The following is a 72089-nucleotide window of genomic DNA, read 5'->3' on the forward strand; positions in this document are numbered from 1 at the left end:
AGATTCAATAGCATGGATTTCAAGACAACAAAACCCGAATTTCTTCGATGGAATTAGCAAGATTCAGCATAGTTCTCATTTTTTTTCAAGGGTTATCTTCTCAGATTAGCTTAAGAACAGTGAGGCCACAAGCTTTCTTTATAGAGATATTTAACAATGAAGATTCAAGGGTTACACTATCAAAAAAAAAACTTCAGCTATCTCAAGTTCAAAATTGGTATACAACAATGCCTACAAATCTCAAAAGCCCAAATCAAACTTCTAGCAAGGCCCACAAATTTGGATTTTGTCAAAACAAGAGGTTCGAGAATGGCGATGGCAAAAGCCAGTGACGACTCAGGTCACAGTGTTGGCGTGTCCGGAGCTGATGTAACCAACAAACAAAGGCGCAACGAAGGTTAGTAGAGCAGGTTGCGACGACTGCTGCAGTACCTGGGGTTGCTGTGGTACCTGGACTGAAATGAAACACCGATGGCAAGTAAGGCTAGCGTCGGTATGGAGCTTCTCAGTAATTATATAAACTAGAGATGACAATCTAAAACCGACCCGACAGGGACCCGAACCCCTGACCCTGAATTAAGCGGTTATTCCCCGAAAACTACTCCCAACAGGCCAGGGATGGTATTAAAAAATGAACCCCCGATGATATTCGGGTCGGGGACAGAGATACATGTCGCAGCCCCGGACCCGACCCGGCCTGGCCCCGTCATCCACTCCTATTTAGCCCCGATGTAAGATTACTTTTTGTAATAACCCCGACCTTCGATTAATGCTAAACCATGATTATTTATGCCTAACAGTAATTTAGAAAGAATCCAGAATTAAATTGCATATGTATTGCGTTATCTTTGTGTTTTTATCTGTTTGCCATAAAATGATCTGTTCATGTTTCGACTTTGATCTGCGAATCGAAAGCCTTATCGGGGCCCGAGTTCGAAATTGATTAGTGTTTTAGACTAGTTAGAATATACATGATTTTATGGTATGCTTAATTGAAATGTGATTTAGAATGTTTAAATTAGATTAAATAGTGGTAAATTACATTAGTTGGCTTATTTACCAAAATGCCACTTGGTGGACCACTTTATTCAACTTTGTCTAGAGCTTGATTTTATGTCCTTTGCTCATCTTTGAGAGACCAAAACCGTTGGAGAGAGTGTGAGAGGAGAAGTTTGGTTTCATCTAGAGAATTACTTAGAGAACTTGAAGAATTAAAGAGTAGATTGCACAATTGAGCTTCCATTCTTGAAATTGAGGACTTGAGGTAGGAGACTCACCCTTTTAATTGCGAGTTTGAGTTGTTCTTGCATGATTCATGGTAAGGATAATGAGTTAAGGCATAAATTAGTTGAACATGTTGAATTGAGGCTTAAATCATACATGCATGTTCATATCTTAGCATTTGGAAGTGTTTTCATGGAAGTTCTTGCATGCAAGCCCATATTCTAGCCTTAGTCTATGAATTTATCCTATTCTTGAGCTTAATTTTGCTTTGGATCATGTTTTGAAGCATTAGAAGTCATGAGAATTCATGCATGTTACATTTAAGTTTTGTTCTTGAAATTTTATTTGAAATTGTGTTCAATTGACTCACTCTTGGGCTTTGATTTTACAAATTGATCTTTGAAACATCTTATACTATGTGTTTACAAGTGTTTTCCAGAAAATGGGCCCAAGAGGTTGAGTTTTGAGGTGTTGAATGCTTGGTTTGAGCTTGGGAGGAAAATATGGAAATTTTAGAATTTGGCTTCCTCGCTTGAGCGAAGGATTCCACGCTCAAGTGACCATCGTTTGTTCAGAGCTCCGCTCGAGCGAAGGAATGGTGGCTCGAGCGCAAATTGCAAGCTCTCAGGTTTTTGGTGCACGCAGACGCACGCTCGAGCGACGAGACCTACGCTCGAGCGAAGAGCTGTGTCTCACGCTCGAGCGAGCATCGAGCAGGCATCGAGCGTAAAATTTCAACATCCAGTACTTTTGCATTTTTACAGACCGCTCGAGCGACCCCTCTGTTTTGACAAGCTCGCTCGAGCGTGACCCATGTTTTCAGCAAGTTTTGAAAAATGTTTTCCAAGGCATCTTTGCATCCTCATTCCATCCTAGGCATTCATAGGCCATGTTTAAGACTCTATAGTGAGGATTTAAGGTTATAAGCACACTAAGAACCAACAACGTAAGTTTTGTGCAATTAGAATGTGTGTTTCAAGTGTGTGTCCGTTATGTGTTATGTAGGTCACGTGCCGCGTGTCGTGTGATCAACCTGCTCCGTCTGTCTATTTCAAGGCCAACTATGAGTAATAATTTAGTAAAGTTATGTTCAAACTATATCTATTTTCTGTGTGATAAAACAAGATCTGTTTTCCAAAATGATATGTTCTGTACAATGAATGATTGTTTAATTTCTGATATGTATTCGTGACATCCTTAGCATCATGTGATATGTGTTGGCTGTTACCCGGTATCGGAGGTTCCTTTATGGAACTTATTTCTGTCTGCACTCTGTTACCCGTATCGGAGGCCCTGTCACGGGGGCTCAGCTTCTGTTCTGTTACCCTGATTTGGAGGTTCCTTTATGGAACTGGTTATTCATAACCTCACGTGTATACGTTCTATTCTGTTCTGTTCTGTTGATGCTAATGGATGTATCACGTAAACTTAATCATGACTTATGATTTCTATCTGTATATGAGCTGGACAAATGTTGAATTTGATACAAATCTGAATTATGTTTTCTAAATCTGTACGAACTCATTCATTGAAACCCTTTACTCTATTATTATTCACTGGGCTTTCGCTCACAGTTTATATTATGTATGTAGGTGAGCCGGCACACGACCAGGGCCAGAGTTGACGGCTTTCTGTTCTGTTTTTGTCAGCCAACTGTTGTGCCTCCCTAGGAGGTTCCGAACGAAGCCTAATGCCATGGCTGTTTTTGTATTCATACTAGTCTTTGTGTATGCTCTGTAACGTCAGGTCTTGGGAAGCCCATTTTGTAAATATTGTGTATCTGGACTGGCATGTTTATGTATGTATATAAATAAGTTTTGAAACGTTCCGTCCCATGTACGTTATCACAGCTCATTGGACCTTGTCTATTTTGTATTATTGCTTCCGCAGCCCCTTATTATTTGCTAATCTGTTCAAAAGCCTTTGGTAATCTACGAATTACTGGCCGGTTACGGTGCTAAACCTATAGGGGCGGGTTTGGGTCGTGACACTTTTATGCCCTGTTATATATATATATATATATATATGTGTGTGTGTGTGTGTGTGTGTATAGGGTTTGGTTGATTGATACACTACTCTTTCTCTCTCACTCTCACATAATACAACGTTGCTCTCTCTCTCTCTCTCTCTCACTCTCACACAATGACTGTCGCCGCTTGTCCCTCACTGTCGCTCGTCCCTCACTACCACTCGTCCCTCACCGCCGATCCTCCCTCACCGTCGATCCTCCCTCACTGCCGCTGCTAATCGATCTAGGGATTTCAAAGGGTATCTCTCTCTCTCTTGCGTTAAACAAATCGATCTAAGGTTTACATACATACATATATGTATATATATATATATATATATCTGAGTGTATATATATCTGTTTCAACCTTCTTCTTTTTTTTCCTCTAAATTTACATATCTAGTTTATAGATATGATGAAGTGATTTTGTTTTATTATCATTTTTTTTTTTGCAAATCTGTTTGGGCTGAATCTGCTCTTCAATTTCAGATCTGCGTTTCAGCCTTCTTCTCTTTAATTTTTGATATATATTTTTTTTTAAGTTGTTGATGATGATTGTTGTTGAAAATTAATTAAATGGTTGATGATTGTTGCAAAACAGATTAAATTGTTGTTCTTGTGTTGTGTGTTAAACAAAGAAAAAAAAAATGCTCAGGGATATTTCGGGGTCGAGGAAACTTGATCCCTATTAGGGGGTGGGGGTGGGGGGAGTGATGGGTTCCCTGCTGGGGATTGGGGTGGGGACGGGGAGTACAATCCCCGGCCCCGCCCCACGCCATCCCGTTGCCATTCCTAATAGAAACAAAGCAGAGCACTGGTATATTGTTCCTGAAATATAAAAAAATAGTCATTTAGAGCCTATTTGGTAACTATTTCATTTTTAGTTTATATTTACAAAAATTTTAAAAACTGTCATAAAAATTTGTTTGATAATTTTTTTGGTTTATAAATGGTTAAATTCAAAAAAATGAGTTTACGTTGCTTTTTAAACAAAAATTTAAAATTTTGACTAACAATTTTTTGTTTTCAATTAATTTTTTTTATAATTATAATGTATATGATCCCATTGTCATAAATAACAAAAAATAAATATAAATATTTTAGGCCTGAACAAACGTATTTTTTAGTTTATGTTTTTAAATTTTTTCAAACATTTTGTTCAAACCAAACGCGTTTATAATTTATGTTTTTCTAAAAATAAACAAGAACTAATTTATAAAAAAAAAAATTTAAACATAAGCCAAAAATATAAACTTTACCAAATGCTACCTTATTGTTGAAGGTGATGGGTCTTCAATACTTTAGAGAGAGAAACAAAAATGGGTTTAGATTTTTGACTTCTCGGAACAAACAAAAATAAATAAATAAATAAATAAATAAATAATAAAAAGAGGAGGGATAAAGACGAGTGTTTTGTGCTTTGTTTGGAGAAAAAAGTTTGGTTAGTATGGTCTCTCAGATATTCTACAATATATATATATATATATATAAAGTGGGTCAAAATTATTGAGATTTTTTTATCTGTCTCCAAAAGGAAACTAGAATCAAAATAATAAAGAAAAGTTGTGTGGCCCAAGCAAGATATATTTTAGACCCTAAAAAAAATCAAGTTTTGATTTTCTTTGAAAAAAATCAAAGGGCACAAAAGTGTGTTTACCAAATATGGCATAAGGATAAAAAATAAAGATTCTTTCTTATCAATTTTAGTTGATAATCTTATCCATAAAAATTATGATGAGTCATCAATTTTATCTAAAAGCCATATGAGGACAAAATATTCTTGAGGGTGTGATGCGAAGCATGGTCGAAGAAGTGGAAATATGCATGTCCAAGAAATTCAAAATTTTCCATACATACAAGGGGCAAAATTTGAAAAAGGTTAACTTGAGCCCACTGATTAATTGGGCCCCATCGAAGCCCAATCGAAAAGCCTAAAAATTGGTGAGCTTGGAGAAATTATTGCCAAATAGGACAAATGAATTCTATTGAACGGACCCATAAGAAAGCCAACAAATTGAGCCGAGGAAGACCCATCAAGCATATATCTCTAAAGAGAGTCCAAGCCCATCTGAGGAGGCTCAAATCATACAGGCATCCGAGAAGGTTAATCGTTGTTTTCAGAAGAGATGAAACCCTCGGAGGAGATCCATTCTCCGAGGTATTGGCTTAGTCTTGAAAGGGTTCGGAACCACGAACCTAGAGACCTATTTGAGCTCGGACTCGAAAGGGTTCAGATCTCAGAACATAGAGATCCTAAGCACTTGGCTTCGAACGGATTCAGACGCAATCTAGAAGCCGCTCCATTAATGAGTCCTAAAACACTTGTGGACTCGAAGCTTTCCAGAATCTACGCATCAGAACCATGGACATGTTGGAGTCCAAACAAAGGATCCGATCCCGAGAACGGTGAGTGGAGATAAATTCTATAGTGATTCCGGTTTTGACCCGACACTTGTTGTATCCCGGACTCGAGTTTAATGGTTTTATATTGTTGGTCATATCTTGCTTCCCTTGTGTTTCTTTGAATTTAGCTATTGGATTGCTGTGGTTGTATTTGGAACAGGTTGGTTGGTTGGTTTTCAAACCTTTTGTTGCCCAGGATTTTGCTCATACGCTCACTTCTTGCGCTCGAGTGGGCTTTGTGAACTCTCAGTAGTTTTGCAGATCTACAAAACTACTAGGAGGATGTATTCTACGCTCGAGCGGTTATTCTTGGGCTCGAGCATTGTTCTGTTATCTGTAAAACTACTGGGAGTGTGCATTCTGCACTCGAGAATTACTTCTTACGCTCAAGCGGAACAACTTATTGTGTCTGACGCTCAAGCGTTAACTGTTGCATTCGAGCAAACTGTGCGTATATCAGTTCGCAACAATACCTTTTTACATCACTTTTTCATATCTTTTTCACTCTAAACCATAGATTAGGACCCTCTCTCTCTAAAACTCAATCTCTCTCTACATTTTCACCTAGATCCATTGGTTTCCCTACCCTAGTGTCTTGCGAAAAAGGTAGAGCATCTCAAGAGCTCCGTTTTGATCCAAATAGGTCTTGATTTAAGCATCTTTAAAGTTCCTCCACTTCTTCCTTGGTCTTCTAAGCTTGAGGTAGAGACTTTCTAAAATCTCCTATGATTTTTAACTTAATTATTTGCTGATTGTGTAAAGAATGTTAGGATTTTGAGGATTTTAGACAAACCTAGGGTTTTGATTTAAAATAAAATAAAAATAAAAAAATGTTTTCAAATGAAGGTATTGAAAATGGTTATAGGCATAGATATGAGGATATGTTGTGTTAAATTTGTTGATTTTGACACATGGGTTGGATTTAAGAGAAAATGGAGTTTTGCCCTAAAATGTTTCAAATAATTATTTTGTATAAATAATAAAATTGGTATTGGGAATATGAAATTAGATTAATGTGTATATGCATGGTGGAGTTAGATGTGCACTATCTCTCACCTATGGAAATTTGGATAATTTATCTGTTTTGAAGATTGTATATCTATTTAGAAATATCTGTTTTGGGCTATCGGTGGAGGATAGCTATGATTATTGTAAAAACTGCATAAGGATTATATGAATTGAAACTAATCTCTTAACTATTGTCATTGAATATGACTGTGTTTTAAATACATTGTATATGTATGATATTTAGGAGGAGAAATGGCATGTACTCCATGTTTGGGAGAAGAAATGGGATGGACTCCATTGAATTAAGATGGCCCGTGTATCCAGGGTGAAAGTCCCAAAAATTACGTGTATACATGGGTGTCGATTCTCGCGGACGAAATTTTCGTAAAATGGCAAATTGAAGTGTTTGTGTAATGGTTGTATTAATTAGAGAACCACTGAGTTATAGCCTCAGTTGGGTTGTCTGGATAATAATGAATTTGACTCATGAATTGAGGTGAAATGAATTGACTTGAAAAGAATTGAGATAAAATAAATTGAGATGTAGAATTCTGCATATTATGATTTTGTGGAATATGAATTATTTTATTTCAGGCATTGCATATGCACATTATACTTATATATTTGTTAAGATTCATATATTGTGTTAGATTGTTTCTACTGGGCTATGGCTCACTCTATTTGGGAAAAACCATTTTCAGGTACTGAACATATGTCTCTGCCAAGACAGTAGTTTGGGAAGATTTGGAGCAAGAGTTTTTTTTTTTTAATTGTATTTGCTTCGTATAGCCAATGGCTTAATTGTATTGAGTTAGACTCATTTTGTTGTAACCAAGCAGTGACTTGAAAAGATGTAAACCTTTAGAGCAGATGAATATTTGTTTAGCTTTCATTACTTTTCACTATTCATGACACATGCTGTAGATTCAGGATGAACGATTTATGAATGTATATCGCATGTGTCACCTATTTGTATATTACTCTGATTAATGGAAGCTTCTTATTGTATCTATATCACTTTGTACTAGTGTTGGAGTTGGCTTATTGTAATTATTTTTGAGGCGCTACAAATTCACTCTTCGGTTAAACTAGCCTATACCCGGGTCGAGGTGGCACGATTTAAGGGGTTCCTGAAGCTCAATAATATTTGCGACAAGACGTTCTCTTGAACTACCTCTAACCCTTCTGCATCAGGGTGTCCTCTGGGACTACCCCTGATCCTTTAAGATGATTGGGGATCATTGGTCAGGTGTGGTTAAAAAGAAGGGTTCACCGAGAGGTTGATTTCTTCTTTGGGGTTTTTCTCATCCTTAAAAATGTCACCTTCTTGGACAAGGTTGTTAGAAGGAATATTCCACATATGCCTTGTACATGGGCTCCATCCTACATCATGAGGTGCCTATAAATAGCACTTACCCATAACTTTACACGGGATGGATTTTGGAGAAACAACTCTTGTAAGATAACTAATTTTCCTTCTCCATTATCTACCTTGAGAGCAAACGTGAGAGATTCATTGGAGAGTCTTGCCATTATTCTCTCTAACTACTTTGCCTTCTTCTTTACCCAATCTCATGTCTCCATCATCTCTTTGCTATTGTATTCCTAGTTGTGACTGTTGAACAAGCCTCTCACCATTTCCAGAGAATTTGGGTTTTTTGGCGATCTTTGAATTTTTCGACAGGCCTTTGAATTTTCCGACAATATTCTTGAACCCTCTTATACATTGATAAAAAAACAGAGCATGAGCTTCAACGTTTTTGCATTTCTACTTATTAGTTTGATTCAACTATCAAATAAAATCAAGAATATTATCAATTTTTTCCAGTTTTAAAACTGGAAGCATTATCAGTTTTTTCATTTTTAAATTTTTTTTTTTCAGTTTTGCACATCAATGTTTAGAGCATCTCCAACGCTTAACTTCTTTTTTCATCAAATCTGATGAAAAAAATGACGATTTTTTCAATTTGATACAAGGCGCTCCAACGGTGAGCATCAAAGCAAAATTAGGGAGGTGGTCGACCGGGTGGTCGACCGGCCGGTTGACCAACCGGTTGACCGGTTTGGGCAATTTTTTTTTTTTTTTTTTTTTTACCTGTTTGAACCTTTTTTGACCGGTTTGAACCTAGTTATTTCAAAGGGAACCGGTTGACGGTCAACCGGCCGGGCAACCGATGTATCTCTTTCAACGGTCAGTAACAGTGATTTGGTAAAATTCGGAACTTGTTCTCAGTTTGATACTTTTTTTGCTGATTTCTCATTTTGATATTCATTTGATGCAACGGTTGGAGCATGGAAAAGTATATTTTTCATCAAAATTTAAATCTGATATCAATTTTGATTCACCGTTGGAGATGGTCTTAATCATTATACTCTTTTATAGACACAAAATTTTTAGTTTTGCACAAAAAAAAAATAATTCAGTTTTTTTCAATTTTTTTTTTAAAAAAATTAGTTTTTTTTTTTTTTTGCATATAATATATTTATTTTTTTTAGTCTTTCCAATTTGAAAGTTCATGTTTTAAAATTTTGAAAATCAAAATTAATATCAAATCATTATGTTTTTTTTTTATAGATAATCATAAATGATGAACAATCATTATTGAAAGGGTAATTCCGGCTATTAAAAATTTAATGAGACTTGAAGATCTAAAAAATCTTAGTTAAGACTTAATGGAAAATGTTTGGGACCCCATTTTGAGAAGACCCCTACCACCCCCACAATGATGTAAACCAATGATGTGTTTATATTTATATTTTTGTTTTTCTCTTTCTTACTTGGACTAATCACAAGTGAGTGGGGGTTGTGGGGGTAATGTTTTGTGGGGATTTGAATCATTACTGTAACTTAATATAGTATAAGTTCATAAATTAGAATTTGTGTAAATGTTCTATTTTTATATTGTATTTTTTTTTCATTTGAGAGTTTTTAAGGCCCCGTTTGTTTGGTTTTATAGGGAGTGGATTGGGATTACTAATCCCTTGGTATTACTAATGGGTTGTTTGTTTTGAGAGATGGGAAGGGGACTATTAATCCCTTGGTATTAGTAGTCCCCTTGGAAGGGGGATTGGTAAGGAGAAAATAGAGATGGTATTAGAAAAATAGTGAGGGGATTAGAAATTTTTATATATTTTTTATTTTTTATATATTGAGAATTTTTTTTAAAATATTAATGTTTAATTTTTTATATTTTTTTATTTATTTTATTATTTTATATAAAAATAATTTAACAATTCCTCAGTATTAATCTCCTCACTATCAATTCCTTCAGTAACAATCCCCTCACTATTAACCTCCTCACTATGAATCCCCTCCATTCTATCTCTGTAAACAAATGGGGCATACTTGTATGTTTTTGCTTTGAATCTGTGACGAATAATTTAGGTATTGTAAAAGTTTATTCAAAATTTTACAAATAAAATAAAATAAAATGTAGAGTATAAATCTAAAATTTATAAAATATGAGTCATATTTAAAATAAATCTTATCAGCGTATTTTAATTATAAATAAATTTTTTGATTTTTTTTTTTGGTTAGCACAATGACCTTTGCGTTGTGAATGACTACATTGTTTTCAATTGATTCTAACAACTGTTTAGTCAACGCAATTAATTTTAACCATTCCCTATGACTCAATTGCAACAGTGGTTATCTTGACTTGTGGAGAGTAATTTCTACCATTCCCTAGGACTAAAATGATACCCCACTTTGATCCTGACTTTTTGGTACATTACTAAAAATATAATATAATATTTCTATTAAGGTTTCGATTGTAATAATATTTTTTTGATTAATTTTTTATATTTTGTCAATTTAATTAGACAAAGATTAAAGGTAAAATGATTCATTTAAGAGAGATGAATCATTTTAAACAGAAAATAAATTATTTTTTTATTTAATTTCAGTCAAATTTTTAAATAATTCTTATTAATTATACTAAATTGACCTGAAGTAAAAAATTTAATAATAAAATTGATACAATTAAAATTAGAAATACTAAATTAATATACGAGAAACTAAGCATTCTGAAAAAAAATAAAAATTACTCAATAAAAAGTAGCTAGGGCCCACTAGGAAAAAAAAGAATAAATCTAAACCCCTTTCAGATGGTTCTGGAAGTTGAGTTTCTAAAAGATACATGTTCTAAAAGTGAAGGTCTCCGTGACAAAGTTAAGAATTTGGGGGATTCACCATCTGTTTCCCTTCTTCCCACTTCATCCCGGCTAGGGGTGTTTTGGTAATATGATTTTTAGTCACTTTTTTAGGTTAGTAACAAAAGTTAAAAATTGATTTTTTTGTCTTTTTTTTTCATGGGGGATTCACCATGAAGGTCTCCGTGACAAAGTTAAGAATTTGGGGGATTCACCATCTGTTTACCTTCTTCCCACTTCATCCCGGCTAGGGGTGTTTTGGTAATATGATTTTTAGTCACTTTTTTAGGTTAGTAACAAAAGTTAAAAATGGGCTTTTTTGTCTTTTTTTTTTCATGGGGGAAGTTGGTTTCTAGCTAATGGTGAAATTACAATTTTCCCCCTCATGGATCAAAATGTGTTACTTAGGTGAAATTGTAAATATTTTAAATAAATGGAGATAGTTTGGTTATTTTATTGTGATTTAACATCATAAATAAATATTAATCAAAAAAGTCAAAAGCAACTTTTTACCAACTTCCTAAATAATTTGTTTAAAAAAACAAAAGCTTAGTTAAAAGTTAAAAAGTCATTTTTTACCATCTTACCAAAATAAGCCTAAATAAATTAATTTTTTTATTTATTATGAAAAGACGTACAAAAAATAAAAAAATAACATGATTTAAATAAATCAAAAAATTAATAAATTGACTTATAAATCACTTCTCAAACAAGACACAAAAACATATGTGTTTCAATGGCACTATAATATTAATTCCTTGCTTCAAGGTCATCCTACTATATCTCTCTCCTCTTACAATATGGTTGGTTGAGAATAATAGAGAAAGCGTTCAAACACATGGGTGTTTAGTCTTTCCATTTGGCTTCAAATCACATGCACCTGCTGTGGAAGATTCAATTACAGTCCACTGGTTTTTGAATTGTGTCCCACAATACATGGACCCCTGTGGTCGTGTTTTCCTTTTTGGGTTAATTATATTAATGAAAAAAAATTATTTGTTACACTTTAATTTCAATTGTTTATTTTTTTTACTTTAGTTATCTTTTGTCTCTAAAATTTAGAAAATAACATTTCTTCTATTATTAATTTTGAACGACGTTGATGCCAAAAATTAAAATGTAATAAATTAGAGATATTTACCAATAAATCATATCTCATAAGCAGTTTTACCGATTGGTCCTAAGGCTATTTCTATTGTTTTGATTAGTCCTATTAGTGGAGAAATATCTTACCAGTTGATCCTATTTCTTTTGTTTAGTAACATTGAGTGGTCAATTATACCCTTCCGTGTGTGTGTCGCGTGACATACATCATTCCAAGGCAAAAAGCATAAAGAGTCTTAGTGTACTTTGTTGATGTGTGACACCTATTGTGTGTGTCGCGTGACACTCCAAGGCAAAAGGCATAAAGAGTCTTAGTGTACTTTGTTGATGTGTAACACCCATTGTGTGTGTTGCGTGACACTCCAAGGCAAAAAGCATAAAGAATCTTAGTGTACTTTGTTGATGTGTGACACCCATTGTGATGTGTGTCGCGTGACATATTGTGTGTATCGCGTGACACTCCAAGGCAAAAAGCATAAAGAGCCTTAATGTACTTTATTGATGTGTGACACCCATTGTGGTGTGTGTCACGTGACATATTGTGTGTGTTGCGTGACACTCCAAGGCAAAAAAACATAAAGAGCCTTAGTGTACTTTGTTAATGTGTGACACCCATTGTGTGTGTCGCGTGACACTCCAAGGCAAAAAGCATAAAAAGCCTCAATGTACTTTGTTGATGTGTGGCACCCATTGTGTGTGTCACGTGACATATTGTGTGTGGCACATGACACACCCTCATAAAGAGCATGCATCTAATAACATCTAAATGAGGGCATTAAGGTCCCTCAAAATATCCAAGGACTAAATAATTTATTTAAAAAAAAATGAGACCAATTGGTTCATAAGTTTAACATTTGGAATTTACTGGTAAATCTCCCAATAAATTATATATTTTAGAGATTAAAATGAAAAAATTAAAAATTTGATATTAAAATATAACAAATCATATAGTTTGGGAACATTAATACAACTGAAAAATCTAGAAATTCCCTAGATGTTGATTTGTGATTATGTATCAATTTTAAGTAGTATATAACAATCCCAATCAAACAATCAAGACAAATCGACACAATGATTTTAACGTGAAAAAACCACAATTAGACACCTCCAACTGTGATTAAAAAACCACGGACAACCGCCACAAAACAATCCACTAAGAAGATTTAAAGGAATTATACAGGTATACTCTCAATTACCTAGCGAATCCATGCCTAATTGAACCAACCTCTATGTGCCTCTTCCAACCCCGTCTTCACCTTGGAATTGTCTTTACGATGAGCCACTCCAGAATCCACCGAAGCTTCAGGCTCGAATTCTTCAGAATCCACCAAAGAACAACTCTCTCTCTCTTGTATATAACAAACAAAACCTTTGATATACTTTCTTTAAACCATGAGTTGAATACTCAATAAAACATCAAAGAAAACTAACAAAATATCCCCAGATATAAACCTTAAGAACCAAAAAGAAGATCTGAAGGAATTAAATAGTTTTGGGAGAAAACCAACTATTTATAGAAAATCCAAAAGTAATCTTAGTTTTGGAAGAAATCCAATTACTTATAGAAATCCAAAAGTGATCCTAGTTTTGGAAGAAAATCAACTTCTTAAAGAAATCCTTGTCAAACGGGATTGCCAATAATAAAACCTAACAATCTCCCCATTTGGCAATGCCGTGACAAAACACACCTAACAAATAAAATCCTAATCACCCCAACCCATTACAGCCAACAAAACCCAACTTTTTTCTCAAGGTCATGATCTGCAAAACAGTTATTAGTGCCACAATTTTCAAAACAACTATTAGTCCCACAAAAGTATATGAAAAAGCAATAGACATATGGCTACATTATCTTGAAGCATTTGAAGCATGAGATAGAAAACATAAATAGATGAAAACTAAGACTCATGGAAAACAACTCTCAAACAACAAAAGTAAGATCATAAACCACACAAACAATGATATGACAATATAAATATCAGGACATGCAAAACAACTATAGCCAATCTCCCTCACAAAACAAATCAAAGTGTTCATGCTAAACAACTCTTGCAATGAAAAACCAAACTCCCTTACCAACCCAAATCAAGATGAACCGAACTCCCTCTCACTAAAAGCAACCACAAACAGTGAACAAGAAGAAAAAGACAAAAAATACTATGGTGGAGCAAGCAAGGAATTTCTGATTTGTACCTTGAAACACATAAGATTATCCAAGAAGCACCATTACAAGAAAACACAATGTGCACAGTCTGTAGAAGATTCCTCATGCAAGAAAGTGATGCATTATGTGAAAAGTATAGATCTCATGATAAAAGTGTGTGTGTGACTCTTGGAGTTCGACAAACACTAGATTCAATCCTAGTAGTGATCTGAAAGTTGAACCTCCGACAAGAGAATCTAAGCACAACAAAGGAAAGTCAAACCACTAGGAATCAAGGGGTATTTGGTGAGTAAAGGCAGATGCTCCCCCTCAATCAATGAATCCTTTATTTTTTCCTTTTTTTTTCACATCTTTTTCTTTTCTTTCTTTTGCACATCTTTTTTTTTTTTTTTTTTTGTTTCTTTCTTTTGCACATTTTTTTCTTTCTTTTTTACACTCATTGGCGGCTGACACGCTCAAGAGTATGGAAGCCGAACCAGAGAAGCATGGATATAATAAGGATGGCCTAGTTGGTGACTCTGAGGTAGCCTTTTCCTCATGGCTAGACTACAAAGAATTAAGGGGAAAGCCGTGGAGGTGCAAAAAGATGGAAGGTGGTTAAGAGACTCAACATCACCCATGATATGCTAGTATAGGTCAATTCCTCTAGAAACGCAAAAGATCAATGACAGAAGTCCATAGAGAAAAAATAATCACTAAGGCGGAAGACTCCAAAATTTGCTAATCCAAGAGTGTGTACAGAATGAGATATACTAATCAAAAAATACACACTCCAAAACAAGTAATGACCACAGAAAGCACACATATATCAACATGTAATGGATATTCTCATCAATTCCAATATGCATCAAGGACCACTCAAAAATTTCAAGCTTGCAAAACCATATTAAGAAAATCTTTTTGGGTTTTTTTTTTTAAATTTTTTTCTTAACCAAAGAAAGACAAAAAAAAACGAACAAGCACACGTTTTTTTTTTTATTTATTTATTAAAAACAGCACACAAAAACCCAAAAGCTAAAACAAATAAATAAATTAACACAAGTCACGTTTTCTCACCCTAACCGCTTTAGTATAAACAAAGTTGTGAGCATTGCGGTTCTTGGATGGTGTCTTGACGTTGTGGTTCCTTTCCCCTGCAATAGGAACCCATCTTGACATGGTTTCCAACTTCCTATTCCTAGGCCTAGGCAAATACACTCTCCCATGCAACTTATAACAACAAGGGCGAATATGACCATGCATACCACAATAATGACAAATAAAAACAGGGTGTACCTTCTTTTCTTTTACCTTACCAACTCTAGGAAGTTTGAGAAGTCCATCCTTATGTTGAAATTTTTGTTCTCCCTTTCCTTGAGTTCTTGTATCATGAGATGTAGATGCACTCTGTTTTTGCTCTTTGTTATCACCAAAGCCATTGCCACTCTTGTCAGAACAAATTTGTTGAGACCCAATGATATTGTCCAAAGTCTTTAATCCTCTATTCCAAAGACTAATGGTAGCAATAGCACACTTGAGTTCTTCCTCTTTCTTGATCATTAGTTCTTCTAAAACAACTTGAGACATCTCGAGAGTTTCAATTTTTTCTTCATATGTTGCATAGATTTGCTGTAGCTCATTCCTCTCTGTCTCACAAGTCAAGAGTTTTGCACAAAGAGCTTGTCGATCATTAGCTATCTAGATGGCATCAATCCTAGCCTCGAAAATCTCCTCCTTAAGTTTGACATTCTCACTTTCACATGCTTTGAGTTTCTTTGTGAGTTTGTCATTTAATTTGAATAAGTTAAGAGATTCCTTATACAACTTTTCATAAACTTGCTCAAGCTCTTTATCATCACTCTCTGAGGATTCGTCAAGTGGGGGTGGTCGAACCATAGAATTTCCCTCACAAATTGAATCTATTATCACAAATCAAACAAGATCTCGTTCTAAAAGAATTTTTTTTTTAAAAAAAAAAAATAGAACGACCTGCTCTGATACCAATTGAAAAATCTAAAAATCCTCTAGATGTTGATTTATGATTATGTATCAATTTTAAGCAGTATATAATAATCCCAATCAAACAATCATGACAAATCGACACAATGATTTTAACGTGGAAAAACCACAATTGGACACCTCCAACTGTGATTAAAAAACCACGGACAACCGCTACAAAACAATCCACTAAGAAGATTTAAAGGAATTACACAGGTATACTCTCAATTACCTAGCGAATCCACGCCTAATTGAACCAACCTCCATGTGCCTCTTCCAATCCCGTCTTCACCTTGGAATTGTCTTTACGATGAGCCACTCTAGAATCCACCGAAGCTTCAGGCTCGAATTCTTCAGAATCCACCAAAGAACAACTCTCTCTCTCTTGTGTATAACAAACAAAACCTTTGATGTACTTTCTTTAAACCATGAGTTGAATACTCAATAAAATATCAAAGAAAACTAACAAAATATCCCCAGATATAAACCTTAAGAACCAAAAAGAAGATCTGGAGGAATTAAATAGTTTTGGGAGAAAACCAACTATTTATAGAAAATCAAAAAGTAATTTTAGTTTTGGAAGAAATCCAATTACTTATAGAAATCCAAAAGTAATCCTAGTTTTTGAAGAAAATCAACTTCTTAAAGAAATCCTTGTCAAACAGGATTGCCAATAATAAAACCTAACAACAACTACCCGTTTTATTTTTTTTCTCAATTGTTTCTGGTATATTCAAAAGCAAAGAAAAGTTTTGAATCACCCATTGTTTTATTTTTGGGTGAATTACACTAATGGTCCCAATAATTTAGGATTTGTGTCACTTTGGTCCCATACTTTTCAATTGTAACACATTTGATCCTGAATTTTGAATCTTGTTCTAAATGAGAATAATTGAAAATACCATTACTTAATTTCAAGCGCAAAATCGTTAATTTAATAAAATATAAACTAATTTGACAAAAATACATGTCAAAAAGAATATTTTTGAATTTTTAAAAATTATTTATATCCACTAAAGATAAAACTATGTAAAATTGATAAATATCTTAGACATTTATTTATTTATTTGTTTTCCCAAAGTATTTTTTATTATATGTTTGGATGATAATCATGTAATGGGTTGTTGTTTTTATTTTTATTAAATTAGTTTCAATTTTTTCAAAAGTCAAATATAACGACAAGTTTAATATCATTATTAAACCAATCAATTAAATCCAAAAATCCAAAACTAAAAGTATTTCATATATTAAATATATCGATTACATATTAAAATCTTAACAATCACCCATTACATGATAATCATCTAAACACATAATACAAAATTAACTTGGTAAAAAAATAAATAAATGTCTAAAAGATTTATTAATTTTACTTAATTTTATCTTTGGTTGGTAGAAATAATTTTTAAAAATTTAAAAATATTTTTTGACATTTATTTTTGTTAAATTAGTTTATATTTTATCAAATTGGCAATTTTACTCTTGAAATTAAGCAAATGTATCTTCAATTGTTCTTATTTAGAATAAGATTCAAAATTCAGAATCAAATGTGTCACAATTAAAAAATCAGGGACCAAAATAACACGACTCCCAAACTATAGAAATTGTTAGTGTAATTCACCCTTTGTTTGTTGAGTGTAAATAAATTTAAAAAATTCGAAGGCATATTTTGAGTATTTCGTAAAAAACGGATTATTTTTATTTTTATATTTGACCCAAAACGGTTTTGTGAAACAGTAATTCAAACAAGTTTTATAACAACTTGAATTTGAGAGCAAGACTTGATTTTTAAAGAACTTTCGCATGATAATGATACACATACACACACTACTATTTTTCTATCCTTGTCGAGAATAGCAGTGATATGCGGCAAAGAATAACTTGCATTGAAGTAATGCATCAAATCACATACCCCATTCGCCAACACAACTCTATTTACATATCATCACCTTATCTAAAGGGTTATTGATTGTTACTTGGGTATAGTCTTGGAAGAGAAAAGATTAGTTTCAAGATGTGGCTTCCAAAGAAGCCCCTTTGGGCTCCATCTTTGTCCTACTCAATCACTGTTTCAGTACTCTTACTCGTCACCCCTTTGCTTGTCTTCTCACTAGTTGGTTGTACACTTGGTCCTCAGAGATCTTGGTTTTCATTCCACTCTCCTTGGCCTTGGAGAGTTGGTTTTTCTAGTTCTTATTCTCTGCGTGTGAATGAAGAACTAGACAGGCCTCCTAATTTGGAAGGTTCTTTCATATTGAATAGTTCATTAGCGCACACACTGCTGGCTGAAGAAACAGCTCTTCAATCTCTAGTAAGTAATTCAATATGTATGTTATCATCATGGTTTAAAATATCAACAAACCATATGCATTGGGTTTTTTGATTTTTCAATATATTGAGGGAAATGAAAATTGCATACGTAATAGTTGTTTCTGATACATATATGTTCAAACTATTCGTAACTGATACTGTTGATTAATTGTTATGAAGTTAAAATATATATATATATATATATATATATTTGTCACGACTCAAACCCGCCCCTATAGGTTTAGCATCATAACCGGCCAGTAATCCTTAGATTACCGAAGGCCTCTGAACGGAATAGTATGTATAACAGGGGTTGCGGAAGCAAATATACATAGTTACATAGTCCATAGAGCTGTGCAGATATATATGGGACATGAAATTAAAACTTTTCATATACATATATGCATACATACAGATATGGCGTTAAAAAGTACAGTAGCCTTACATCACCCATGCCATTTACACAAGACTTCAAACGTGTTCAGACCAGACATAAACATTCTGGAAGTACAAAAGTCCCAAGGACACAAAACTCAAACAGATCACAAAAGGGAACCTCCACAGGAGGCATGATGGCTGGCTGACACCAAAACTCGCCAGGCGACATCTCTGGCCTGGTCACGTGCTTGCTCACCTACATACATATAAATAAATAGTGAGCGGAAGCTTAGTGAATAATAACAGAGTAAAGGGTTTTAATGAATGATGTCTACCACAGAGTTCAGAATCAGAGCGTTTATCAGAAACATGTTCTTATACATATTCAAATTTCAGATATATGTTTATATTCGTATACAGGTTTTGCATAAGATCATACGTGGTACATCCATTAGCTATTATATCAACTTAGTCTAGAGACCCACATGTATAGTCGGTACCGACGACCGTAAAGGTCCATATCTTGCGCGCAAGTAGCCATGGTATTGTTACCCCCAGGCAAGGGCCACGTGAATATAGGTCTCGGTATTGTTACCCCCGGGCAAGGGCCACGTAAATATAAGCCACAGTATTGTTACCCCTGGGCGAGGACCACGTGCCTATCAAACACGGTATTGTTACCCCCGGACGAGGGCCACGTGAGTTAAGGATGCCACAAATACATTTTAGAAAATTGGATATTCATTCATAATTCATAAAATAGCATTTCAGAAAACAGATCGTATCATATCAGTCAGAAAATACTTGTAACTAAACATAGCTTTATAGAGTTATTACTCACAGTTGCCTTCGGGTGCAGATAAACAGAGCAGATTAATCAAGTGGTTCGAGGCACGCGACCTATACGAACATACATACAAATGCACACTTGTAACATACTATCAAATTATACATAACTTTCTCTATTTATTCTTGGCGTGCCTTTACTCTTTGTCCCCATCATAGAGTCTTAAACATGGCCTAGGAATACCTAGGATGGAAAGAGGATGCAAAAATTGCACTAGGAAACATTTCTCTGATTTGCTAAAAATAAGGTCTACGCTCGAGCGTGGATTTTCCCGCTCGAGCGGACATGCAGGAAGTGAGGGTTCGCTCGAGCGTGGCTTTCCCCTCTCGAGCAGACTGCAAAACTTGACAAAAGTACTGGATGCATGAATTTCACGCTCGACGGACGCTCGACCTCCGCTCGAACGTGAGACTCAGACCTTCGCTTGAGCGTGAATTCCCCCGCTCGAGCGGACTGCAAAACACATGAACTTCTAGATATATGCATTTCACACTCAAGCGAGCATCATGACGCTCGAGCAAAAGTGCACGCATTCAGAGTGCTCGCTCGAGCGTGCATCCAAAATCTGGAATTTCCAGATTTGGTTTCCAAGTTCTAAACTCAAACTCAATGCATCAAACTTAACTTTTCTGGGCCAAAACTTGAGAAAACACTTAGGGACTCATAATATAACATGTTTAAAGGGTCAATTTAAGAAATCAATGCCCAAAGACATGCCAATTGTGCAAAATTCAACTCAAGATTTGTGTATGATCCAAAAACAAGGCATGCATGCAATCCTTTGAACTTACCCTCTACAAAACATGATCAATTTAGACAAATTAGTAGAAAACATAGTGAGTGACCAAAATGTGAGTGAGATTAACACATGCATGAAAAAATTCTTTGAAATCATGCTCAATTTGTGAAGAAATGCACATGCATGCATGGTATGGCCCAATTCTTTCCAATTCTAGTGCAATTTCTATATGAATTCACTTAATTCACTAATGATCTAGAAGTATCTAATTTAATTACTCAATTAAGAGTTTAGTCTCTTACCTAGAGGCTTCAATCTACAAAAATGGATGTTGAGGCTCTACAAATCTTATTCAATTAACAACATTTCCTAGCTCCTCCCTTAGTTTGAGCTCAAATCCTCAAGTCTTGAACCAAGTCTCCCCTCTCTCACTCTCTCTCATGTTTGGTGTTGAGGATGGAACATGATAGAGTCAAACATGTATAAGGTGTGCAACAATCTTGTAAAAGCCCACTCAATGGCACACTTGTAAATAACTTAAGCTAAACTAATTAACATTAGTTACTCTAATTTAATCGTTCCAAATCAACGTTTAATTAAAATTACCATAAAATCTCATAAATCCTACTTAATACATAAATCAAGTCAACTTCTGAACCGGATGCCGATAAGGCCTTCAATTCGTAAATCGAAAGAAAAACATAAACAGATTTTTCCTACGTTGAACACATATAAACATAATTCATGCAACACCCACATGCAATTTAATCTAGAATTTCACCCTAATTACCAATTAAGCATAATTAACTGCGGATTAACGTTAATCAGGGATCGGGGTTGTTACAATATTAGTAGTTAATGATTTGAAAATTTACTCAATATTTTTTACATAGCTACTTTTTTTATGGATTCAAATGAATTTACCACTGCATTATCTATTTTCCAATATGTCCTAATATATCAGTGATGATGAAAATCACATGCATATCACCTGATTCTCGATATGTATCCGTTCATAACTATTTTTTGGCCCAATTGACAATCACTAAGGCCAAATTCTACTATAATTTTTTTTTTCTTTTGATAATTTAAAAAATTCACATCCGCATCACATGAATCACAATACGTATTTCATCACAATGTTGCATGCCAATTGCCTACTACTGCTAATGTTTACATCATTCTTTCTTTCTGATAATGGAAAGAAGAACAATCATCTACAACAAGCCCTGCCAGTGCCAAAAGCTTTCCTGGACAAATCAAGAAATATACAACGCTACGGACGCAAGAAGCAGCTCTAGCCAAAGCCCGATCCTCTGTTAGAGAGGCCGCATCCCAAAACAACAACATGAAATCGAACCACACCGATCCATACTACGTTCTTCAAGGCCCCATCTACCGTAATGCCAATGCATTTCACCGGTACAAAATTCAATCCAAAACTTAATTCCACAATCTTCTTGTATAAGTTTTTTATTTTTTTATTTTATTTTATAACTTGCACCAACTAATTTTTGTACACGTTGTTATCCGCGTTACGAAAATCGTGTAGGAGCTATCTGGAGATGGAGAAATTGTTCAAGATATATATGTATGAAGAAGGGGAGCCACCAATGTTCCACAATGGTCCGTGTCGGAGTATATATTCAACCGAGGGACGGTTCATCATGGAAATGGAGAAGGGGAATTTTTACAGGACCAAGGACCTTGACCAGGCTCTTCTGTTCTTCCTTCCGTTTAGTGTGGTGATGATGGTTCAGTACCTCTATGTGCCTGGTGCGCTTGAGTACCATGCCATAGGCCAAGCAGTCGTAGACTACATAGACATTGTAGCTCAGAGACATCCCTTCTGGAATCGCAGCCTCGGCACAGATCACTTCATGCTCTCTTGCCATGACTGGGTAAGTCGTTAATTTTTCTTTTACTCTCTTTTTGTTTGTTTCCCTAGAAAATATTTTGAGCAAATATATACTAATAGCTCCTATGCTTTTGGCCTTGATTTCTGTAATTTTATTTACCTTGATTTTGATATTAAATTTATAATTTTGTTTTAATTTGGCTTAATTCATGGCACTCGTTAGCATTTTTCATAAAAAATGTACACATGATTCGCATGTATCATACTTTTAAGAGTAAAATTATAAATTTTATTAACAGAATAAGTGTACATCAATGACTTTTTTTCATCAAAAATGGTAACCAAAGTTATTAATCGGACCAAATAACACAATATCCAAAATTAAGGATCAAATTCAAATTAATTAAAAATATAGAAACCAAAATCATAATGAAAAAAATATAAAAAATTATCAGTGTAATTTGTCCATTTTTTTTAATAAAAAATAATTTTCCATGTTTATTAGTGGTTGTGGCGGTTGTAGGCGGAAGGGGATGGTGGAGGTGGTGGTAATTATAGTATGATGACTGTGTGAGTGAATTTTTGACCACACTGCTAACTCAGTATTCAGCTAGAGAACACTGGCAAAATAGGATAAGCTCGAACGACTTGCAACAGAAAGAAGAGATTCCGGCGGTGGTTCGTCCACCCAGGGGCACTTCGATGATTAAGTCAGTAATCAAATATCTCTCAAAGATAATCAATAGTGCTTAACTCACTGTTCTGAATATAAATTGCATACGTTAGACCCATGGGGGTGCCTTTCTTTCATAGTCAACACAATCCTAGTCCAAATAGAAACCTAGCTTCAATGGACTTCTGCTCAGTGCTTAGTTTGGACTCTCCAATAGATAAAGATAAACTCCCTAAGAGCTTTATCCTTATTCAGGCTGAAGTCTTTCCTCATTCTAGGACTCTTGTCTCTTATTCGCTTATCCCGGATTCCGATATCTTCGGAGATAACCTCGGCCTAGTCGAGATCACCTCGGCGTTACGACCAGGACATGTGGTACCTTGGCTGACACGTCGGCGCCACCTTGGTCATGTGTTAGTACTCAGAAAATATATCCCCACAATTGCCCCCTAGGTTCTATTACCTTGGCATCCTGAGGTGATGGAACCTATATCAGTATTTCCTTTTAGAATGTCGGCTTGGCTCTCTTCTTTATTCATTGCCGAAGTAAGAACTCATTGGATCAGTTTGACCAAGACCTATAGTCTGCTTCCATTAATGCCTCAGAACCACTAACCAGAGTTGTTCAAATTTCTCAACCGAGATCATCATTCAAGCCGACATGCCTTCTAAAGAACAAGAATTCCAAGAGCTCCTTCACGCGTATGAGCTGTCATGCATAATAACTCAACCGTTTTAGCCACGCGTCTACCCCTTACTAGATTGTACCTGTTACGCACCTGTAAGTCGAATTTTTCTCGCGTGCGCCATCTGACGCATACGCTGTTTTAGGCACATTAATGGCCTTTTTGCCACCGTTTTTATGTTTTAACAAAACTTCCTTCCTTTCCCCGTCTTTTCATTGTTCACAGTTGCTTCTGAAGCTCTTTCTCTCTCTAGCTGTTTCTCCAAGATCTACCATTGTTCAAGCTTTCCTAGCTCTGCAATTTGCTCCGTTCACCTCTTTCGGCGTGATTTTCACCACTCCGTCGTTTTTGCGACCGTCGTTTGACTTCAGTGATCCCCACACCGGCCTTACTTTTTCTGGTAAGCCACTGTTCCCTTTTATTTCAATTTCTCGTTTCTCTTCAAGAAGTTTCGCTTCATTATCTATTGCCATTGCTGTTTTGCTCAAGTATTCAATTTATGAATCATGTATTCGAGTAAGTTTACCTTACGATTTTTTTTCTACCCAATTTGTGTCTTGAATATGCACACACTGTTCACAAGTTTGCTCACTTTTGCCACTGTCCTTGGCCTCGCACCCTTGTGCACATCTTGTCACAATTTTCGTGATAGTTCACCACTGTTCTTGATTCTAAAACACATTCTTGTTTTTTTTGTTTTCTGTGTCTTTTCCAGATTCGTATCCTCAATCTTTGTTTCCATAGATCTAGGTTTAGGATTTGTTTGTAGAACCCACAAATTTTTAGGAAAAACTGAAACGATTCCCTACAGATTCTGTGTATTCCTAGGCTTTAGCCGAGGTCCCTAAAACCCTCCAAAACACTCCTTTTTGAAATCAACTCCTCTAGTTAAGCCGATATCATGGGTATGTGGAAGCATAGGGTAGACACCCCGACCAAATTAGAGCACTTTAGGCGAGAGTTTGATATCCCGGCCGACGTTTATCTAAGGTTGGCTGGGGAGGATGACTCTATCATGCCCGCAACTGATTCTATGCCCTTCCCTGTTGTAGCTTTTATCAAGTGTGGACTTCGGCTCCCACTCAATATCCTTTTCCGAGAGATAATCCATTACTATAAGTTGAACCCAATGCAACTTGCCATCAATTCCTGCCGAGTCATAAATGGTATAGCTGCCTTAGCCAAATAAGAAAATGCTAGGGTTACTTTAGCCGACGTCCAATACTACTACACCATGTGTGGCCTCAAAAAAGACACAGGCTATATTTACTACCTCAAATCGAGGTCTACAGAGTACAAAATCATTGCCGATCTCCCAGACTCCAACAAGGGAGTTAGGGATGATTACTTCATTATCTCAGGGAACTGGGAGTTCGCTCCAGATGAGGACCTCCACCTCTACCCTCTTCCTCAAACGGTTTTTGTAGAGGGTAATGGTAAGAACCCAGTGTTTATACTTACTTGTTTTTAAAGTCTTCAATACTTCATTTGTTTCTAATGTCTGTTTTTCTTGCAGCTCTTCCTTAGCCACCAAATGGCTTCCGCCAGTCTTTCTTCCCTAGCAAAGACTTGAAGAAACTACTGGATTTGCCAGTCCACAAGCGGAGAGCCCCTTTGGTACTCAATTTCATCCCAACCTATAAATCAGTACTCCCCGACGTCCCAAAGAGGAAGAAAAGCCAATCTCCTCCTTCTGCCACAACTCTTCAAGTTGCCTTCACATCTCGGCCAGATCAAGGATCAACTTCTAATCCAGCAGAGCAGCCGTCAACCTTGGCTCCATATCTGATCCCACCATCTCAACGCCAACGTTAGCGACGAACTGTTTTTGCTGCCGAGATGGGCCGCCAGAAAGCAGTTGCTAAAGATCTCTTGGCCAATATTTCATCCGACGTAGACGCCCAACCAGCGCAGTCCTAGCCTCCACAAAAGTCAAAGCCAAAAAGAATAAAGAAGGCTCAGCCAAAGGCAACGGTGACTCAGGTTGATACTGAGGACACTTTGCCAATTTTGAAATTGGCTGAGAATGAGAAGACCTCATCTGCTACCGAGAAGAGGCCAGCAAAGGCCCAACCATCTGAATCCACAAGATCAAAGAGGCCGAGATCTTCTTCTGCAACAGCTTCGGGCTCCATGAAGTCCGACTGCCCCTGGGCCCCACCCATTACTTTGGAGAACAGGCCGGTCAAAGTTGACGATAGTGCCGACGACGTTAATGTCGGCGCCGCTCTTAGTATCACTTTGCTTCTTCCTGGCGATCTTGATCAAAACATCGAGATGAGCGAGTATGAAAACTTTGCTCTAATGCTCCAGCATTCTGTTCAAGTATGTTTTCACACTTGGTATCTTTCTTTCTTCCTTTTTTATACTTAGAAAATCTTCTAATATCTTCTACTCTGTTCATTTTTCTTCAGGCAATCCAGCACGCCCACTCCTTCTCAATGCAATCTTTTAAGAATAGGAAGGCGTTGGTCGACAAGACTAGGGAGGTCACTAGTCTGCAGAAGACCAATAAAAGGGTCGAGGCAAAAATGAAGACTTTAGAAGATCAGGCCGAGGCTGCTATCAAAGTCAAGGATGATGCCGAAGAAAAGGCAGATGCTGCTGAGGCCATCAAGAAGGTTCTCGGGGCCGAAAAGAGAGAGGTCGAGGACAAGATGACCCAGGCCCAGAAAGAACTTCAAGATGCTTTGGCTACAAAAGAGGCCGAGCTCAAGGCCGCCGACGAGAAGGGATACAATAAGGGGGTGGCCGATGTCACGGCAGATTATGAGAAATAGGTAAAGCAGGCATGCAACAAGGGTTTCACCCTTGGTTGGATGACTCTCTTGAAAAGGCTTGAAATCCCCGAGGACTCCCCCCTCAGGAACACTGACGTCCTTTCCCTGCCATTCCCCTTAACTCCAAGCCAATTCGACGATGATTCTGAGTCTGAGGAGGAGGCTTTGGTAAGGAAGTCAAAGGAGGCTGTTGGGGCCAAGTCCCCTACTCCAAATGAGCAAGTCCTTGATTTGACTCAAGATGAGGAGGGTGAGGAGGTTCCGAAGGATGCTACTCCTAAGAAGGCATCATTGGACATGCCTCTCGCCGACAAGAGCCTCGATCAAACCCTTCAGGAAATAGATGCCGAGCTTGCGGTTGAGAAGGCTGCCGAGGTGTCCTCCCAACAATCTTCTGAACTTCAAACCCAACCATTTGCTGTTGCTGAAGAGTCCTAATTTTGATGTTCTTTTCCTTTTGTGTTTTGTACTTTTGTTTATCTTCTTTTTTGGAACAATTGAAAGCTTTGGCTGACATGTTATCTTTTGAATGTTAATACAACTTCCTTTCCTGAATGCTTGTATCTTTGTCTTCTTTTTACTGCTCTTGTATAATTCCATACTTGGAATATTTTGCACATCTTTAATGCACACTTTAACTGTGTTATTTTCTCGGGTTGAAATACCTCAGCTATACCCACCAACGGTTTACATCAGCAAGTACATAAGTACTTTATTTAATACAACCTTGGCCTTAACTTGTAAATTTTTCACAAATTTCAACAAGTGTTTAGGCATAACCTTAATTTAACTTCAACTTGTAAATTTTTCACAAATTTCAACAAGTGTTAAACCTGATCTCGGTCTAATCTCAACTTGCAAATTTTTCTCAAATTCCAACAAGTGTTAGACATAACCTTAGTTTAACTTCAACTTGTAAATTTTTCTCAAATTTCAACAAGTGTTAAACATGATCTCGGTCTAACTTCAACTTGTAAATTTTTCTCAAATTTCAACAAGTGTTAGACATAACCTTAGTTTAACTTCAACTTGTAAATTTTTCACAAATTTCAACAAGTGTTAAATATGATCTCGGTCTAACTTCAACTTGTAAATTTTTCTCAAATTTTAACAAGTGTTAAACTAATTTTATCTTGTATATTCTTATTTTTCCAGGAACCATTTTCCAACTCTTTGCCCCCTACTGTGAACTTAAGTTTCACTTGGGTTCTCATTTTACGTGTATTCCAGAAACCTCGTCAAGTATCTTTATCAATCATAAGTGTAGAAAAATCAAACTAAAACTTTATTTATTACTTCGGCAAATAATAAAAAACAAGAAAATCTAATGATAAAAAAATTTCAGGTTGCAAGTATTCCAAGGCCTTGGCAACTCTTTGCCCTCGTTATCTTCAAGCCGATATACCCCATTGTCCAACACCGAGATGATTCTATAGGGTCCCTCCCAATTTGGGCCAAGCTTGCCCTCTCTAGGATCCTTCTTGTTGTCGACGACCTTTCTCAAGACGAGGTCACCGATTTGAAACTCCCTTGGGTTGACCTTCTTATTATAGGCCTTAGCAAGCTGCTCCTGGTAAGCTACCAATTGAATTGCAGCTCTCTCCCTTCTTTCTTCTAGCAGATCCAGATCTCGGGCTAATAATACATCATTAGTCCCATTCTCTACTCCTTGAGTTTTGATCCCTGGGATGCCGACTTCTAGAGGAATGACTGCTTCTGTGCCATAAGCCATGGCAAATGGGGATTCCCCAGTTGATCTTCTCGGCGAAGTCCGATATGCCTAGAGTACACTTGGCAGTTCATCCACCCACTTTCCCTTCGCTGCTTGCAGCCTCTTCCTTATCCTATTCAAGATAACTTTGTTGGATGCTTCTGCTTATCCATTGCTTTGGGGAAAGCTTGAGGTTGAAAAGTAATTCTTGATTTTGAACTTTGCACAGAAGCTCATGATTAGCTTACTGTCAAATTGTGTTCCATTATCTGCTACTATTGCTCTTGGGATCCTAAACCTAGTGATGATGTTCTTCCATATGAAGCTCTTTACATCCACGTCTTGGATCTTGGCTAGGGGTTCAGTTTCTATCCACTCAGTGAAGTAATCTATTACTACCAGCAAGTACTTCATTTGACCAGTTGCTTGGGGCAGTTGCCCAACGAGATCCATGCCCCATTGGGCAAACGGCCAAGGACTGGATACTGGGTTCAGGTTTGCTGCTGATTGGCATATCAATAGTGCAAACCTTTGGCACTTTTTACACTTCTTGACATAGTCTTCTGCATCTTTCTGCATGTAGGGCCACCAATACCCTTGGGTAATGGCCCTATGAGCAAGTGATCTGCCCCCAACGTGGCTTCCACATATTCCTTCATGTATTTCATAAATCCATCTCCAAACGGGCGAAATCACGGGTCTCCTAGGCGGCTCCTCTCCTTCCCACCATCCAATCCTAGCCTTCTCTGCAGGCCGCCTCCATGGCCACAATTGACACCTCCTTCTAAATCACTGGATAGAAAAAGACCATGACATCCAAGTCTACGACAACCTTCCAGACGGAGTCTCCAACGAATCAATGTTGAAAAATAGTCGATTTTGCCTATGTCCTAGCGGGTATGAGGTTGCCAGTCCACGTCTCGTGGAGGCAATCTACGCGGAGTGTGTTCCTGTCTTAATTTCGGATAGTTCTGTATTGCCATTCAGCGATGTTTTAGATTGGAAAGCGTTTTCAGTTAGCGCGGCAGTTAAGGATATACCACATATTAAGAAAATACTTATGGGGATTTCTCAGAATCAGTATTTGAGATTGCATAGGAGAGTGAAACAAGTGCAGAGGCATTTTGTGATTAATGGACCTCCTAAGAGGTTTGACATTTTTCACACGGTTATTCACTCCGTTTGGCTCCGGAGGTTGAATGTTCTCATCCAGGATTGAGATTGTTCACTCTCTTTGGCTTGGTGTTTTTTGAATTTATTTTGTACATCTGCAGTTAGGTCCAGGATAAAAAATTCATGGGTTTAGAGTAAAGTTTTGAAGACTTGGTAGTGATCTAATAATAATGATGGGTTTTGGTTTTCTAATCATTTCACCTCACACTATTGTTTGTTTGTTTGTGTAATAAGCCCTCTCCAGAAATGCTAAAAAGCAAATCAATTTTATTTTTTTTTCCTTCCTGTACTCTGCCATTCCTTTGATCAATTTGGTTAAATTCCAGGTTTCTGCAATTTTTGATTTTTAATTACTTCATGCACTTCATCCATTTTGTTGAACGCATAGGTGGGATTGCACTGTAGCAGATTGATCCCACTCTTCAATGCAAGCAGATGTCATAGACAGGTCCATGCACCATACCCAACCAAGGCATAGGTGGGTTGTTTTGGAAATTAGTTTTGTTTTAATAATTTTTTAATTTTTCACAAAAAAAACATGCAAAAAATAAATAAATAAAAACATTTAATTTTTTATTATGATCATTTAACTTCTTGATTAAAATTTACTATTTTCAAAATAACCCTAAATCAATTAGTCAAGATTCTTTCCACCTTATTAGAAGGTGCTCTTGGGCTACACACTTTCATTGTAATTTGGATTTTGTTTGTCCCTATTACTTCGATTTGGAGCCCACCACTGGCTCCTCTTTAATAATCTGATATTTTTATTTTTTAAGTTTTTTTTTCCTTTTTTTTTTTTGGGTATAAATCATTCATCCAAAACAAAAACAAAAAATTGATTCAATAATTATAATTACTTGAGTTCATTCAATTTGTTGTGAAATAACATAAAAAATGGACTGATCAGAGCCTAAATGTTACATATTTGGTCTACTAAAATATATTTTTTTTAGTCCATTAATTTATATAATTTTATAATTTTTTGTATTTGTACATATTTTAATATGTATATATAAATTAGTGTAAATAATATATTTTAGATATTTTATATATTAAATTATATTTATTATAAAATAAATAAAGAAAGAGAGGAGCAATGAAAGTCAAGAAAATAAAGAAAGAAAGGAAAGAAAAAGATAAAAAAAAATTATATATATATATATATGAAAAGAAAGAAAGAGAAAAAGAGGCGATCACCCCCTCACACTCCCCAGTCACTCAAATTATATATATATATATATATATATAAAATATTATATTATTACGTTATATTATATTTTGTTTTATTTTTGAAGGTTATAAAAAAATAAAAATATATATATAAAATAAAAAATGAGGAAGCAGAGGGCTTCGGCCCAAAGGAAGAGAAAGACAGGAAAAGAACAAAAGAAAAAGTGGGAGAGTGTAATTTATACATATTAAAGTGTGGTAATTATATAGGTGTTATAAACTAATATTCTTATCTTAAGGTGCAAATGAAATTCTGATCAAGTAATACAGGTGAGTTGTATTTAGTATTTTTAGTTTTGATTTGATTTGAATAAATTGTATAACTTTTAAATCTTTTTGAGCAATAAATGTTTTATTCAAATCATGCTATATTAAAATTGTCAGACGAGCCATACCTAGTTAGACTGGTCGTGCATTAACCATAGTTTAGTTTAGTTTAGTTTAGTTTAATGATGATGATCCGTGTATTAAAATTGTTCACTACTAATTAGAGGGCCTTTTGAGTCAGTTTTTTGGAGTCGGCAGATTTTATCGTCACAAAAGTTAGTCTTTTTGTGACAGCATGGAGTTATCGACGCAAATACCAAACTCTAGTGTCGGCACTGTTGGCCGACACAAAAATTTAATATTTTATAGAATTACTTGAGTTGGTTGAATTTATTGACGTAAAAGATAGACCTTTTGCGTCGACAAATCCGTGCCAACAATTGATGCCGTGGCAACAAAAATATTTTTATATTCAAGATATATATATTTACTTGATTATATTTAATAAATATATTTGTTTATACATATACATTTATATTAATATTGAGTGTATAAACTATAAATAATATATATCTCATTTAAAATAAAAAAAAGAGATATTGTGATGCAGTGGGCTAAGTGTTGTAACTTGGGTTCATGTTACTTGGTTGAAGTGTGTTTGAATCTTGGGAGCCTCAATGAAGAAATCATGTATTAAAATTTTTAAAACATTTAATCACTTTTTGCGTTTGCATATATGTTATTTGCGATGGCACGTTGCCGACTCGAAAATCCTCTTTTTTAGTAATGGTTAGACGAGTCATACCTAGTAAGACGGGTCGTGCATCAATCATAGTTTACTTTAGTTTAGTGGTGACGATCTGTGCTAAGTGAAGATAATTCGTGATTTTCTGGTTTTAATATACAAATTCTCTTGACGATGTATTTCTGATCAATTTACATCACTTTAACGAAATTAATGATTTTTTGAAAACTAATACAATAACCCCTAATTATAAAGTTAGTGATAGATTCAAAACGCTGAGATGTTTCTTATTTTATTTTATGTTTATTATCTTAATTAGTTTTCATTTTAATATTTTCAAATTTTGTTTTTTTTAATTACTTTAATTATTATTTTTTGTATCAACACAACTCAATTAGTTCCTGAGGATTGACACCTAATCTTAACTGTTATACTTCGAATAGTAATTATTACTTGGGTTTAAATATAATAGTTTGGTGTACAAACAATAGCACCATAGGCAATAAATGTGATTTTAAAAATAATCCATATTTAAAAAAAAAGAAGATAAAATTGTATGATGACAATTATTATACAATAATAAAGATTATTTCTTGTGGTTATGAAAATTATAAATACTCTATTGTCATAATTTTTTATTTAATAGAATTAACAGAAAAATAAAATTTCTAACTACTATTTTATACAATAATAAAATTACTTGAATTGTTGATTGAAATATATTTAAGATATCATTAAAAACCGTTAATTAAATCGATGATTAATAAAAAAAAAAATTCTTTTGTTATGCGATTGGAAACTTAAAGGTGTGGCATGTAACTTCTAAAATTACAACGAGTAATCCGTATTTTAAATAAATTTCAATAGATGTATTTATAAATTACTCTATTTTTAATTAATGATCTATGTATACGAACTAAAAAGATGAAATAAGGCCCATGATGATCCCACTAGCTGGATTGGACAATCTAGTAGGACCTAGAGAAGAGAAGCCCAACAACCTTTCAATTTAGGGAATTTATCTTTTACCAATTGGTAAATTCAATAGTTTTTTGGAATATTTAACGTCTCTTTCCAAATTTTGATAATGAAAGAGATCTATAGTATTATTTTTGTAACTCAAGGTCTCTGTGCTCATCACCACCGCCTCTCTCTCCCACCATTACAACAAAACCCGAAACTTTCTGACAACATTGAGAAGCTCTTACGGTACCACCTTCTCTCGTAAGGGCAAGTTGTTTAACCATATGGCCCTCTTCGAGGGCCACATGCCGGCCGTAATGGTCGATGAGGAAGATGAGGATTGTATGGAGAAGGGTGAGCCTGAAAAGGGCCAAACTCTGGTGTTGGTGCTGACAATGGGTTTTTTGAAGGACTGATTGATGGGTTTGAGGGCTATTGTTTACAGGATGATGTAGACACTCCATTTTTGACCGTCCTCAAGACTTAGTTATGCTTGCAGGTACATCCGGACACAAGTTCGATTGCTCGTTGGGCATTCGACTTTCGAGACGGAACGTCACAGGTTTGAGCTTTCCAGACCCTGTATCCTTTTTGCCCCATTCTTGGACCATGACTTGGTCCTTGCAGCATCTTTCTCCTGGTGCACTGCCGGCCATGGTCTGGCACTGCCGGCCATGGATTTGTTTCTGCTGGCCATCAATGAGCCACTGCCAGCCATCACTGATGGTCGGCAGAACCCCTGTCTCAACTGGTTTTACTCCAGATATTTTCAGCCAGCTTATTTGCCCTCCATACACGTGTACGGAGGGATGAAGCTCTTGCTAAGCTTCTTGAAGAAGCTTTGCATTGCTTTTCTCCCACATAAGGAGAGAGCCTCTCTCCTTAGCAGAGGTTCAGCTCTTTTGGAGAAGAAATCTCTCTATATATATATATTGTTGTCCATTTGTGCTTTGAAGCCCATTTTCCTTACACTTTTACACTACAACACTTAGAGATACACCACCACCTTTGAGTTGAGGTTCTTGAGAGGACTTCTTGAGCTTTGAAAATGAGTTTTTGGCCCCTGAAGTTTCTAATCTCGAAGTGGTTCTTCAAGGGTAAGTTTCTTTCCCTTTTTGGCACTTTCTTGTACCTCATTTTGGCCATACTTGCATGTTGTTTTAGGCCTTGCTTTCAACTGAAAAAAAAGTCTTGTATTTAAGTGCTTTTGAAGTTTGTTTAAGGTCTTTTGGCTGTTGGGGGTCTTCAACCCCCTTTTTGGCCTTGTTTTGAGCCATGCCTTAAGGCCTCCGAGCTAGCCTTGGTTTGGCCTTCTAACCATTGAAATCTAGTAGATTTTCAGTGGTAGGCATGAGTTTTTGAGGTCTCAAATCAGAGGAGGTGGCCCCCTCTCTTTGTGTTCTTGTTTGCTTGCATTTTTGGCCTTCCAAAGGAGCATGCCTCTATGTATTTTTGAGGCTTGGTTCAGGCCATTTTTTGTGACTTTTAGGACCTGCCTTAAGTCTGTCCATGGCTGGTTTGGTCATATTTTGCATGCATCTTACATGTGTAGTGTAATCCCATTCATAACCTTACAAAGTAGCATGTTTTTCTTGCATGTGTTGGCTCTATTTCAGTAGGTTTTTGGTGATTTTTTACCATGCCTTAGATCCGTTTTGGGTTATGATACACTTGTAGTGTAAATCCCATAAACTAGTCTTGTATGCTTCTTGCTTTAGCATGTCATTCTAGCTTATGTTGAGCCCATTTCAACATGTTTTTCGTGATGTTTTGCCATGCCATGACTCTGTCTAAAGTGGGTTTTGTTATTCTTTGCATGCTCCATATACTTGTAGAACAAATCTTGCTTACTAGCTTCATATGCATGATGTTTTGACTCATCATCCTAGCATGTTTTGGTTTTGCTCCAGCATGATTTTGTCCTTGTTTTAGGCTTTCCTAGGACTATTTTGGGCTGCCATGGCCATATCACTCTTGTTTTGTATAGCTATAGTGTAAATGCTTAGGCTAGTCTTGGGTTTTGAGGCCTCTGCCATGCCATACATGTGATGTTTCCATGCTTTGCCATCATTCTAAGTGTTATTTCAGTCCATGAAATGTGGCCATACACTTGTATTTTCCATGCTTTTAATGCCTTGGAGCCTTGGCTCATTATGCCTCAAGAATGAACTTTTGTGCATGTCATTAAGCCTAAGCCCTTGGCTCATCATTTTAGTGCATTTTTGGTCTTGTTATACCATGATGTAACTCTGTTTTATGCTGTCCAAGTCGTGCCATGTTTGGTTTCAATAGGTGTAGTGCATTGTCTCTTTTATAGCTTTGCATGCTCCTTGTTTTCGGACTTGTGGTCTAGCTCGTGTTGGCTAGCTTCGAGCTTGTTTCTGGTCTTGATTGGACCTTCCTTGGGACTGTTTTAGGTTCCCTTGGCCCTTTGGGGCTTGCTTTGTATGGCCATGGCTTATGTTCCTTTACTTATTTTTAGCTTTGAGCATCCTAATATGCCATACTTGCATTGTTGAGTTGATTTGGCATCAATTTACATGAGATTTCAGAGCTTAGGGTGCTGTCACATATCCATGCTTATTATTCTTTAAGTGTCCTTAAGAGTTGTATCATTATGTCTTAATCCTTGAGCCAATTGGCATGCATGTTTGCCTTGCCATCTCATGTTTTTCATACCATCAATTCATCACTTTTGGCCACTGATTTGGGCCTATTCGAGAGCTATCCATTTCGGTTTAAGTCCATCCCTTGCATGTTGTTGCATGCTTGTCTTGCATATTGTTGTATGCTTGCTTCATTTGGCATGCTATGCATGCTTGCATGATTAGGATTGCATGCCTATTGCATGTCAGTTGCATTGTATCATGCTCATATACTTGTTGCATGCTTGAGTTGTTGCATTGCATGTTTGCATGCTTAAGTCATATTGCATGTTTACCATGCTTAAGTTGTATTGTTGTTTGGATTAAGTGTTAATCTGAGCACGAGGAATGAGGGGCGTTTCATACTTCAAGTGATGAAACGTGTCTTAATTCTCAGTCGCCGACGCTCTTGATTATCCGTGATAGAGTTCTAGGCATTTATGTGTTTATTTGTGCATTCATTTCTCATTGATTTGCACAAGTTGGATCTTTGGCCATCATGCATCGGGATGCGTAATTGATGGTCGTGGATCCGACTATGCCTCTCCGTTGATGTTTCGAAGTGATATGGGGTGGCATAGTGCGTACATACCCTTGGGAGACCCTCTATTTTCTCTATTTTGTGCTCTGCTGCAGCTTGGTGTCCCAGCACATCAGTGGCCGGCAGTGCCTTGTAGATGGCCGGCACCTCCTCATCCTTGGCCAGCAGTGCCCACCTTTGGTTGGCAGGTGGTCGGTAGTAGCTCCCATGGCCTGCAGGCCACTGATGCACTCCCCAACATGTTTTTGGTAAGACCCAGCAGCTAGTTATGAAGGGCACCCTATAGACAGAGCCTCAAAAGAGCAACCGGAGAGCGTTTCGAGGCGAGAAATTGAGCGCGAGCATGCATACCTTTTCTACTTCTGTGAACAGAGCCGGAGCAACTTTGTTTATTGCTTTTCATTGGTAGTTAATTAATTTGTTAATTAATTAAGTTTTGTAATAATTAGTTGTAGCTAGTTATTCATTCGGTCATGTAATAATTAATTAGCTTGTTAGTTAGTTAATTAGTTGGCATGTATTATTTATTCGGACCCTCCATCGAGAGGGCAAATTTTGTAATGAGTGTGCGTGCGTGTGTGCATGTCTTCCAACCTGCATTTCTTTCTCTCTTTTACTTACCTGCTTTCGTTGGTTAGTTTTAGGTCATGTTTCAAATTAGCATACTTATGCTTTGCATGTTTGCATCCATTCATCTGTCTAGCATACTTATGCTTCGCATGCTTGCATACATTCATCTATTTTGCATGCATCGAGCTCGGCGCATCATACTAACTGCATTGTAATTCGATACCAATTTGAATACATGTATCAATTATTGCATCTCATATGCCATCTTAGAATAGCCGAGCCTATTTCTAGTTGCATTTTGTATGTGTTGCATTAGCCATCTTAACATGAATTAGGATCATGCATTGATTACTAACGAGTTCTTTGTTTTGGCTCGAAGTACACTGCGAGTGTTTACGCTTTAACATACTGCATGTGTGTTAATATTGCCATGAAAGCATGCTTGCCATGAGGCTAACTGCTTAGTTGATATAACTGCCTGAATGCCTGCGGGTGAAGGTTAGATTGCTTGAATTGGAACAATTCATTGAAATCCGCATTTTAGCCTACTTACGAGTAGCAAATTTCAAACCATTTCCAAACAAACGGATATGCGATGCTTTGTTCCAAATTAGGCGATCTAGTCTATACTTGTTTTGCTGTGCGTATCACATAGTAATTCTAGCTAATTAACCGGAATAAGAACGCATGTGTTTTAAAAAATGAGCTATCATGTTTAGTAGTGGCCGATCTTTGATCGGGCGAGCGAGGGTGCTCATAGCTGACCTTCCCCAATCGTACCCAAGTTCCCAAGCCGAGGCAACTTTGGTGATGACGGATACGTGGCCTTAGGCAACGAGGCAGGGTTTCCTAAATTTCCCCAAAAATAAAATATTTAGGTGGCGACTCTGTATCTGGCAAAGCAGTCCATGTTTGGCACTTCTTTACAAAAATTATTTTTCTAAAACGATTTGCCGGATTTGGACTCTTTGATGATTTATCAATCTCACATTGCACATTGTGAGATCAGATTATGAACCGTGACAATTTGAGTCCGAACTGTAGCACGAAGCCCAAGGGCGCGTCTACAGATGTGTTAGGATCTCCTAATGGTTTGGGTAATACGAGATGCCTGGCATTGACCCCGAAATCACTTGCCACAGACTGAATGTGGATAGGACAGCCAAACCTGTCATCTAGCGAGCAAGAAGGCCTACATTGATGCATGTTGAGGCAGTAGAAGAGGAATTGGATAAACTTCTGGAGGCTAGAGCCATTACCTAACATGGCTATCAAACACGGTTGTTGGGAAGAAAAGGAATGGGAAGTGGAGGGTCTGTGTGGACTTCACCAGTTTGAACAAGGCTTATACCAAAGACAGTTTCCCACTCCCTAAAATTGACGAGTTGGTGGATGCCACTTCTAGATATGGAAGGATGAGCTTTGTAGACGCTTACAGGGGGTATCATTAGATAGCCATGTACCCCCTAGATGAGGAGAAAACTGCACTTATCACCCCAAAAGGGTTGTATTGCTATAGAGTGATGCCTTTCAGGTTGAAAAATGTAGGAGCAACTTATCAGAGATTGGTGACCAAGATGTTTAGACATCTGATAAGCAGAACAGTGGAGGTATACATAGATGACATGGTCGTGAAAACTAAGGAACCTGAGGATCATCTAGAAGACTTAAAGGCAGTTTTTGATATCCTTAGAACATATCGGCTCCGACTCAATACATCGAAATGCGCATTTGGAGTTGGGTCAGGTAAGTTCTTAGGATACTTGGTTACCAAAAGGGGCATTAAGGCAAGCCCGGATCAGATCAAAGCCATCTTAGAATTGAAGAGCCCAACATCGGCAAAACAAGTGCAGATGTTGACTGGAAGGGGTGCAGCCCTGAATAAATTCATAAGCAGAAGCTCTGACAAATGTAAACTTTTCTTCAGCTTAGTAAAGAAAGCCACAGACTTCTTATGGATAGAAGAGTGCGAAGTCGCCTTGGCCGACTTGAAGAAGTATTTGACCACAGCTCCAGTTCTCTCAAATCCAGTACCTGGAGAGGAGTTGTTCTTATACTTGGCAGTTTCAGAGCATGCAGTGAGTGCAGTAGTAATCAGAGAAGACAATGGAGAGCAAATGACAGTTTACTACATGAGTAAAACCCTAGTAGATGCAGAGACCAGATATTTACTCTTGGAAAAGCTGCCACTAGCTTTAGTAATGGTTTCCAAGAAGCTGAATCATTACTTTCAAGTCCACAAAATTGTAGTGTTAACTGAGCATCCTTTGAAGTCCCTGTTGCAGTAGGGAGACCTGACAAGGAGAATAGCCAGATGGGCAGTGGTGTTGGGCCAATATGACCTGGAATTCAGACCTAGACCAATAATCAAATGCCAAGTTTTGGCCGACTTCATGGCTGAGTTCACACCAGGCGCCATCATACATCGGGCTCCGTTGAGTCGAGGTATACGATGTCCAAGTGAACAAGGAGAAACCCAGGTCGGGATAATAGAACAAAGAAAGGAAGAGAAACTCAGGCCCTGCAGTATTTACATCGGCGACTCCTTCTGGCTGTTTATTGATGGGAGTTCAAACCGACAAGGAGGGAGGGCAGGAGTAGTGCTAATATCGCCAGATGGGTAGATACTGGAATAATCCATTTGTTTGGGGTTTAAGGCCTCAAACAATGAAGCAGTGTATAAAGCACTAATCACGGGATTAAAGTTGGCAGTAGCAATGGAAGCTGACGAGGTAATAGTCTTCTGTGACTCGCAGCTTATCATCAACCAGGCAACAGGCAAATACGCAGCCCGAGATGAAAGGATGTCGGCATATGTAAAGGAGGTGGGCAGACTGGTAGCCTTATTCTAGAATTATTGACTACGGCAAGTTAGCCGAGATAACAACAGCCATGCTGATGCTCTGGCCAACCTAGCTAGTGCAATGAAACCTAGGGAGGCAAGGACAATAATGGTTGACTGCTTGTCAGGTCCAAGTATAGAGCCACTGAACATAGAGCATGAAGCAATGTGCGTGGAGATGGGTCCAAGTTGGATGGATGCGATAATAGTATTCCTTAGAGATCGGAAACTGCTAGATGATCACAAAGAGACACACAAGATCAGGCTGAAGTCCGTAAGGTTCAGTCTAACAGCAGAGGGACATCTCTACAGAAGATCTTTTACTGGACCCTTTCTGAGGTGTGTGCATTCTTCATAAGTTGAAGACTTTCTGTATGAAATACACAAAGGAGTATGTGGAAGCCACACTGGGGGCAGGTCACTTGCTCATAGGACCATTACTCAGGGATACTAGTGGCCCTACATACAGAAAGATACTGAAGCTTATGTCAAGAAGTGTGAGAAATGCCAGATGTTTGCACCTTTGATATATCAACTAGCAATAGACTTGAACCCAGTGTCCAGCCCTTAGCCATTTGCCTAATGGGGCTTGGATCTTGTTGGACAACTGCCTCAAGCAACTGGACAAAGGAAGTTCCTGCTAGTGGCAACAGATTACTTCACAAAGTGGGTAGAAGTTGAACCCGTTGCAAAAATTCGGGACGTTGATGTAAAGAACTTCATATAGAAGAACATCATCACCAGGTTTGGGATCCCAAGAGCAATAATAGCTGACAATGGTACACAGTTTGACAGTAAGCTAATCAAGAGCTTCTGTGCAAAATACAAAATCAATAACTATTACTCTACTCCAAGTTTTCCTCAGAGTAATGGTCAAGTAGAAGCCTCCAATAAGGTTATCTTGGATGGAATCAAGAAGAGGCTAGAAGCAGCAAAGGGAAAATGAGTGGAAGAGTTGCCCAATGTACTTTGGACATATGGAACTACGCCGAGAAGATCAACTGGGGAGTCCCCATTCGCCATGGCTTATGGCACAGAAGCAGTCATTCCACTAGAGATCGGCATCCCAGGGATCAGAACCCAAGGAGTTGAGAATGGGACCAATGAGGCATTCCTAGTACGAGATCTGGATCTGTTAGAAGAAAGAAGGGAGAAAGCAGTAATTTAGCTAGGGGCATACCAGCAGCAGCTTACTAGGGCTTATAATAAGAAGGTTAACCCACGAGAGTTCCAAGTTGGGGACCTTGTCCTAAGAAAGGTCGTCGGCAACAAGAAGGATCTCAGAGAGGGAAAGCTTGGCCCAAATTGGGAGGGACCTTATAAAATCATCTTGGTCTTGGGCAATGGTGCGTATCGGCTTGAAGACAGTGAAGGCAAAGAGTTGCCGAGACCTTGGAATACTTGCAACTTGAAGTTTTTCTATCATTAGATTTTTTGTTTTTTAAAGTTTTTTGTTATTAGCCGAAGTAATTAATAAAATTTTAGCTTGATTTTTTATTTCAAACTTGTGTAACACGGTTGACCAGTCCCTTGACGATGTTTCTGGTTAAAACATGACGAATAACTTAGACATGTTATATGGCAGAGTTGAATTATACTTGCATATAATAGAGTTGAACTAAGTTGGCGATGTTTCTAATTAAAACATAACGAATAACTTAGACTTATTATATGGTAGAGTTGAATTATACTTGCATATAATAGAGTTGAACTAAGTTGACAATGTTTCTGATTGAAACATGATGAATAACTTAGACTTATTATATGGCAGAGTTGAATTATACTTACATATAATAGAGCTGAACTAAGTTGGCGATGATTCTGATTGAAACATGACAGGTAACTTAGACTTATTATATGGCAGAGTTGAATTATATTTGCATTTAATAAAGTTGAACTAAGTCAGATTAATCTAGACTTGCCATATCAGCAGAGTTAAACACAGATTGAAACTAAGTACCTATCAGTTAGATTAATAGTGGGACCAAGGTTGATAACCTCGGTCAGTCTTTTCTTTCGAAACAATTTGAATGACAAACTGTACTTAATCCTGTTTTGTTGCTTTTAATAGAGATTTGAATATTGAGTTTCGTACCATTACTGTAAATATTCTCGTATTTTTTGTAAAAAACAGCCAATGTTGGAGAAGAGAAATTCAGAAAAAAGGAAAAAGATTTTCAAAAATACTTTGCAAGAATCCCTCACATGTAGATACATCCATATCCCCATCCACAATTCCAATCATTGGACATTACTTGTTATCGACAAACACTTGGGGACTTGGAAACATTTCAACTCTTTGAGACCAAGAAAAGGAAAGGGCAAACACTACAATGTTGCATATCAACCGGTAAGAACAATTTCAGATTACCATTACAATAATCAAATGTAAATCATTACATACTTTATATTGATGTTTTTTACAGCAAATAATCATCAATGAATACATGAAGGATACACCTTGTCAAGTAGAAAAAGTATGAAATCCTAATGTGAAGATTGAATTAGTCAAAGACAGCCCTCAACAAGAAGCAATGACGTATGTTATGTTTATTGTAACTAACAAATTTTAATATCTTTTTCAAAAAAAATTTGTTTTTTCCTTAACTACGTGAAAATAATTTCTGTAGGGTTGAGTGTGGAATTATTGTTTGCTACATCATAAGACAATACATAAGGTATCAACCAATTCGAAACACATTACCACCAGGCACATGCACAACACTGAGAGCAGACATGGTACATGAGTTCCTCAGTGATCCACAAAGATCAATCAGAGGCAAGTACAAAGATTACAACATTCAATGAATCTTTTTGATGTGTAACTTAGTGAAGTCTTTTTTGTCACACTCTAATACAATGACTAAGGTTTTTGTTGATAGTTGCAAGCATATTGCCTCACAAACATATTACAATTTTGTTGACGTGTAATGGAATATTTTGTCATACTCTCAAAGATATATGCACCAGGGCTTCTCTTGATGTTTTTGTCCATATTTCCAGTTTCCATTATCCTCTTCCTCACACTACTATATGGGAAAAGTGAAAATAGTGTTACATGTGAAAATAGTGGACACAAGACTTTACTGTATCACAATCAGTGCTTTGTTGATGTTTTTGTTTATATTTTCAGTTTGTATGCAGTGTTTTGTTGCCTCACAATATTATCACATTCACTTATTCTGAAGTTTAAAACTTAAAACTAAGAATATTTTCAATTTTATACAGTGTTCATTCAATTTTTAAAACAACAATATTATCAATACAATTTATTTGATGCCTCACAATATTATCACAATTTGAAAAACTAGAATTCGAAACAAATAATATTTTCGCTTTCAGTCCACTGTTACTTTATTCAAAGCATAAAGCATTGATCACATCTATTTAGAATATTAATTCACATTCATTCAATTGATCACATTTATAACTAGTTCCAATTCATAACAAGAGCCTCACACTATTATAAAAAAATCAACTATTTTGAACTAAAAACTTAAACTAAGAATATGTTCACTTTTTATACAGTATTCACATAATCTTCAAAACAAACATTCAACAGTCAAGTTTATTTACAAAAGCCAACCAAACAAATAATTCACATTAAAAACAAACACAAAGCCAACCAAACAATATTGTCACAAACAATTTCCAAACTAAAATTCGAAACTGAGAATATTTTCACTTTCAATTCAATGTCACTTTATTGAAAACATAGAAGATTATTATTTAGCTCTCAACAGTACAAACTGCTACTTCAAGAAATTTATGAATATGAAATTTTTACAATGACAAACCACCTACATAAAATCACAAAGCCTCCTTACACGATTTCTTATTGTGATTGCCAACCTTCCCACATCTACCACAAGTAATTTGCCTTACTTTCTCACCATTAGAACGAATCCTCTTCTTATTTGGCCTTCATGGTTGCTTCCTAGACAAAGGAGAAGAACAACATCACTGTCACCATCGTTACAATCTGGTTTCCAAATTGAAGGAACAAGATATATTGGAAAAGAATAAGACTCTCGATAACTTTGAACATAGAAGTATTGATCAACAAATAAACTCAAATCATGTCCACTCTTTTGTATAGCACTAACTCTATGTGCACATGGAAACCATTTTAACTGCCACTCGCCACAAGAACATATTCATCTACTAATGTCAATTGAAACAAATGGATGTGAATGCACCTCATAGACATCATTCCCAGATGAACTAGCAATCCATGGCCTCGAAGTATTAAAAGCATCATGCAACTTGGACTCTATTTTGGGGCATATCACACCATTCTATTTATTAACAAGCTCCCTCATTTTAGCAATTTTCCTCATCAACTTAATTCTTATACTATCAATCAACTTTGTGATAGGCAAATGGCGTTCCTTCCGTATCTACGAATTGAAGGATTTCGCTACATTCGACCACATCTCTCCAAAGCGTTGCCCTCAAAAATATGCATTATGCCAATGATCATATGATATGTCATCTAAAAACTTTTCAACTCTTGACCAACCTTCAGTCTTTAACTCAACCAAACATTGATGAAATGTTTCTTCAGTTGGAGCATATGCACATTTCCCAAACAAAGTGATCAGCTTTTCTTTCAATCCACGAAACATACCACGCAAATGATGCCTCAAGTTCATCTTTAAATGATATAAACAATAAGCATGCAAAGTCGTTAGTAAAACCTTTGGCAAAACTTCAACTAATCCAAGGTTACGATCTGACACAATTGTAATATTTCGTTCTAGTGAAACAATTGTACTCAAATGCTCCAAAAACCAGCGCCAGTTGTCTTGATTCTCTGAGCCAACAATTCCAAAACAAACAGGAAAGAAACCTGCATGTACAGAACAGAAAAATGAGAATATTCTATTATTCTTAGAAAATGGTAACACTTTAGCATTCAAAATATCGAATACTAAAATGAATAACTGTAAAAATAAAAAATGCATATACAACAACAATATTATATAAAATTTTAAAAATTCAATCATATTTATAAATTGAGAACTTTCTCAATTCCAGAAAAGAGAAAATAGATTTCTTGTGTACCTTGATTTCCACCTTTTCCTGTAGCAGCAAGTAAATTTCCTCTAAATCTTCCCTTCAAAAATGTGCCATCAAGGAACAAGAGAGGTCGACAATAATCAAATCCACCAATGGAACCATGAAAAGTAACAAATAATCTCTTAAACCGTTTAGTATCATCATCACACTCAAACTCAATGTGACTCCCTGGATTGCAACTCTTTGCAACATCAACATACCATCTTAACTGGTCAAATGACATTAAGTAGTCTCCAAAAATATCACCCGTTGCTTTCTCTACTCCCAACAAAGCTTGACGATAACTAACTCTCAGCCTATACCCCAACTTAAAATCCCAAACAACATAAACTGGACGTGTCAATGGATTATCATGAACACCTTCAATAATCAAATCAGCAACTAAATCAGAACTCATACGAGAATGATTCATTGTACATACTTCAGCACCACATGTGTGGACATTGTTGAGTTTCCTTATATAAAAGAACCCATTAGCATTCTCCACTCTACCATGAACATTCCACATACAACCTTTGGTCTCTCTAAACAAACATTGTGCGGTAACACGAACTTTATCATTCTTAACAAATACGAACTCAAATCCACATTCAATAGAAAAATTCGACAATGCATTACGAAATTCAACAATTCCACCTTCAAATTTATGTCCTATATGTGTAATACTAACTGCCCAACCAGCAGACAACAGTGTTTTTTCCTTGTGTCAACAAAATGATGGTAACATATCAACCTCTTCTTCAACCTCCAACCTCGAATTCCTATTAGATGATGTAGATGATCTGTTTGACAAGTTTGCAGACTTAATGTTGTCATGAGACAATACAATATCACAAACTTCAAGCTCCAACATTGACTCTCTTTCTCCATAATCCAATCTTTTGTTGAGATTACCACAGTCAATGGTTGAGTTTTTTCCTCTCACAACAACATCAATACACTTTGAATCAAAGTGCACAACTAATGCCAACAACAATTCTAACTCCTCATTATTGTCCAACGTACAACTAGGATGTCCAGGCAATGAGTAAGATAGGCAAGCGTTATTAGATTGCGAACTATCCCATTTCAAACATTGCTTATCAACCAACTAATCATATGTAACATTCCGATCAATCTTAATTGCAAATGTGCAACCATTATACTTGCACAACGAAAAAATCGGGACACTCATAGAACCTCCACTCATCTTTCAATCTAAAAAAAAAAAGAGATCACATCACTAAAAGCTAGTATAATACTCAATTTATTGAAACTATAAAACCAGAACAAATACTTCAAACAATACTAAGAACTTTCTCAATTTTCACAAATCACGTTTTCAATTCATAAAATACTAAACCAAACCGAGAAATCATTTAACAACTCACGTCTTCAATTCGTAAAAATCCAAATTATTCAACATATTCTCATAAATAAATTCAATCAAAACTAAAGAAAATTCTAAAAACACATAACAATGCTTCAATTTATAAAATCGACACAATACATACCTATAAACCATACATACCTGTAAAATCGAAACAATACATACCTATACAAAATCAAAATAATACATACCTATAAACCAGCAGATTAATTCTTCAATTTATAACTCCAAATCGCACATAACAAACTCCAACAGATTTCAACTCAAAAGGCCTCAATTACAAATCTGTCAAAACTGAGAAACCACTTTACCTATAATAGCGAACCAAGCGAAGAAATCCCTCAAGATCCTTCTCGATTCGAATCTTCATCTACTTCCTTAACTGACTTGTTTTCTCTTCCTGATAAATAACGTCAATGCTATTATATATACACTTGTTTGGATTAAAGGACAAAAACATAAATGAGACTTATTGGTTCAAAAAATTTTTGGTAGGACCTACCAAATATGTAGATAGGAATTTTAGGTAATTATTCCTTCTTCTTTTTTTCTTAGATATGCAATAAACCACTAATTTTGAATCATACTTGGATTTTTATTTTCATTATTTATATTTTTCTTAATTTTCAACCACTTTCACTCTCCATCTTAGGCCTCGTTTGGGAACAGGATTTTTAGGTAACTTTTTAGATTTTTGACTAAAATATGATGTAAAAAATAATAATATATTTGGGATAACTTTTTAGCTTTTCACGAAAAGATGTGCAAAAAGTAGAGAGAAAATGAAATCTTTGATTTTTTGGTATAGGTTGTTGGCTTTTTTATTTTTTTAATAATTTTTTGGCTTTTTGGCTAAAAAACCACTTGCCAAACGAGGTCTTATTTTCCATTCAAACGTTTGCCATGTCACAGGGGCCGCATGCAACGCGGTATGTTCCATAATTATACTTCACCTCAATCTGGATACTCTACAATGCAAACACCTCCGAGCACTTCAATCCAAAGAAAGATGCAAATCAACCTCAAAATAGGTGAAATCGAGGGACTCACAGGGGGATTGCCTCCCTCCAACCGCACGGTCCTAGCCTTCTTCACGGGTGGTGCATACGGTCGCATTAGATCTACATTCCTCAAACACTAGAAAGAAAAAGATGAACAATTACTCATCTACAAAACTCTCCCTAAGGAAATGTCTTACCCTGACATGATGAAGAAGAGCCGGTACTGTTGGATCTTAATTAAAATTTTAAACCTAAAGTTGGCATGAAAATTTTATTTGTGTATCATTACACATTGTTAACACTTTTTTTTTTTTTTTGTGAAAAGTTAAATTAAGTGTTTTTAGTATGTAAATCCTCTAACTGGTACTGTATTTGCCCGAGCGGGTGGGATATGGCGAGTCCAAGAATCGTGGAGGCAATTTATGTAGAGTGTGTACCGGTTTTGATCTCCCAGCACTATGTCCTGCCCTTCGGTGATGTCCTGATTTGGAACTCATTCTCTGTCCAGGTTTCGGTCATTTACATACCCAACTTGAAGAAAATTCTTCTAGGAATACCAGAGGACATTTATCTGAGACTGCAGGAGGGAGTCAAGGAAGTGCAGCGGCATTTTCTAGTGAATGATCCTCTGAAGAGATACGACGTGTTCCACATGATAATTCACTCGATCTGGCTTAGGAGATTGAATTTTCTTGTTTATAGTTGATTGATCAATTGTCAAGAATACAAAATGTTTTTTTGTAACATCAAATGAGATTAGGATTTATCATTTCAAATTAGTTAAAACTATTCAAAAAAAAAAAATGTTGTAGTACGAATGCAACATTGTTATGTAAGAACAACCATTTAAAGAGAGGAGGGCTTTCTATTTCTTATTTCTTGTGTTATGAGAGTAAAAAGAGAAGAGAAAAGCGAACTCTTTGTATTCAATATAATTAATGAATAGGTACACACTCCTTTATATAGGAGAGCAGATAAGTATATACAGAGAATATACTATAAGAGATAGGTACAAAAAATATCCTAATATATGTTAATATATTAGATATACTATATTAACCCCCCTCCCCCTCAAGCTCAAGGTGGTAAAGCAGATATCAAGTTGAGCTTGGAAAGTAAATCAGAAAATTGTCCTAGAGGATGAGCCTTGGTGAAGATGTCAGCTATCTGACCAGCAGAGGTAACAAAGATAAGACGAACAGTGCCACTAGTAACGTGTTGTCGGATAAAGTGACAATCAATCTCAATATGCTTGGTGAGATCATGGAAGAAATTATTATGTGCAATCTGAATAGCACTCTGATTGTCACAATAGAGGGTAGTGGCAGCAGGATGGGGAATTCCTATATCAGTAAGAAGCCAACAAAGCCACACAAGTTCTTGATTTGTATCCGCAAGAGCACGATACTTAGCCTCAATACTAGAACGAGCAACAAGAGTTTGCTTGTTGCTACGCCAGACAATGAGAGAATCACCCAAGAAGAAGCAAAACCCTGTAGTAGAGTGGCAGTCAGTAGGATCCCCGGCCCAATCAGCATTCGAAAATGCATGTAGCTGTAGAGAAGAGTGTGCTGAGCAGTGAAGACCATGGAAAATAGTGCCTTTTAGATAGTGCAAAATGCGAACTAGAGCATCATAGTGTGGAGAGCGAGGAGCAGCCATGAACTGACTGATAATGTGAACAGCATAGGCAATGTTGGGACGAGTAACCGTGAGATAGACAAGACTGCCAACTAGCTGACGATATAAAGTAGCATCAGATAATAGGTGACCGTCAAGAGGTGTGAGACGAGTCTGAAGATCAACTGGAGTAGTAGAAGTCTTGCAATCGGCATGACCAGCACGAGCCAAGAGATCAGAGATATACTTGGCTTGTGTTAGAAAGTAACCAAAAGGATCATGAGAAATTTCCAAGCCGAGGAAATACCTAAGAAAATCCAAATCTTTCTCCTTAAACTGGTGACTGAGGAATTGTTTGAGACTAGAGATACCCACTGTGTCATCGCCAGTGATAATAATATCATCCACATAGAGAAGAAGAATAATAATGCCACACTCTGTTTGATATATAAACAAGACAGATCATAAGCATTGGAGGAGAAGCCAAAGTCATAAATGGTAGAACTGAACTTGGCAAACCAGGCACGAGGAGCTTGTTTCAAACCATACAAAGCACGACAAAGTTTGCAAACTTTGATGGATGAAACAGAGGAACCAAGTGGAGGTTGCATATAAACTTCCTCAGTGAGATCACCATTGAGAAAGGCATTTTTGACATCCATCTGAGAAAGACTCCAATGGCGAGCAGCAACAACTGCTAATAAGCTACGAACTGAAGTAAGACGAGCACCAAGAGCAAATGTTTCCTCATAGTCAATCCCATACTCTTGAGCGAATCCCCGGGAAACAAGACGAGCTTTGTAACGTTCAATGGAACCATCAAAACGAGTTTTGATCTTATAAACCCATTTACAACTAACGGCAGTCTTGCCAGGAGGAAGATCAACCACATCCCAGGTATGAGTTTTATCCAAAGCCTACAGTTCATTAGTCATAGCTTGCTGCCAAAGAGGGTTAGAACAAGCCACACAATAGGAAGTAGGTTCACGAGTGGAAAAAGCAGTGGAACCAACAATATAATCACGAAGAAGAATAGAAGGTTGTTTTACCCGAGTGGAATGCTGATCTGCTAGAGGAGATGGTCGTGGAGAAAGAGAAAGCTCTACATGAGATGATGGAGGAGGCATAAGACCATCATCAGATATAGAAACCTCATGATTGACGGTAGGCATAGGCAACTGTGAAGGCGGTGGACCGGAATCTGCATCAAATTCAAGTGACAAGTAGTCTATATTAAGATCAGTAAAAAAAACAGGGAATGGGTGGAGTGTGGTAAATGAAACTTAGACAAAGTAGAGAACATTTTGTGTTCCAAGAAAACCACATGACGAGAAATACGAAGACGCTTGGAGACTGGATCCTAACAACGATACCCTTTATGTTCTATACCATACCCCAGAAAACAGCAAAGACGAGAACGAGGTTCTAGTTTAGTGTGTTCATGAGGTTGAAGGAGAACAAAACAAGTAGAGCAAAAAACTTTAGGAGTGGTGTATGTAGGAGGAGAACCATACAGACGTTCATAAGGAGAGAGATTGGCTATGAGAGGAGTAGGCACACGATTTATGGTGTAGACAGCAGTGAGAGTAACTTCCCCCCAAAACTTTTCAAGACATGAAGAGGAGATGAGAAGGGCTCAAGTAGTGTCTAGAATATGACGATGCTTTCTTTCAGCGCGACCATTTTGTTGGGATATGCTTGCACAAGAATGATGAGATTGGGTGCCTTGTGCCCGAAGAAAGGAAAGAAAATCAAAATCCAAGTATTCCATAGCATTATCAGAACGAAATATTTTAATAGTTTGAGAAAATTGAGTATGGACCATGGTAGAGAAATCATAATAAATTTGTTTAAGTTCAGACCGATTTTTGAGAAGAAATATCCAAGTATAACGAGAAAATCATCAACAAAAATCACAAAATATCTAGACCCCCCTATGGTCGGGGTGGGAGAGGGTCCCCAAATATCGGAATGCACAAGTGCAAATAGGGCAGAAGAAACAGAATTACTTTTATTAAAAGGTAATACAGGCTGTTTAGCAATTTGACAAGGTAAACAATCAACATTTTCAGAACTAACACGACCTAACCGACCACTAGAAACCAAAGTTTGTAAACAACTAAAAGAGACATGTCCTAAACGACAATGCCAAAGATGAAAAGAAGACATAGAAGTAGAAGCAACGGAAGAGGCAACAGAAGCAGTAGCGGATGATGTAGATGGAATGAGAAAATAAAGAAGCTTGAATAGACGTCCATGCCTATGGCTTATCCCAAGGATCTGTTTCATCTGAGGGTCCTGCACCAAACAACCATTGGTAGAAAAAGTGACAGTGAGACCAAGGTCACACAATTGACCAATAAAGATAAGGTTTAATTTAAGAGCAGGAATGAAATAAACATTAGAAAGAGATACAGTGGAAATGGAAATTTGACCAATGTAACAAACAGACATATGAGAACCATCAGCAATATATGTAGGGGGAACAGAAGAGGATGATCAAAATAGAAGAAAATATAATAGAATCAGAGGTCATATGATTACAGCAGGCGGAATCAAAATACCATGAAGGATTACTTGATATGATTAAAAAAGAAGGAGAATGAAGAGTATCGGATTTGGCAAGCACCTGCTGGATAATAGACTCAACATCATTCATAGAAAATGATGGAGCAATAGAAGCAGTAGAGTGGGGAGTCCAAGAACTCTCTGAGGCAGTAGCAGCAGTAGCAGCAGGACGAGAACCATGAGCAGATTTGGACTGATGCCCATAACGTGAAGACCCTTTCCTGGATGAAGAAGTAGGGGGAGCTCGAGGACAACTGTTTTGGAGATGACCCGGAGTAGTCTTGTGAAACAGTAATTCAAACAAATTTTATAACAACTTGGATTTGAGAGCAAGACTTGATTTTTAAGGAAACTTTCGCATGATACACATACACACTACTATTTTTCTATCCTTATCGAGAATAGTAGTGATATGCGACAAAGAATAACTTGCATTGAAGTAATGCATCAAATCACACACCCCATTCACCAACTCAACTCTCTTTACATATCATCACCTTATCTAAAGGGTTATTGATTGTTACTTGGGTATAGTCTTGGAAGAGAAAAGATTAGTTTCAAGATGTGGCTTCCAAAGAAGCCCCTTTGGGCTCCATCTTTGTCCTGCTCAATCACTGTTTCAGTACTCTTACTTGTCACCCCTTTGCTTGTCTTCTCACTAGTTGGTTGTACACTTGGTCCTCAGAGATCTTGGTTTTCATTCCACTCTCCTTGGCCTTGGAGAGTTGGTTTTTTTAGTTCTTATTCTCTGCCTGTGAATGAAGAACTAGACAGGCCTCCCAATTTGGAAGGTTCTTTCATATTGAATAGTTCATTAGCGCACACACTGCTGGCTGAAGAAACAGCTCTTCAATCTCTAGTAAGTAATTCAATATGTATGTTATCATCATGGTTTAAAATATCAGCCCACCATATGCATCGGGTTTTTTGATTTTTCAATATATTGAGGGAAATGAAAATTGTATACGTAATAGTTGCTTCTGATACATATATGTTCAAACTATTCATAACTGATACTGTTGATTAATTGCTATGAAGTTAAAAAAAAAAAAAAAATAAATAAATTAGCAGTTAATGATTTGAAAATTTACTCAATATTCTCGACATAGCAATTAATCAACAGTATCAGTTATGAATAGTTTGAACATACATGTATCAGAAACAACTATTACGTATGCAATTTTCATTTCCCTCAATATATTGAAAAATCAAAAACCCTATCTACCGTAACGCCAATGCATTTCACCGGTACAAAAATCAATCCAAAACTTAATTCCACAATCTTCTTGTTTTTTTATTTTATTTTATAACTTGGACCAACTAATTTTTGTACACGTTGTCATTTGCGTTGCGAAAACGTGTGGGAGCTATCTAGAGATGGAGAAATTGTTCGAGATATATGTGTATGAAGAAGGGGAGCCACCAATGTTCCACAATGGTCTGTGCCAGAGTATATATTCGACTGAGGGATGGTTCATCATGGAAATGGAGAAGGGAAATTTTTACAGGACCAAGGACCCTGACCAGGCTCTTGTGTTCTTCCTTCCGTTTAGTGTGGTGATGATGGTTCAGTACCTCTATGTGCCTGGTGCGCTTGAGTACCATGCCATAGGCCGAGCAGTCGTAGACTACATAGACATTGTAGCTCAAAGACATCCCTTCTGGTACCGCAGCCTCGGCGCAGATCACTTCATGCTCTCTTGCCATGATTGGGTAAGTCGTTAATTTTTTCTTTTACTCTCTTTTTGTTTGTTTCCCTAGAAAATATTTTGAGCAAATTATACTAATAGCTCCTACACTTTTGGCCTTAATTTTTGTAATTTTATTTACATTGATTTTGATATTAAATTTATAAATTTGTTTTAATTTGGCTTAATTCATGGCACTCGTTTGTATTTTTTTATGAAAAATATACACATAATTTACATGTATCATACTTTTAAGAGTAAAATTATAAATTTTCTTAACTAAATGAGTATACATCAATTAACTCCGTGACTTTTTTTCATGAAAAATGGTAACCAAAGTTATTAATTGGACCAAATAACACAATATCTAAAATTAAGGATCAAATTCAAATTAATTAAAAATATAAAAACCAAAATGATAATTAAAAAAAATGTAAAAATTAATCGTGTAATTTGTCTAATTTTTTTTAATAAAAAATAATTCTCCATGTTTATTAGTGGTTGTGACGGTGTAGGCGGAAGGGGATAGTATAGGTGGTGGTAATTATAGTATGATGACAGTTGTAAAATTTTAAAAAGTGAGGAAAAAAAAAAGGTTTGACTCAAATAAATTTACTTTCGGTTAAATTGTTTTTTATTATATCAAACGCGATATGCAACACAAAACATCCTAACAACCAGAGCATTAGTACCCATCAACAAAAAACAAAAAAACAAAAAAAAAACAGAGCATTAATCTTTATTTTCTGAACCTTGAATCAATAATGTTCACTAAAATGTCTTGCATGTATCACAGGGGACACACACATCTTACGTACCACACCTGTACAACAAGATTAATGCTTGGGAGCACTAAAAAGTGAGCACTAGGGGGAGCACTAATAAGGTGGCTCCCCCTTGATGTGATGGTTGTCTCTATTTTTTTTTTTTTTTTAACATTTTTCAGCTCATTAGAGCTGTTAATGCTTAGTTTTTTAATGGTCTCAATCATTTCTGTATACAGCAACTCTATCAGAGTTCTCTGCATACGTTCCCCTTCAAGAAATCCATCTCTGAACGGGCGAAATCACGGGTCTCCAAGGCGACCCCTCTCCTTCCCACCACCCAATCCTAGCCTTTTTCACAGGCCGCCTCCACGGCCACATTTGAAACCTCCTCCTAAATCACTGGAAAGAAAAAGACAGCGACATCCAAGTCTACGACAACCTTCGAGTCTCCTACGAATCAATGTTGAAAAATAGTCGATTTTGCCTATGTCCTAGCGGGTATGAGGTTGCCAGTCCACGTGCGCGTGTTCCTATCCTAATTTCGGATGGTTATGTATCGCCATTCAGTGATGTTTTAAATTAGAAAGCATTTTCAATTAGCGTGGTGGTTAAGGATATACCGAATATTAAGAAAATACTTATGGGCATTTCTCAGAATCAGTATTTGAGATTGCATAGGAGAGTGAAACAAGTGTAGAGCCATTTTGTGATCAATGGACCTCCTAAAAGGTTTGACATTTTTCATATGGTTATTCATTCTGTTTAACTCCGAAGGTTGAATGTTCACATCCAGGATTGAGATTACTCACTCTGTTTGGCTTGGTATTTTTTGAATTTGTTCTGTACATGTGCAGTTAGGTTCAAGATAAAAAAATTCTTGGGTTTAGAGAAAGTTTGAAGATTTGGTAGTGATCTAATAATAATTTTGTGAGTCGATTTCTGATCACACTGCCAAACTTGAACTCAGCTGGAGAACATTGGCAGAATAGATTAAGCCCGAACGACCTGTCACAAAAAGAAGAGATTTTGGCGGTGGTTCGACCACCCGGGGGCACTCCGACCATCAAGTCAATTATCTCTCAAAGATAGCAAAAGTGCTTAACTCACTATTCACAATACAAAAAGCGTACCTTAGACCCATGAGGGTGCCTCTCTTTTATAGCCAACACTGACCTAATCCCAATAGAAGCTTAGCTTCAATGGACTTAGGATTACTACTAATCTTGGACTCCTAGCAGGATTAGGATAAACTCTCTAAGAGTCTTATCTTTATCCAAACTAAAGTCCCCTTTTATTCTAGGACTCTTGTCCCTTATCCACTTATCCCGGATTCTGGCATTCTCACAGATAACCTCGGCCTAACTGAGATCATCTTGGCGTCATGACTAGGACACGTGGCACCTCGACTGGCACTTCAGTGACACCTCGGCCACGTGTTATCATTCAAAAATTATGTCCCCACAACTTCCCCCTAGGTTCTATTACCTCAGCAATCTAAGGTGATGGAACCTATATCATTTTCTTCCACTTAGAACGTCGGCTACGCTTGTTTTGTCCTTCATTACTGAGGTCATCATTCCTCAGCTCTACATGACCAAGACCTGTAATTCATTTTTATCAATGCTCTTGAACCAATAACCAAGTTTGTTCAAGTTATTTTAGTCAAGATCGTCCTCATAGCCGATGTCCTTGCTTCATTAAATCAAGAACTCCAAGAGTTTTATCACGCATATGAGCTGTCACGCATAGTATTTCAACCGTTTCTGCCACGCGTCTTTCCGCTGCTCAGCCGTGCTTGACACACGCCTTTAAGTCACATTGCACCTGCATACGACGTCTGACAAGCACGTCATCCGAGACACACTAAATGCGATTTGCCGCCTTTTCGCGTTTTGACAAAATCACTTCCCTCTCTCCTCGCCGTTTCACTTTTGCACCTTCATTTTTGCTCAAACTTTCTCTCTCTAGCTTTCTCAAATCCTTCATGGTTTGAAACTTTAAAGCTCTCTGTAATCACCGTCGTTCACCTCCTCCGGCGAGGCTTTTGTTGATCTTTTCTGTTTGTTGCCATCATCTGACTCCGGCGTACTCAACACCGGCTTCATTTTTCTTCGGTGAGTCACTATTTCCTCCGTTATCAGTCTGTGTTTTTCTTTTTTAAAAAAAACTTCACTGTATTACTCATTGCCATTGCCATTTTGTTCACGTTCTTGATTATAAATCTGTGCATATGAATTTAATCATATATCTGAGCATGTTTATTCTATGATTTTGCTTTTACCCAATCCGTTTCTTGAATATACTCACACTATTTACCCATTATTTCATTTTTGCCATTGTTCTTTGGCCTCACACTCTTGTACACACTTTGTCATTGTGTTCTTGATAGTGCATCACTATTCCTGATTCTGAATCTTCGTTATTGCTTCTGTTTTCTCCAGATTCCTGACTTTAATTTTTGTCTCCATAGTCTTAGGTTTGGGATTTGTTGTAGAACCCACGAGTTTTTAGGAAAAACTGAAACAAACTTCACTTAGATCCTTAAAATTTCTTACCCCATCATCTTTCTAGGTTTTTCCGAGGTCCCTCCATCCTTTACAAAACACACCCTTCTGAAATCTAACACCTTCCCTCAAGCCGACATCATGGGTATATGGAGGCATAGGGTAGACACCCCAACTAAGTTAGAATACTTTAGACAAGAGTTTTCCATCCCGACCGACGTTCACCTTAAATTGGCTGGGGAGGATGATTCCATTATGCCCACAGTTGGCTCAATGCCCTTCCCAGTTGTAGCTTTTATAGAGTGTGGTCTTAGGCTCCCTCTCGACATTATTTTCCGAGAAGTCCTTCACTACATAAACTCAACCCAATGCAATTAGCCATAAACTCCTATAGGGTCATCAATGTTATCATAGCCTTAGCATGCCGAGAAAATGCTTGGTAACTTTAGCTAACATACAATACTGTTACACTATGTGTGGCCTTAAGTTAGAAAAAGGCTATATTTACTACCTTAAGCTGAGGTCCACAGAATACAAAATCGTTGCCGACCTCCCAGACTCCAACAAGGGAGCCGGGGATGATTATCTCATTGTCTCGGGCAATTGGGAGTTAGCACCAGACGAGGACCTTCACCTCTACCCTCTTAGTCGTACATTATTCAAAGAGGGAGATGGTAATAACCAAGTGTTTACATTTTACTTGATTTCAAGTCTTTAATACTTTGTTCCTTCTATATGTTCTGACGTCTATTTTTTCTTGCAGTTCTTCCACAGCCACCCAAGGACTTTCGCAAGTCCTTCTTTCCTAGTAAGGACTTGAAAAAGCTATTGGATCTGCCACTTGAGTGGTGGAGAGCTCCTTTGCTGCTCAACTTTATCCTGACTTACAAGTCGGTGCTTCCTGATGTCCCGAAGAAGAAGAAAAACAAGTCTCCCCCTTCCGCCACAACTCCTCTAACAGCTTCATCACCTCAGCCAGATTAGGGATCAACCTCTAATCTAGCAGAGCAACCGTCTACCTCGGCTCCACAACTGATCCCTCCATCCCAATGCAAACGCCGGTGTCGAACTGCAATCGCCGCCGAGATAGGTCGCAAGAAAGCTGTTACAAACGACCTCCTTGTCGACATCCCCAACACTGTCACCACACAACCTTCTCCATCCCAGTCTCAACCAAAACCAAAACCCAAAAGACTGAAGAAGGCCCAAGCCAAGGCAATGGTGACTCAAATTGATACTGAGGACACCTTGCCGATTTCAAAATTGTCTGAGGGTGAAAAGACCTCCTATGCCTTTGAGAAAAGGCCCGCCGAGGCCGAACCATCCAAATCCACCAAATCAAAGAGGCCGAGGTCGGCCTCTGCGGCCACCTCGGGGTCTCTAAAATCCGATGCCCCCTGGGCCCTGCCAATCACAATTGAGGACAAGCCAGTCAGAGCTAGTGACAGCGTCGATGACATTGAAGTCGGCGTTGCCCTCTCTACTGCCTTGCTCCTTCCCAATGACCTTAACCGCAACACTGAGGCCAATGAATATGAAAATTTTGCCCTGATGCTACAGTACTTCGTAAAAGTAAGCCACTAATACTTAATACTTTCCATACTCTGTTTTTTCATACTTATAGTTTTTACTAACTTTTGTTTTGTCCATCTTCCAGGCGATCCAGCACGCCCACTCCTTCGCGATGCAAGCTTTTAAAATGAGAAAGGAGTTAGCTGACAAGATCAGAGAGGTTGCTGGATTGCAGAAAACTATCAATAAGGCCGAGGCAAAACTGAAAAATCTAATAGAACGGGCCAAGGCAACCAAGAAGGCTCAAGATGAGGCCGAGGAAAAGGCTGATGCTGCGGAAGCCATTGCCAAGGTCCTGGTGGCCGAAAAGAAAGAGGCTGAGGCAAAGATGGTCGAGGCCCAAAAAGAGCTTCAAGATGCCCTGGCCACAAAAGAGGCCGAGATCAAAGCGGCAGACGAGAAGGCGTACGCCGAGGGGACGGCCGACGTCAGAGAAGATTACAAAAAACAAGTGAAGCAAGCATGCAACGAGGGTTTCACCCTTGCTTAGATGGTTGCTCTGAAAAAGTTAAATGTCCCCGAGGACTCCCCACTCAAGAAGACAAACTCCGAGGTGCCAATCGCCGAGAAGAGCCTCGATCAAACTCTATAGGAGATCTATGCTGAGCTCGAGTGTGACAACCCTCACCACTGATTAGTGCTAATCTAAGATTAAGCATGTTAACTGACTGATTGACTGAAATTCTAAACTGATTGATTGAGTGTGTTAGTTAAATGCATTTCTATCTGTTTGTCGTTGAACTATCTATTCGTGTTTTATGTTTAAACTGCTAATTGAAGGCCTTATCGGCGGCCGAATCTGAAATTTGTTACTATTTTATGCTAGTTAGAATTTATGTGATTTTATGGTATATTTAATTGAAAAGTTGATTTGGTATGATTAAATTGGATTAATTGGTGTTAAATCACATAAGTTAGACTTATTTACAAGAGTGCCACTTAGTGGCCTATCTCTACAACTTTGAGACCTGATTTTACAACATTTCCTCAGCCATTTTTCTTAGACTTAACCGACTAGAGAGAGTGAGAGGAAGGAAAGAACTTGATTTCAACTAAATTGCTTAGTGGACTTGAAGATTTGGTGAGAGGATTGCATATTTGAGCTCCCATACCTTAAATTCAAGACCTAAGGTAGAGAATTTATCTTCTTTTCTGTGTATTTGAGTTGATTCTTGCATGGTCCATGTTAATTTTGAAGTCTAGAGCCAAATATGGCTTAAATTGTCGAATTGAGTGAGAATTCATGCATGCATGTCCTTATATTGAAGTATTGAAGTTGTTTCATGAGAATTAATGCACGCATGTTCATTTTTTTGGTCTTGATCCATGAATTCACCATAATTCACCATGTTTTTGAAAGTTTAGACTCAATTGGGCTTGCATTGAAGCTTTGAATTTGGTTAAGCACTTGCATGTTTCATTTAAATTATGTTTTGAGCTTTGGATGAAAATTGTGCTCAATTGAACTACCTTTGGGCTTTGATTTCTCAAATTGATCTTCAAAACATGTTATCCTATGAGTTTAAAAGAGTTTTCCAGAAAATTAGCCCAAAATGGTCGAATTTGGTGCAATAAAATTGAGTTTTGAGCTTAAGGTTCGAATCTAGAATTTCCAGAATTTGGACACACACTCGAGTGAGGAGTTCCACGCTCGAGCGTACGCCTTGAGTTCATGCAGTCCGCTCGAGCAAAGAAAGTGGTGCTCGAGCGTGAAATGCGTGTATCCAGTATTTTGCATGTGTTTACAGTTCGCTCGAGCGAGGACTTGTGTCTCATGCTTGAGCGTGGATCGAGCGCCCGTTGAGCGTGATTTTTGTGCATCCAGTATTTTTACTGTAGCTTACAGCCTGCTCGAGCGACAGAAGTCACGCTCGAGCAGAGCTTCTTTGTCTGCATGTCCGCTCAAGCGAAGAAAGCCACGCTCGAGCGAGACCCCTGTTTTCTGAAAATTCTGAAAATTGTTTTAAAGTACATCTTTGCATCCTCATTCCATCCTAGGCATTCTTAGGCCTAGTTTAAGACATCTTAATGAGGATATTGATGTAGAACCACACCGAGGCAAATTAGGGATTAAGTTATCATTTTTCCAACTATGTAGCTTAGTGTGTGTTCATTCTGTAACTGTAGGGTTGGTATCCGAGGACGCTTAAGCTGCCTATAGCCCAGTGCTCTGTGAGTAACTATGTTGTAAAGATATGTTCAATTGAGATTATTTTCTGAACAAATGACTGTACTGCTTTATGAAATGACACCGTTTACTGAATAAATGCTTGTCCTATTTTCGAACTGTATTCGTGGCATCCATAGGTATTTATTGTTACTGAACTGTTACTGCTACTGTTACAGAGATCTCTGTCGGTTCCCATGTTAGAACCACTGCTGTTTACTGATATGATGGCCATCATTGACTGCTCGGTCTGTTAAGACCTACTGTACTGTTTTGCTATTGGATGTACCACATATGACTATTATATTTTCTGAATCACTGTTATGGCATGAATTATGAGCCACAAACTGAATGATTGATATACTGATAAATGACTGTTTTCAATACTGAAAGGATATTCATTCTTAACCTCTTTACGCATATGTTATTCGCTGGGCTTTAGCTTACTGTTTATATATATGTGTAGGTGTTCAGGCACCGGATCGGAGCTAGGAGTGTCAGGTTTAAACTCCCTTTTTGTCAAGCCAACCAACGTGCCTCACTGCGAGGTTCCAAGTCGTTCAAGCTAGGGCTTTTTGGGGTGTTTTAGTTTTCCCCCTTTTTTGTATCTGGATGTGTAACACTGTATAGACTGTTACTGTACTATTATGGTAGGGATTTGGTCCCTAACCCGAATGTTTGTATATGTATGTACATACTGTTATGGTTTGAACGCGTATATGTTTAAAAAAAAAAAGTCTTTTTGCATACAGACTGTCACAGCTCGTTGGACATCTTTTAATTACTGTTTTGGCTTCCGCCAACCCCTGTACTCTGTATTACTATTTTACTGTTAAGCAGGCCTTCGGTAATCTCAGATTACTGGCCGGTTACCGTGCTAAACCCATAGGGGCAAGTTGGGGTCGTGACAGAGTGGTATCAGAGCGATACTAAACCACGAGTTATACCACACACACGTGTCCAAGAGCTATAGGATGTCCTAGGGAAGTGAATAGGGCATTGCATGAGCGTTGATAAGTGTGTGTGGCCAAGACATGAATATCTGTGCTAATGTGCTAATATGTTATGTATGCAACTACCTATATTTATAATTGCTATAATTGTCTATAGTGAAATGGATAACGCAAGAACCACTGATTAAACGAAATCTTCCGAGGCCAGAATGGCAAGGCTAGAGAGAACAGTGGAAATGTTGACTGAGGCCTTAAGGCTGCAACAACAGAACCAACAGCCCCCACCTCCTCCAGTACAGCCAGAACAGAATGTTAATGATGACATAATAGCTCTGACATAGAAGTTTAGCAAGATGAAACCGCCATCATTTTAGGGAGGCCTTGAACCATTGAACGCCGAAGCATGGGTACTTGAAACATAAAAGTTATTTGAAGTGTTTCCATGTTCTGAAGCACACAAGGTGCTATTGGCCACCTTTACTTTGCAAGAGGAAGCTAGACGGTGGTGGATGCTTGTCCGAGACACCGACACTGTTATGACTTGGGCTCAATTTAAGGGAGCTTTCTTTGAGAAATACTTCCCTCAGTGTGTCAGGGACCGCAAAGTGACTGAGTTTGAACAACTGAAACAAGGCACCATGTCGGTTGCAGAGTACGAATCTAAATTCACAGAACTCGCCAGATATGTACCACACATGGTTGATACTGATTACAAAAAGGCCAGGAAGTTTGAAGGCGGCCTTAATGTAGAAATTCTTGATAGAATTAATGTTTTGAAACTGCTTAAGTATGTGGATGTTCTTGACCGAGCAATAATGGCTAAGTCGAACATCGAGGCACTGAAACAGACTGAAACACTAGGAACCGAGTGGCGTGGTAAGAGACGGGGTTTTACATTTAAGAAAGGCCGGAACAATTCATCGAACAAAAAGCATAATATAGGGTCAACAACTAGTTCCAGTCAAGGAAACCGTTCTATACCGCCCTGCTTTGAATGTGGTAAGAATCATAAGGGGGTTTGTTATAAACTTTCAGGTGCTTGTTACAGGTGTGGCAAGGTGGGCCACATGGTAAAAGATTGCCCTTCCACTCCTCAGGGCAATAGTAAAGCTGCACCAAGCGCCGCAGCATCAACTGCTCCACCGAAACCCAATCCCAAAGCTACTAGAAAAGAGCCTATGAGGCAAGGCCGAGTGTTTGCACTCGTACCGGGAGATGTGCAGAATACCGAGACCGTTGTGTCAGGTATACTCTAAATTTGTGCTCAAAATGCATATGTTTTGATCGATTCGGGGTCTACACATTCATATGTATCGCATGCTTTTTCGCGAAAATTGAATAGACCATTGGAACCCATGAACTATCTGTTAGTTGTATCTTAACCTGTTGGGGGATCCATGACTTGTGCTTATATGTACCCCGCATGTGAAATTATTGTTGGCGATGTTCATCTGTATATTAATTTACTGCCATTGAATATAGATCATTTTGATGTGATATTAGGAATGGACTGGTTAACAAAATATCATGCTACCATAGACTGTGTGACAAAACAAGTTGTTTTCCATCCACTCAGACTGCCTGAATTTGTGTTTAACAGAGTTGGAGTAGTACCTCCCCCGTACTTGATTTCGTCCATGAAAGTTTTCAAACTGATTAGAAAGGGGTGTAAAGGGTATCTATGTTCTGTATTGACTGTACCTATTGATGATAAAACTAATGTGAACAGTATTCCTATAGTTAGAGAATTCCCAGATGTTTTTCCAGATGATCTGCCAGGGGATTTGATTGACAGGGAGATTGAGTTCACCATTGATGTGATTCCGGGAACACAGCCGATATCTAAAGCTCCTTACAGAATGGCACCGACTGAATTGAGAGAACTGAAAGTTCAGCTACAAGAGTTATTAGATAAGAAGTTCATCAGGCCCAGTACTTCACCGTGGAACGCACCAGTTTTGTTTGTAAAGAAGAAAGACGGCTCACTGAGACTTTACATTGACTACTGCAAACTGAACAAGGTAACAGTGAAAAATAAATATCCATTACCTCGTATTGATGACTTATTTGACTAGTTACAGGGTGCCCAAGTGTTCTCCAAAATTGACCTTAGATTTGGATATCACCAGTTGAAAGTCAAGACAGGGGACATCAAAAAGACTGCCTTTCGAACGAGGTACGGACATTATGAATTCTTAGTTATGCCTTTCGGAGTTACCAATATACCTACTGCATTTATGGATCTTATGAACTGAGTTTTCAAACCATACCTTGATGACTTTATTGTTGTATTCATAGATGACATTTTAATTTATTCCAAAAGCACGGAAGAACATGAACATCGTTTGAGAATTGCCCTACAGACCCTAAGAGAACAGAAACTTTATGCAAAACTAACTAAATGTGAATTTTGGCTAGACAATGTGATGTTTTTTGGGGCATGTGACCAGTAAGGATGGAATTTCAGTTAATCCGTAGAAGATTGAAGCAGTAGTGAACTGGCCTAGACCGACAAATGTTACTGAAGTTCGAAGTTTTCTAGGTTTAGCTGGGTATTACAGAAGGTTCGTCAAAGACTTCTCCAAGATTGCCCTACCACTGACACAGTTGACTCAGAAGGGGATATCATTTGACTGGACCGATCAGAGGGAATCAGCTTTTCAAGAGTTGAAAACTCGACTAGTGACTGCACCTATTCTCACCTTACCCTCTGGTACGGACGGTTATACTGTATATAGTGATGCTTCTTATAAGGGTTTGGGGTGTGTTTTAATGCAGAATGGGAAACTGATTGCGTATGCTTCCCGACAACTGAGACCGCATGAAAAAAACTACCCAACCTATGATTTGGAACTTGCTGCAGTAATGTTTGCACTGAAAATTTGGCGTCACTACCTTTATGGGGCTACATGTGAGGTACACACAGACCACAAGAGTTTAAAGTACTTCTTCACACAGAAAGAACTGAACATGAGGCCGCGAAGATGGTTAGAATTGATAAAAGATTATGACCTGCAAATTCTGTACCACCCAGGGAAAGCCAACACCGTTGCCGATGCATTGAGTCAGAAATCGATTGGAAATTTAGCCTGTTTACCTACCGGGCAAAAAGAATTGCTATGTGACCTTGAAAGACTTGAAATTGAGATTGTTTTACGTGAACAAGGTGGAACCTTAGCTGCTATTTCTGCTCAACCGGCACTGATTGAAGAGATTAAAAAGAAACAGCAACAGGATGACTTCTTGAAAAGATCATCGATGAACGAGAATCCAAATCGAGGCCGGATTTCAAATTTGAGAACAATGTGTTGAAATTTTAGGGAAGATTGTGTGTACCGAATGATTCTAAACTGAAAAGAAGAATTCTGTGTAACGCCCCGACCCTTTACACGTCATCGATATTGTCCGCTTTGGGTCACGCCCACACGGATTTGCTCTTCCCAGTGGGTCACCCATCCTAGAACTACTCCAGCCTAAGCACACTTAACTAAGGAGTTCTAATAGGGATTTCACCACTTGGGAAAAGGCCTCGATTCTATATAAGGGTCCAGGTTTTTACTTTTATAGCCCAGGAACTCCCCCTCCATTCCCGATGTGGGACACTGGGACCTTACAATCCACCCCCCATAAGGCTACACGTCCTCGTGCAGTAGCCTGCCAGCTCGCAAGCCCGCCCACATGCACCGAGAGACGCCAGGGGCCCACACTCGGTACCCCAGAGAGTCGACTCTGATACCATTTGTAACGCCCCGACCCTTTACACGTCATCGATATTGTCCGCTTTGGGTCACGCCCACACGGATTTGCTCTTCCCAGTGGGTCACCCATCCTAGAACTACTCCAGCCTAAGCACGCTTAACTGAGAAGTTCTAATAGGGATTTCACCACTTGGGAAAAGGCCTCGATGCTATATAAGGGTCCAGGTTTTTACTTTTATAGCCCAGAAACTCCCCCTCCATTCCCGATGTGGGACACCGGGGCCTTACATTCTACAAGAGGGCCACAATTCGAAATTGTCTATCCACCCAAGAAATACAAAAATGTACCAAGACTTGAAATTGAATTTCTAGTGGCCGGGAATGAAGAAAGAGATTGCTGACTTTGTGTCGAAATATCTTCATTGCCAACAAGTTAAAGCCGAACATCAACGACTCACAGGTTTACTGCAACCCTTACCGATACTGGAGTGGAAATGGGAACATATCACTATGGATTTTATCGTTGGTTTACCCCGCTCCAGTAAAGGTATGGATTCAATTTGGGTTATCGTTGATAGACTGACTAAATCTGCCCATTTCTTACCTGCCAAAACAATTTATAATGCGAACAAATTAGTTGTAATCTATATTGATGAGATTGTTTGATTGCATGGAGTGCCTGTGTCCATTGTTTCTGATAGGGACTCGAAGTTTACATCGAGATTCTGGCAAAGCCTATAGACAGCATTGGGTACTGAACTGAGACTGAGTAATGCATACCATCCTCAGACAGATGATCAATCAGAAAGAACCATCCAGACTGTAGAGGATTTACTGCGGATGTGTGTTCATGATTTCTAGGGAAATTGGGAAAGTCATCTACCTTTGGCTGAATTCGCCTACAACAACAGCTTCCATTCAAGTACTGGTATGGCGCCTTTCGAGGCTTTGTATGGAAAAAAATGCCGATCTCCGATTTGTGGGGTAGAAGTTGGAGATGGGCCTTTGCTTGGGCTCGAGATTGTGCAAGAAACTACAGAAAAGGTGAGACTGATTCACCAGAGATTGAAAACCGCGCAGAGCCGACAGAAAAGTTATGCGGATGTCCGAAGGCGAGACAGAGAGTATGAAGTAGGTGATCATGTTTTTGTAAAAGTGACACTGATGAAGGGCCAGACTCGCTTTAGAGTTAAGGGTAAGCTAGCACCGAGATATGTCGGACCGTATGAGATTATTGAGAAGATTAATCCGGTGGCGTATCAAGTAACGCTTCCTCCTAAAATGGAGCATATGCATAACGTGTTCCATATTGCAATGTTGAGGGAATACCTTCGGGATCCCTTTCATGTGATTGAACCTACCCGTGTAGTACTAAGTGATGACTACACTTATGAAGAACGGCCCATACAGATCGTAAACAGACGGATCAAGAAGCTAAAGAACAAAGAAATTCCGTTAGTGAAAGTTGACTCGCAAAACCATGGTGGCGTGTATGCCACTTGGAAGAGGGAAGATGATATGATGAAGAGATATCCTGATTTGTTCCCACTGAATCCTGTTTTCTTCCAAAATGAAAGTAATTCGAGTTTGGAGGACCAAACTCTTTGTAAGCAGGGGAGACTGTGACAACCCTCACCACTGATTAGTGCTAATCTAAGATTAAGCATGTTAACTGACTGATTGACTGAAATTCTGAACTGATTGATTGAGTATGTTAGTTAAATGCATTTCTATCTGTTTGTCGTTGAACTCTCTGTTTGTGTTTTATGTTTAAACTGCTAATTGAAGGCCTTATCGGCGGCCGAATTCGAAATTTGTTAATGTTTTATGCTAGTTAGAATTTATGTGATTTTATGGTATATTTAATTGAAAAGTTGATTTGGTATGATTAAATTGGATTAATTGGTGTTAAATCACATAAGTTAGACTTATTTACAAGAGTGCCACTTAGTGGCCTATCTCTACAACTTTGAGACCTGATTTTACAACATTTCCTCAGCCATTTTTCTTAGACTTAACCAACTAGAGAGAGTGAGAGGGAGGAAAGAACTTGATTTCAACTAAATTGTTTGGTGGACTTGAAGATTTGGTGAGAGGATTGCATATTTGAGCTCCTATACCTTAAATTCAAGACCTAAGGTAGAGAATTTATCTTCTTGTTTGTGTATTTGAGTTGATTCTTGCATGGTCCATGTTAATTTTGAAGTCTAGAGCCAAATATTGTTGAATTGAGTAAGAATTCATGCATGCATGTCCTTATATTGAAGTATTGAAGTTGTTTCATGAGAATTATTGCATGCATGTTCATATTTTTGGTCTTGATCCATGAATTCACCATAATTCACCATGTTTTTGGAAGTTTAGACTCAATTGGGCTTGCATTGAAGCTTTGAATTTGGTTGAGCACTTGCATGTTTAATTTAAATTATGTTTTGAGCTTTGGATGAAAATTGTGCTCAATTGAATTACCTTTTGGCTTTGATTTCTCAAATTGATCTTCAAAACATGTTATCCTATGAGTTTACAAGAGTTTTTCAGAAAATTAGCCCAAAAGGATTGAATTTCGTGCATTAAAATTGAGTTTTGAGCTTGAGGTTCAAATCTGGAATTTCTAGAATTTGGACTCATACTCGAGTGAGGAGTTCCACGCTCGAGCGTACGCCTTGAGTTCATGCAGTCCGCTCGAGCGAAGAAAGTGGCACTCGAGCGTGAAATGCGTGTATCTAGTACTTTGCATGTGTTTACAGTCCGCTCGAGCGAGAGAGTTTACGCTCGAGCGAGGACTTGTGTCTCACTCTTGAGCGTGGATCGAGCGCCCGTCGAGCGTGATTTTTGTGCATCCAGTATTTTTACTGTAGCTTACAGTCCACTCGAGTGACGGAAGTCATGCTCGAGCAGAGCTTCTTTGTCTACATGTCCACTCGAGCGAAGAAAGCCACGCTCGAGCGAGACCCTTGTTTTCTGAAAATTCTAAAAAGTGTTTTAAAGTGCATCTTTACATCCTCATTCCATCCTAGGCATTCTTAGGCCTAGTTTAAGACATCTTAATGAGGATATTGATATAGAACCACACCGAGGCAAATTAGGGATTAAGTTATCATTTTTCCAACTGTGTAGCTTAGTGTGTGTTCATTCTGTAACTGTAGGGTTAGCATCCGAGGATGCTCTAGCTGCCTATAGCTCAGTGCTCTGTGAGTAACTATGTTGTAAAGATATGTTCAATTGAGATTATTTTCTGAACAAATGACTGTACTGCTTTATGAAATGACACCATTTACTGAATGAATGCTTATCTTATTTGTGAACTGTATTCGTGGCATCCATAGCTATTTACTATTACTGAACTGTTACTGCTACTGTTACAGAGATCTTTGTCAGTTCCCATGTTGGAACCACTACTGTTTACTGATATGATGGCCATCATTGACTGCTCGGTCTGTTAAGACCTACTGTACTATTTTGCTATTAGATGTACCACATATGACTATTATATTTTCTGAATTACTGTTATGGTATGAATTATGAGCCACAAACTGAATGACTGATATACTGATAAATGATTGTTTTCAATACTGAAAGGACTTTCATTCTTAACCTCTTTACGCATATGTTATTCACTGGGCTTTAGCTTACTGTTTATATATATATATATATGTAGGTGTTCAGGCACCGGATCAGAGCTAGGAGCGTCGGGTTTAAACTCCCTTTTTGTCAAGCCAACCAACGTGCCTCACTGCGAGGTTCCAAGTCCTTCAAACTAGGGCTTTTTGGGGTGTTTTAGTTTTCCCCCTTTTTTGTATCTGGATGTGTAACGCTGTATAGACTGTTATTGTACTGTTATGGTAGGGATTTGGTCCCTAACCCGAATGTTTGTATATGTATGTACATACTGTTATGGTTTGAATGCGTGTATGTTTAAAAAAAAAAGTCTTTTTGCATACAGACTGTCACAGCTCGTTGGACATCTTTTAATTACTATTTTGGCTTCCGCCAGCCCCTATACTCTGTATTACTGTTTCACTGTTAAGCAGGCCTTCGGTAATCTCGAATTACTAGCCGATTACGGTGCTAAACCCATAGGGGCGGGTTTGGGTCGTGACATCGAGGCTGAGAAGGCTGCCGAGAAGTCTTCCCAATTGTTTTTTGGGGTCGAGACCCAGTCCGCCGCTGACGCCGGGTAGTCCATTTCTCTTTTGTTCTTGTACCTTGTACTTTTTTCCAACTTTTGAAACAATGTCTTTAATTTGGCTGACGTGCCACTTTTTGTAACTCGCTTAAGTAATCCTCTTGTAGGCCGAAGTGCCCTTTCTTTAATGTAAATACAACTTCTTCTTTCAAATGCTTGTGTGTTTTTCTTTTTTTTTACTCTTGTATGATTCTATACTTAGAATATTTTGCATGTCTTCAACGTACACCTTAACTGTGTAATCTTCTCAGTGTGTAACACCTTGGTTATACCCACTAATGGTTTATTTTCACAAGAAAACATTGTAAAACATTGTAAAGAATATTTTCACAAGAATATCTTCAAATTTCTTCCAAGTCTTGGCAACATGGTAATCTCGGCAAGTACATAAGTACTTCTTTCAATACAACCTTGGCTTAACTTGTAAACTTTTCTCAAAATTTCAACAAGTGTTAAACCAATCTTCCTTTAATCATAACCCCGACTTAGCTTTAACTTGTAAATTTTTCTTAAATTTCAACAAGTGTTAAACATGACCTCGGTTTAACTTCAACTTGTAAATTGTCCTTAAAATTTCAACAAGTGTTAAACTGATCTTAGCTTGTAAATTCCAACTCCCAAGTATTATTCTCCAGCCCTCTGCCCCCTAATATGAACTTAAGTTCCACTTGGGTTCTCATTAAGAATGTGGCTTTGGCCTCGTTGCCGAGGTAAGATTCAAATAGAGACTGGCCGAGGTTAACAACCTTGGTTCTTCTGTTAATCTTATCAAAATGCACATAGTCCCAATCTGTGTTTGACTTTGCCGATATGGCAAATCCAGGTTAATTCAACTTAGTTCAACTATTATATGCAAGTAGGAACTCTGTCATATAATAAGTCTAAGTTATTCGTCATGTTTCAATCAGAAACATTGCCAACTTAGTTCAACTCTATTATATGCAAGTAGGAACTCTGCCATATAATAAGTCTAAGTTATTCGTCATGTTTCAATCAGAAACATTGCCAACTTAGTTCAACTCTATTATATGCAAGTAGGAACTCTGCCATCTAATAAGTCTAAGTTATTCGTCATATTTCAATCAGAAACATTGCCAACTTAGTTCAACTCTATTATATGCAAGTAGGAACTCTGCCATATAATAAGTGTAAGTTACTCGTCATGTTTCAACCTGAAAAATCGCTAACTTAGTTCAACTCTATTATATGCAAGTTGGAACTCTACCATATAATAAGTCTAAGTTATTCATCATGTTTCAACTAGAAACATCGCCAACTTAGTTCAACTCTATTATATGCAAGTAGGAACTCTACCATATAATAAGTCTAAGTTATTCGTCATGTTTCAATCAAAAACATCGCCAACTTAGTTCAACGCTATTGTATGCAAGTATGAACTCTGTCATATAATAAGTCTAAGTTATTCCTCATGTTTCAACCAGAAACATCGCCTACTGACTTGGTTAGTCATACTACACAAGTTTTAATAATCAAACTAAAACTTTATTATTACTTCAGCTAATAACAAAAAGCTGAAAAAATAAGAAAATTTAATGATAGAAAAATTTCAAATTGCAAGTATTCTAGGGTCTTAGCAACTCTTTGCCTTCATTGTCTTTAAGTCGATATGCCCCATTGCCCAAGACCGAAGTGATTCTATAGGGTCCCTCCCAATTTGGGCCAAGCTTGCCCTCTCTGGGGTCCATTTTGTTCCAGACGACCTTTCTCAGGACGAGGCCCCCAACTTGGAACTCTCTTGGGTTGACCTTTTTATTGTAAGCTCTAGCAAGCTGCTACTGGTATACCCCCTACTAAATTGCTGCTTTCTCCCTTCTTTCTTCCAGCAGATCCAGATCTCGAGCCAAGAATGCCTCATTGGTCCCATTCTCTACTCCTTGGGTTCTGATCCCTAGGATGGCGACCTCTAGTGGAATGACTGCTTCTGTGCCATAGGCCATGGCAAATGGGGACTCCCTAGTTGATCTTCTCGGCGTAGTCCGATATGCCCGGAGAACATTGGGCCACTCTTCCACCCACTTTCCCTTTGCTGCTTCCAGCATTTTCTTGATCCCATCCAATATAACCTTATTGTAGGCTTCTGCCTGACCATTACTCTGGGGAAAGCTTGGGGTAGTGTAATAGTTCTTGATTTTGTACTTTGCACAGAAGCTCTTAATTAGCTTACTGTCAAACTGTGTACCATTGTCAGCTATTATTGCTCTTGGGATCCCAAACCTGATGATAATGTTCTTCCAGATGAAGTTCTTCACATCAACGTCCCGAATCTTTGCAAGGGGTTCAGCTTCCACCCAGTTGGTGAAATAATCTGTTGCCACTAGCAAGTACTTCCTTTGTCTAGTTGCTTGAGGCAATTGTCCAACAAGATCCATGCCCCATTGGGCAAATGGCCAAGGACTGGACACTGGGTTCAAGTCCGTTGTTGGTTGATGTATCAAAGGTGCAAACCTTTGACACTTTTCATATTTTCTGACATAGACTTCAGCATCTTTCTGCATATAGGGCCACCAGTACCCCTGAGTTATGGCCCTATGAGCAAATGATCTGCCCCCTGTGTGGCTTCCATATACTCCTTCATGTATCTCATACAATAAGTCTTCAACTTGTGAAGGATGTACACACCTCGAAAGGGGTCCAATAAAAGATCTTCTGTAGATATGTCCTTCTGCTATCAGAGTGAATCTTGCCGACTTCAGTCTGATCTTGTGTGCTTCTTTACGGTCATCTGGTAGTTTTCTCTCTTTAAGGAATTCAATGATTGCATCCATCCACCTTGGTCTCATCTCCATACACATTGTTTCATGCTCTGTGTTCAGTGGTTCTATGCTTGGACCTGACAAGTAGTCCACCATTATCGTCCTTACCTCTCCAGGTTTCATTGCACTAGCCAGGTTAGCCAGGGCATAAGCATGGCTATTGTCATCTCGACTAACCTGCTGTAGTCAACAATTCTAGAATAAGGCTACCAATCTGCCCACTTCCTTTGCATAGGCCGACATCCTTTCATCTCAGGCTGTGTATTCGCCTGTTGCTTGGTTGACTATAAGCTGGGAGTCACAGGAGACTATTACCTCGTCAGCTTCCATGGCTACTGCCAACTCTAATCCTGCGATCAGTGCTTCATACTCTACTTCATTGTTTAAGGCTTTAAACCCCAAACGAATGGATTGTTCCAGTATCTGCCCATCTGGTGATACTAGTACTACTCCTGCCCCTGCGCCTTGTCGGTTTGAACTTTCATCAACAAACAGTTGAAAGAAGTTGCCGATGTAAATGCTGCAGGGCTTGAGTTTCTCTTCTTTCCTCTGTTTGGTTATCTCTAACTGGGTTTCTCTTTGTTCATCTAAACCTCGGCTCAACGGAGTTCGATGTATGATGGCGCCTGGTGTGAACTTAGTCACGAAGTCAGCCAAAACTTGGCCTTTGATTGCTGTTCTAGGCCTGAATTCCAAGTCATATTGGCCTAAGGCCACTGCCCATCTGGCTATCCTGTCTGTCAAATCTCCCTGTTGCAACAGGGATTTCAAGGGATACTCAGTTAACACCATAATTTTGTGGCCTTGAAAGTAATGATTCAACTTTTTGGAAGCCATTACTAAAGCTAGTGTTAACTTCTCCAAGGGTAGATATATGGTATCTGCATCTGCTAGGGTCTTACTCATGTAGTAAATTGCCCTTTGCTCTCCATTTTCTTCTCTAATGACTACTGCACTCACTGCATGCTCTGAAACTGCCAAGTATAAGAACAACTCCTCTCTTAGTATTGGATTTGAGAGAACTAGAGCTGCGGTCAAATACTTCTTTAAGTTGTCCAAGGCGACTTCGCACTCTTTTGTCCACAAGAAGTCTGCGGCTTTCTTTACTAAGCTGAAGAAAGGTTTACATTTGTCAAAAC

At 37.8% G+C, this 72089-nt stretch overlaps 1 pseudogene; it reads left to right on the forward strand.

The window, feature by feature from the left end:
- Positions 1-309: 309 nt before the first annotated feature.
- On the forward strand, positions 310-47159 carry LOC145798246 (putative glycosyltransferase At3g07620; annotated as a pseudogene).
- The last annotated feature ends 24930 nt before the right edge of the window (positions 47160-72089 follow it).

This window comes from Camellia sinensis, chromosome 8 (assembly GCF_055761805.1).
Source record: "Camellia sinensis isolate YWXY chromosome 8, ASM5576180v1, whole genome shotgun sequence".
Taxonomy (NCBI): domain Eukaryota; kingdom Viridiplantae; phylum Streptophyta; class Magnoliopsida; order Ericales; family Theaceae; genus Camellia; species Camellia sinensis.